Below are 57,500 nucleotides of genomic sequence, written 5' to 3' on the forward strand. Positions count from 1 at the left end.
AATCAGTGTGGACGCGCTGAGAGTCACTCATGCCTGGAGCTTCTCCCTCCAGAGACACACATCTCTCGCTCTCTCCAGCCGAACATGATTAATCTCCAGACAGCTCCAATTCCTCACCTCTGGACACTCAGTCTCCCAAACACATGTATGACCTTAGGTGTGCATTATCAGGACCGGACTGATTAATTGGACCAACAAATGTAACAAATTGAACTCTAAAGATTAAGAGGGAACATATATATATATATAGCGTGCCGCCTCGAGCAGCTTTTCATTCTGACGGAGACGTACAGCAGCCGAAGAAGAAGAAGAAGAAGAAGAAGAAGAAGAAGAAGAAGAAGAAGAAGAAGAAGAAGAAGAAGCCTCTTCTAATTAAAAGATTAAAGATATACTTTACTTTAGTTCAGTGCTCGAAGAAAACATTATTATTGTGCTTTCACAATTCACCTTTGGCTAAGCCCCGCCCCCCTTAGTTACTGTTGCTACGTCCGTCAACTTCATCTGGGCTCTGGTTTGGTATCAACATGGCTTATGCTGTGACGCTCTTCCTGCTGAACTTTTATCAAACTTTTATAAAGCAGCAAATAAAGTGTCCGATAGAAGTAGGCAGAAGGGGCTCAGTGTGCGTTCGAAGGCTTTATTCAAGACATACCGGAGAAACACAAGCAACAACAAGATCCAAATAGAGGCAAAAGCATAACGGTCACAGTCAAAACATGACCCACCGCATATCCTCATGGAGACGGAGGCTGGGACTCACAATATCAGGAGCAACACTGTTCATGCAAAGATGGTCTCTATTCACTTCTATAATTGTTATTACAAAGCAAACGGACTACGCGAGTATATAGTTGTGTTTATTAGCAGCGTGTGCTAGCGTATCAACAATTAGGCTAGAGAACCAAAATCATGACCTAAAACTGTGTAACTAGTATAACTCACAGTAAGGTTAAAAGCTAAATGTATCTTAGAGACAAAAGTGTGTTGTTGATCTTGAGGGGTTTCGCTGACTGAGGACGTCCACACAGTTTAATCCAAAGACGACACTGGTCAGGATTTGACCGGTTTTGGGAAGGGAAAAACAGACACCAGAACTATCAATATGAAAAGATATGATTTTTTTATTATTTTATTTCTCATTTTTGTTTAAGTTGATGTACTAAAACAACTAAAACAAAATAAATTATAAATAAAACTCAATAAAAATGACAAAAAATAAACTAGAAATAAAATATAATTTTAAGGATTATAATATTACAGTAACAAAAACTTTACTGTAATAGCATATGAATGATAATTTCAGTCCAACCCTGAATTGATATTTTGAATAATGTTTCAGCTAATTCTCCACAAAATGAAAGTCAATGGGGTCCAAAACAACACTGAAAATGAAAAAAAAATATAATAATAATTTAAATTTTTGGGTGAAATTTCCTTTGAACAATTTGTGTGGCTCACCTCAGAATGGATTGTCTTATGAAATATAATATTGTAATTCAGGCTGTAATTCAGGCTATGCAAAATAAAACATGCTGAGGAAATGCTCATAAAACCCTGTTCTGGCTTTTGTTACAACATTAACTAACATAAGTGGACTTCAGGGAAATGATGATCCAAGAATTGCATTTTATTTTTTTATTTTTTTAAACTTTCATTGAGAGCTACATGTTGTGGCCTTCTTCTCTCTTATAAAAATAGCTCTCTGAAGTTTCTGCAATCATTTTTAACACCATAATAATATTTAATGTTAAGAGGCTGGTTTAAAACTGGTGTTATTTTGAGGGCATAAAGGTTGTTCCCCGCTTCTCTGGTGCAAAACACACACACATGAGGATTATTAACACATTGTGGAATCACACTGGCAGAGAAGGATCTCAACATAAATCATCTTTGACAATCAAAAGTTGTTACATTTTCACAAAATATTGACAGAAGGAAAAGTAATTATAATTCTCTTCAGTGTAACCTCAGTTTGTGAAAGCGAGAGGTTTCTGTATCTGGTTGATTATCTGAAAATATGTGCACCTGGAAGTGTGTGTGTCAGCAGTGGCTTTTAACATACAATTATTATAAAACCAATGTTCTTATCATTCGAGATTTTTAATTTTTTTATTATCAAATACTTACAGGTGACAGATACAACAAACACCAAGGCCAACAAAACATACATAACAACACGTGTGTGTGTGTGTGTGTGTGTGTGTGTGTGGAATTGAATCAACTTCAATAACTAATGTGTGAAGACAACACACTATTTTGAGTTTCTGTTTATTAAACCATTCTTCTTCATTGTATTAACTCAAAATTTTAATTACAAAAAACTCAAAATTTTAAGGCAACAAGGTAACTTGCTTTTTAAAGTTAAACCAAAGTTTTTTTTACTGTGTAGTAGCAATAATATTAGCTTCTAGACATTTTTAATCAGGAAAGAGGGAGAATTGAAGAGTTGTTTAATTGCACAGCTGCACTGGCGACACTGGCATGCTTGTGACGGGGCTTAGATCCAGCAGGACACAAGTGGACAGTGTGTAAAAACTGTTCTTGCTCATAGTCTGGCTCAGCGTAGACCACATGAAATAAACAACAGTGACTAGGCAACTATATAGTGGGAAAATGTGAGCTTACTTTTGATGATTATAACTGGAGACAACGTGGCTTAGAGTCGAACTCTGCAATGATTTCATGACAGTCCAACGGTTCACCCAGACCCATCCACATGTGGGTCCACGAGTACCAGAAACTCTTTTACTGTAACGGACAGTCTAAGGAGAGACAAAGACTTCAGTCTGTGAGTCAATATTGTTGCTCTGATACAATTTGTTGTCCGCTTTACAGTTTAAAATAAATGTTCAAGAGCTTGTTATGGGCAGTGTGCTGAGGCCCGCAGGAGACGTTCATTCTGAGCATGCGTCGAGCTCCTCTACAAGTGATGGAAATGCTCGGCCGTCTGAGACTTTTCTTTCCAGCTGCTGAACAAACACCACATGCTCAGAATCCTCAGCGATGGGTTACACTTTATCTTAAGGTGTCATTGTTACAGTGCAATTATATATTTAAGGACTGAGTAATAATATTTAACATCGTGTACTTACTATAGGGCTAGGGTAGGATTAGGATTTTGGTTGAGGGTTAGTTGCATGTAATTGACTCGTCGCAGGGAGCTTGATTGACAGGTGATCTGACCAATCATACTTCGCCATCTGCCAAAGCGGTCAGGAGAGTTAGTAGATTAACATTGGAGGATTTGAGCTTGAGAAGCGGAGTACTGACGTCTCTCCGCGGTTAAAACAACATTCCTTCTGATGTTCATTCATGTTTATTTGATGCTATAAATGAACTAGAAGGAAGAGATGATCGGTTCACGAGCGGCTTTAACTGACAGCGATCTGACACACACATTAAAGAGCCACAAAACACTATTTATTGTTTAAATTTATTTTAAAAAAATGACCAAATTTGAAAGTTGAGACTTTGTTTAATTTGTTTAATATGAAAAGTAACCCAAAAGTAAGCTGGTCTGTGTCTGTCAGTGTCCTCTCTGCTCCGCGATGAGTTTTTTACTGCGTGAGAACATGGTGTGTGTGAGAGAGCGACGTGGCTTGTCGGACATAGCGACTGTAACTAAGGGGGGCGTGTCTTTGCGAACGGGCAATTATGTATAATTTATTGTTATTACTATGGTAAGTACATGTAACATATGTAACAAGGACACTGTCAAATAAAGTGTTACCCAGTTACGGTTCATTCTTGGAAAGATATCGCGTGAGCTTGTATCGACAAGTGATGGAAATGCCATTTGATACTTTTCGTTCAATAAACACCACATACTCAGAATCCTCAACAACGATGTTATGTGTCAGCCTTAAAACGGGTGTTTGGTTCCATAATCTAGTATATCATTCCACAATTGTTTCATGTCAGAGATGTCCTTGACAAGTGATGCTTTGCCCACGGTAGACTCGATCAGCGTACGCACAACTTAGCTTTCAGGCCCAATTCAAATCCATCAGTGTCATGACTTTATCAAGGTCATTTTCTTCATTCCTGAATGTAATGTCCCAGACAGCAACATGGTGTCGGGCCAGATCCGGGCCACATCTGGTACATGTGGATCCTCGCGCACCAGATGAGCCGGATCCGGGCCGACTCCATGTTTCTGTCTGGGACATCTCTCCTTAAGCCCTTCGATTATATCAATGCAATCGGTTGCTAATATAGTGGCAGACTGCAAGCCTTTAGTGGCATAGTCACTCGTTTCAAACTACTTGTTGAACGTTACAAGTATAAACTATTTTTTTCCGTTTGCATTTGTTTTGCTCAAGTTTTGTCTTGCCTGAGCTTTCAGAAAATTCAGCAAGAGTCTCAAATATAGGACCCAAAAGTATCAGCACTTTACTTTACTTGACCAGGAGATCAGTTGCAATAATTCTATGATGTTTTATTTGTTCAGTGCAAGTGTCTCCTCCAAATAAAACGAGGTCTTTTACAACTTTAATGTGTTCTCTATTCCTCTCCACAGACGAACTGTTGACGGCATGTTTGTGCAGCTGGTTATTTTGTGCCAGCAGCGATATCCCCCTGTAGCCCAAGACCGGTGTCCCACTGAAGCTGAGCTGGGGTGTTCCCGAAAGCATCGTCAGCCAACTATGGTCGCAAGTTCCGTCGTTATCAGCAGTTCAACGATTTGGTGTTTCCCGAAACCATCGTTCCAACAAATGTTCGCAAACAGCATCGCAAACTTGTGTGGTTGGAGCGACATCTCTCGAGCTGTGGTTAGAAGCAGAGTTTCTAGTTTACATGAGATGTAGACTGAATAAATCCTTATCTTTAGCAAAATGAGCAAGCTGACATTCAGTACAACCCGTGTTATTTATTTAGAATACATACAAATGTAATTTACGTCTTTTAGTTTGTCAAGAGATTTAAAGCACCGTTTTTGAAGACTGCGCATGTGCGAACGCGCTCTACTGTGTAAGAACGAGACAAATATTGAGTCTGGTAATAAAGCAAAATAACTGAGAACAATTAGAGATGGTCTTCAGATGCCATGTCTGTAACTTATATGACAAAATCTAGCATTAATTCGATCTCAAACAGATTAATTAAAATAAGTTATTAGTCCACCACGTGCGAGACGTCATAAACCAACGTGGTTGAACGATACTTTGCGACATACGGTTTCGGGAAACAGTCGTGACGAGCTAGTTGATTTCTCCAATGATGCATCGTACTGTCTCCTCTCCACCAGTAAGCTGGTGTGTGTGTGTGTGTGTGTGTGTGTGTGGTGGGCGTTCTGGCGCAATATGGCTGCCGTCGCATCATCCAAGTGAATGTTGCACATTGGTGGTGGTTGAGGAGATTCCCCCCTTCTATGTAAAGCGCTTTGAGGTCTCAGAAAAAGCGCTATATAAATGTAATTAATTATTATTATTATTATATTTCCCCATCCTGGTTTATGTTTTTGTCCTTCAGACTGCCCAGCGCTGCACATGTGCCCTCGTGTTTAACACAACACTGGGAGAGATGCTTCCAGTCTCTAAAGCCAGTTTGTATAAATCGGATCAGACAACAGGGTCCCTCTAAGTACTGTAGGTTGCACTGTATTTTCTTCATTCACTAAAAAGGAAATGTACTTTACCAAAGCTTCAGAGGAATCTCATCCAATCAGAATGTAGAGTCAAAGCTGTCCGTTTTATAAATAGTCCTTTACAACTTTATTTTTATAACATGACACCTTTATTTGATGATGGCATGAAAATGTTCTTGGTAGACATATCTGTCCTCCATCACTGTATATTATTGTCAGCGCACAGCTGGCGCACTATATACAGACATGAAAACAAAAAGACTTTATGAACTTCCTTTGGCAGTCATTTACAAGACAACGGACTGCAGACAGTAAATCCTCATTAATAAGCTCCCTATTTTCTGCTTGCCTCCAGATATGCGCATGTGTGTGTGTGTGTGTGTGTTTGTGTGTGTGTGTGTGTGTGTGTGTGTGTGTGTGTGTATCAGAGATGTGGACCTGTATCTCACCCCTGCCCCAAAGATGGATCACATTCATTTGTTCCGCGGCGATCCGGCCCTCCGGCTTTACCTCAGGGCTTTACGCCTTCAGTCAGATTTAAATCAAGGCCTGATTGCTTGACTTCTTATATATTAAAGTTGCGAGGCTGCATGTATCAGTCTTTCTGAAATATTAAAACAACTGTGTTCATGTTTCAAAAGCAACAGAAATAGACGGTGTCTTTATGTCAGGCAGATGTGGAGTGAAGGAAAACAAATGAATGTCTTCTTCTGCTGTGGAGCTGATGTGAAGACGGTCCCGGCATTATGAAACTGTAAAATGATTATAACTCTGAAGTGCACACAGATTGTCTAGCCATGAACAATACTCTTTGCTTTAAGTGTACTTGTTCTTTATTTATGTCATCTTGTCTTCAACGTCCTCATGTTCTCTTTGGGATCCGGGTAGATTAACTGCTCAAACATAATTAACACATTTGAGAGTCAAGTTGATGCTTCATGACTCTAATCTTTTACGAATTGATTATAAACAATGTTCATATTGAAAATTTTTACATTACTTGTGTTTTGCATCTTAGGGCCCCGAAACAGACGCAGTGTTAATATAATAACAGTCACATTTGGGAAAAGTCCACGGAAATCAAAGCGACACATCATTTCAAAGCGTTCACTCACCACTTACCTCTCAGCAATAAAATAAAAAGATTATTTAACAAAATAAAATCCAATTTTTTATTAATTTTAACAGAAATTCATTGGTAAAAAATACTACTACTAATAATCATTTTATCAAAGACATTTTCCATCCACATAAATTAAGGGAAAAAATTACCTTTTGGTAAATCATCATTATGACACAAAGTCATAATTATGAATTAGAAAGTCAAAATGAAATTGCATAACTTATGACTAATTTTCATCTCATAATTTTTACATTTTATGCAGGGGTTATTTAAAAAAGATGTGTTTTGCCACAAATGTTTCGAGAGCCATTGATGATTTAAACAAGGCCACAGGACAAATGACATGCTAGCTTTGAAGCGCTCAGAAGTTATTGAAATAAATTATTATTAAAATGACGTAAAAATAACACATAGGCCTTATGATATTTCAGTAACACGTTATAATACATAATTTGTTAACATAAGTTAATGCATTAACTAACATTAACTAACCATGAGCAATGCAATAAATGAATCTATGTTAATGTTTGAGCTGGTAAGGGGTCATGAACTGCCTTTTAATTTGTATTTATATTGTTGTCTGAGGTCAACTTATGACGTTCGCTTGGTTTTTACATTCAAAAATATCAAAATGAATAAGTAATCGGCTATTTTCGGTTTTTATGGGCGTGTCGCATTGAAGACTTGGAAGTAAACACCCACTGATATGATTGGATAACAGGTTTGCATATTATAATGGATTTCATGTAATGCGTGAATCGGTGGGCGGGGCTAAACAGGCGGTGTTGAAGTGGGCGTCGATCTTCTACTGCGGAGGCGGGGTTTGACACCCTGTGACGTCATAGGTCAACACTTTGAAAAGCCTGTCGTTCGCTGTGCCTGGTGTCAATAAAAGCTTTTATTGGACTAACCAAGGAAGTGTTCAGTTCTGAAACGTACAGGATATTCTGATAGTATGATGATCTCTTATATGTCAAAAGCGCAAGGAAAATTTGATTTCTCAGTTCATCACCCCTTTAAAGTGTAGCTTTAAAGGGGTGATGAACTGAGAAATCAAATTTGAAGTGAAATTGTATATGACTACCAACTGAATATTACTCTCTAGCCCCTCCCATTCCGAGGGCGTTTTAACTCGTACGGTGGCCGTATTATTAAAAAAATGCCGACAGCCGCGAGTAATATCGTAATCTCCACTCGCATTTGTCACGGTGAGTGTAAAAGCGCGAAAGGCGAAACTTGAATTTCCAGGTTTGTCCCTCTTTGGCTAATGTATTTTCAAGATGGAGGCTTCCACCATTCGAGCAGCTCACCCGTATGTATTATAAATGTCAGATTTACGCTTACGAGAATACTTTATTAGTTGGTAGAAGTAATTATACCTTAATGAGCACATATAATTTTGAAAGAACAAAGTGGTTTTTGCTAAGAATCAACTTAAAAAATTACACAGTACATCTTTAAGGGCCTGACATTAACTATTTGCCCAGCAACCACTGTGGCTAGTGGTTTTCCAAAGTTACGAGCCACCCAGCATTTTCACTGGCCATAACTTTTACATCGATACCATGGGGAAAAAAACTGCCATATAGATATTTTAATAGTATCTCATAATTTGGCAGCAGGTTTATTAGGCTACTGTCACTTTAAGACCTGACGCATGGATCCGTTACACTGTTACACATGCGTTTTCTTTCTCAACTGTTTACTTTCTTAAAACACAACTGACCAAGACCGGCATTTTGACGTTATTTTGTGTGTATTTGACTGTTTAGGCAAAATAAGTAGCTTAACAATAACTTATAGTACTGAGAGGCGGATTTTAATCACAATATGCGCAATCCCACACGCCAGTTCAATCCTTGTGATGCCAGCAATATTTATCCGGAGCAAATGAGTCAAGTGAGTGAGGGGAGGCGGGTTTGTGTGTAACTCGCTGTCGGAGAGACAAGCTTGCATGCATATTAGAATATTGTCTTTGAACTTTTCTTTTTTTTGCGGTCGCTCTATGTATTTCAATGCAATCGCTGTCGATGAGTAATTCGCTGGTGAAGTGGATTTACTTATTGTAGAGTTAACGAAAGTTATCATGAGCATTGTCATTTTTAAAGCAGATGTCTTAACAAATGTCAGGGAAGATTTTAAAACGATCCATGCATTCATAAATACATAAGACTGCAGTTAAAATACAAACCGGAAGACAAAAGTTCAGCGCTGAAAAGGGGCGTGGTCAGTGATAATTGGGCGTGGCCAGATAAACTAAAGATGTATATCGCTGTGCTTCCAATGCAAACCACTCCATTGATGGGGAAATCGACTGTATGTTGAACCCAAACACCAAACACGCACATAAACCCCAACCATAAAATAAATCTCAACAGAACAACTTAAACTTAAGTGCATGAAAAATGTCACAAACCTAAAGCTAAAAGGCTTCATAGAGTTGCATTCTCCCAATAATCTATAAAAGTGAGTTTATATGTGAGCAGTTTTCCTCAGCTACGACTAAAACACAGCACTTTACTACGACCTGCTCTCTGTAAACAATTCAGTTAAAGCCTGAGACAAATGTTTAGTTGCCGAGCTGAGCACGGTGTGTTTTATCTGGGAGGATAAGATCAGCGCTCAGGCCTCGGGTTTGGGTTCTGGGGGACTAAATGAGACTCTGGATGACAGAACTGCACCTCGGTGTAATGAGTAAACACATCACTGCGGTCAGTGATTTATAACGGAGCCCGTAGTGACATTTTTGTGGTGCGCTGGAGACAGTGTGCTTCATCCTTGATCTCTCTTTTACTTCACCTTCCCTCTCCCTCCCTTTCTCACTCTCATTTTCTCTGTGTAAGAACGAGTGTGGAATTCTGAGTGAATAGAGGACGTGTGTGTGTGTGTGTGTGTGTGTGTGTGTGTGTGTGTGTGTGTGTGTGTGTGTGTGTGTGTGTGTGTGTGTGTGTGCGGCGGATGAATAGTGATGTGCATTAGACAGTAATAAAGACCTCAAAATACAGCAGGAGGAGAATAATGTTTGTACCTTTGTCACCACTCTCCATCTCTCAGCTCTTCTGAAGGACATGCTTGACATGCACGCGCACACACACACACACACACACACACACACACACACACACACACACCTACACACACACACACACACACACACACACACACACACACACACACACACACACACACATTCTCTCAGTCTTGTGATTGAAAGTTTGCTATTATCTGCACTCTCCAGACACCTTTTCACAAATCCAATATAAAAAATGCATTTAAGTGACTTTCATTAATGAAGTGACACATCATTATACATCACATGATCAGGCGTAGGCACAGAGAGATTAGGACAAGCGGTTTGGAGAACGGATGGATGGATGATAACGAAAGTGGAATAACGGCGGATTGCTATTATAACGGCGGATCGCTATTATAACGGCGGATCGCTATTATAACGGTGGATCGCTATTATAACGGCGGATTGCTATTATAACGGCGGATTGCTATTATAACGGCGGATTGCTATTATAACGGCGGATCGCTATTATAACGGCGGGATCGCTATTATAACGGTGGATTGCTATTATAACGGCGGATTGCTATTATAACGGCGGATTGCTATTATAACGGCGGATTGCTATTATAACGGCGGATTGCTATTATAACGGCGGATTGCTATTATAACGGCGGATCGCTATTATAACGGCGGATCGCTATTATAACGGCGGATCGCTATTATAACGGCGGATCGCTATTATAACGGCGGATTGCTATTATAACGGCGGATTGCTATTATAACGGCGGATTGCTATTATAACGGCGGATTGCTATTATAACGGCGGATTGCTATTATAACGGTGGATTGCTATTATAACGGCGGATTGCTATTATAACGGCGGATCGCTATTATAACGGCGGATTGCTATTATAACGGCGGATCGCTATTATAACGGCGGATTGCTATTATAACGGCGGGTTTGCCGGCGCACGCCAGGAGCGGTTCACAGCCGAGGAGACCGGCGTTCTCGTCAGGGCCAAAAAACACAGAGAAGTGACATTGGGGATGATGGAGAAACACACACACATTAGCTTCGGTTAAACAGGCGTATAATAATTTGGGTAAATGTGTAATCTAGATTTATGCCTATTTTTTTTCACATCTTCACGGACACAACAATGATTTTCCTCGTGTGTTAATATTTTTCCTTGTAATAATGATTTGCAAAAATGAAAACTGCTGCGTCTGTTTATATGAGAGAATCAAAGTGTGTGTGTTGTTCACACGCTACATAATGGCCAAGCACGCGCCCTTAAAATAGCATATGACTAACGCGCGGCGCCGCTGTCTTTAGACTGGGTTTCTCCTGGTCAGTGGCGGAGTTGTTTTCTAGAACTGCAGAATATCACCAGGGAACGTTTGCGCCGGAACACACTCCTCTTTTCACTGAACCGCCCCCGCGAGCGCAAGTTCATTCCCTAATTTACCGACGTGCGTCTGTGGAGGGAAGAGTCGCTGTGCGCGGGTGCAGAATAGGAATGATACATGCGGCGGTGCACAAAGTCCATTGCGCTGGGTGCAAGATACGGCCCATAGAGTCATGGACAGTTCCATTAAACACCAGATCCAGATCTCCCAGATATTCCCATTGTTTGGGACAACATGAGGGTGTGTAAATGATGACATAAATTTATTGCTTTTCTTTGTTAACTTTCATCTCTTTAACTTAATTTAGAGATTAATTCACCCAAAAATGTATATTATCCCATGATTTACCCTCAAGCCATCTATAGGTGTATATTACTTTCTTCTTTCAGCCGAACACAATCGGAGTTATATCAAAACATATCCTGACTCTTCATAAGCTTTATAATGGGAGTGAATGGTACCTTAGATTTTGAAGCCCAAAAAAGTGCATCCATCATAAAAGCAGTCCATACGACTCCAGTGGGTTAATAACGGCCTTCTAAAGCAAAGCGGTGCATTTTTGTAACTTTATAAACTATAATAACTGGTTTACGGTAACGACTGTACGAAAGTCGAATAATTGGAGTGAAGTAAGCAGCCGTGGATAAACTCTTGCACTCTGATTGGCTGGATTATATTCCGACAATATCACATTGTGCCGAACCAACCTTCGATTCTGTCAGCATCGATTTGAGTTTTTGCTGAGCGTATGTGTCCCAACAAGCCACCGTGAGCACTCATCGAATGTTTGTGTTTCACATCTCGAGGCCACAGTTGTTCTCAAGAACCCTCCAGTGCACCCTGGCGATAAAGCAAAAGAAAAAATACAATACATATGTGACCCTGGATCACAAAACCAGTCGCACAGGTATATTTGTGGCAATAGCCAACAATACATTGCATAAGCAGAAAACACGAATAAAGTGAGTATTTGCTTTATAGGCCAAACCTGAGAAAATGACACCATCTGTTTTTTTTTTTTTTTTAATTACATTTTGAAGCCTTGCCAACAGAACGAAAGCCTATTAACAAAGATTGCATAATTGTATAGTTAAATGGGCCCGGGATTAAATGTTGCCGTTTTAATGGGTTTCAATGGGGGACATGTCCAAGAGGTCCTGAGAGGAACTATTTTGTGTGCCTAGTGCAAAATACAATTTTTTAAAGGAAATTGTGGTGAAATATTACAATTCCAATACAAAATACACACCTGTGCCAAAATGTATGCAGTTGGCATTAACATTAATTATGAAAAAAAAAAAAAAAAAAAAACAGACACAGACACAAATATCCGTAAGGTTGCACACGGGTTAAAATCACACAGTGGCTCGTTGATCTGGTAAACTGCATGTAATGTAAACTGTTGACTTTACACCGCCTCCAGTACCTCTGTGTTAGGTGATGTATCGTGTCCCAGCACAGCAATGCTCAGTCAGGAGAAAATCCTGCATTATGAGGAGGGAGCGACATATGGGCTTAATTAATGAAGCCGCGCATCCGAGGAGCACTTTGATAGTTAGTTTTCCAGAGATAGAAAGACAGAGAGAGGGAGAGAGATGAGGTGAAGCTCTGCTCCTGTGAGAGTCATAACTGAGAGAATTAACATGCCGACATCAGCCCGTTTCCAAGCACTTCTGAGCGGCTCTTCCTCCATCATCTGTACGTTTATTTTCTGAGAGGTGAAACCGCAAGCTCGACACTTCTGCGTGCGCATAAAGATGCTCCTGTTTCAAAAAAGCAATGTTCTGAAGATGCAGTATGTGCTGGACTGAGATTAACTCATAATTGATTAAAAGACAACATTTGTGTTGCAAAAAATGAGTTACTGCATGTGCTTTTAAGTTCATTGACACTAGGTGGCAGAAAGTTGCACACAGGATTTATACAGTATATCCAGCCTCTAGCAACCCAAAAAAACAGGGTTATCGCTGTAATCTTTTATAGGTATTGGAATTTGCACATATGTGACCCTGGATCACAAACCCAGTCTGAAGCCGCACGGGTATATCTGTGGCAATAGCCAACTATACATTGTATGGGTCAAAATTATCATATTTTATGACAAAAATCATTAGGATATTAAGTAAAGATCATGATCCATGATGATATTTAGTAAATGTCCTACCGTAAATATATAAAACATGTATTTTTGTGAGTGAATGCAGCACAATCGTGAACATAAATGCACAACTTTAAAGGAGATTTAGATGTTTAGATTTTTTTGCTCCTCAGATTCCAGATTTTCAATAGTTGTGTCTCGACCAAATATTGTCATATCCCAACAAACCACACATCAATGGAAAGATTATATATTCAGCTTTCAGATTATGTATAAATCTCCATTTCAGAAAATTCAGGGTCCAGGGTCACATACTGTATGCAAAGTTTAGTGTGAAGCATCTGGAGGACAATGTACACTCTAAAAAATGCTGGGTTGTTTTAACCCAATTTTGGGTCAATTTTGGATAAATTTCAGCCATTGGGTTAAATTTTTAAATTGCATTTTTGATCCAACATTTGGGTTTGTCCATATTTGACCCAAAATTGGGTTAAAACCACCCAGCATTTTTTAGAGTGTATGTGTCACAGTGTCTGGTTTATGTTCCTTGGGTCACCACTAGATGTCCTTCCCCACGGTGTCCATCACACTATTGAACTACATTTCCCACGATCCTTGTCTTCTCATTACACTCAGCTGTCCCTTGTCACTAATCATTGCACTCAGCCAATTCCCCATTAGCATTGTCATTTCCCTGTGTATATAACCCTGTCTGTTTTAGTATGTGTCACGGAGTCCTTGTTAATGTCCCCACACTTCCGTTCCTGTTGTTGCCTGTACCTTGTTCTTGTCTTGTGTCTTCGGATTGCCTTTATGGATTATGACCCTTGCCTGGACTGTTTTGTGAGTACGGATTACCCCTAATAAATACTGCGCTTGGATCTACCTTTTCCTGTGTGTGTTCGTGACAGAAGGACTCCGTCTCGAACATAGATCCAGCGGTATGTTTTTAAATATCTCTTCCCCAGCCACCGAGCGGGAGAAGAGACAATTTTTTGAGGGGACCAGATTGGTCAGATTTCGGGGGACCCGTGGAGGCCGCAATGGAGGAGGCGGTCGAGAGGAATCTCGACACCATTCCTCACTCTGGCCCTTCTTTGACCATGGGCTGGGGAATTCCAGTCCAGAGATCTGTTCGCCGCAGTTTCCGTCCAGTCCAGAACCGGCACTTCGCTGTCAGAAAAGGCGGAGGAGGAGGAAGTCCTCCAGTCTCCCTAAGAACTCGGAGGTCGTCCTCGTGCAGTCCGCTGTCGTCCCGGAGGACGTCCCCTCTGAGCAGCCCGCTGTCGTCCCGGAGGACATCCCCTCCGAGCAGCCCGCTGTCGTCCCGGAGGCCGTCCCCTCCGAGCAGCCCGCTGTCGTCCCGGAGGCCGTCCCCTCCGACCAGCCCGCTGTCGTCCCGGAGGCCGTCCCCTCCGACCAGCCCGCTGTCGTCCCGGAGGCCGTCCCCTCCGACCAGCCCGCTGTCATCCCTGAGATTTTCTCGGAGCCGCCCACCATCAGTCCTGCCACGGCAAAGAAGGCGGTCTTCCTTTTTTATGCAGTAGCAGTACTGCGTGCTTGGAGGAGACACAGCATGCCTGCCGAGCCTGAGCTTCACGTCCCGTCTGCCCAGTCAGAGACTGTTCACGTCCCGTCTGCCCAGTCAGAGACTGTTCACGTCCCGTCTGCCCAGTCAGAGACTGTTCACGTCCCGTCTGCCCAGTCAGAGACTGTTCACGTCCCGTCTGCCCAGTCAGAGACTGTTCACGTCCCGTCTGCCCAGTCAGAGACTGTTCACGTCCCGTCTGCCCAGTCAGAGACTGTTCACGTCCCGTCTGCCCAGTCAGAGACGGGTCTAGAGATGCCCATTTGTGGGGCCGCCAAGGCAATGATGGACTATTTGGAGCGTCTGGCTCGGATCCTGGACATGCCAGTGTCTGCTGTTCCAGAGCCGGAGCCAGTGTCTGCTGTTCCAGAGCCGGAGCCTGAGCCGGTGGTGTCTGTTGCAGTTCCTGAGCCGGTGTCGTCTGTTGCAGTTCCTGAGCCGGTGTCGTCTGTTGCAGTTCCTGAGCCGGTGTCGTCTGTTGCAGTTCCTGAGCCGGTGTCGTCTGTTGCAGTTCCTGAGCCGGTGTCGTCTGTTGCAGTTCCTTAGCCGGTGTCGTCTGTTGCAGTTCCTGAGCCGGTGTCGTCTGTTGCAGTTCCTGAGCCGGTGGTGTCTGTGACTGTTCCTGAACCAGGGTCTGTCTCTGTTCCACCTTGGTCTTCACCGCCCTGGCCGCCCGAGGGTTCTTCACCGCCCTGGCCGCCCGAGGGTTCTTCACCGCCCTGGCCGCCCGAGGGTTCTTCACCGCCCTGGCCGCCCGAGGGGTCTTCACCGCCCTGGCCGCCCGAGGGGTCTTCACCGCCCTGGCCGCCCGAGGGGTCTTCACCGCCCTGGCCGCCCGAGGGGTCTTCACCGCCCTGGCCGCCCGAGGGGTCTTCACCGCCCTGGCCGCCCGAGGGGTCTTCACCGCCCTGGCCGCCCGAGGGGTCTTCACCGCCCTGGCCGCCCGAGGGGTCGTCTCCGCCCTGGCCGTCCGATGGACTGTCGTCTCCGCCCTGGCCGCCCGATGGACTGTCTGCCCCGCCCTGGCCGCCCGATGGACTGTCGTCTCCGCCCTGGCCGCCCGATGGACTGTCTGCCCCGCCCTGGCCGCCCGATGGACTGTCTGCTTCGCCACGGCCGCCGGTTAAGTTGTCATCCCCTGTTCCTGTTCCCCTTCATGGTCCTGGCCCTCCATCCCTCCCCCTGATCCTCCACCATTCCACCTCCTGCCTGGACTCTTTGTTTGTTTTTTGTGGGTCTTGGAGCGTCTGGTAGCCGCTCCGTAGAGGGGGGGTTATGTCACAGTGTCTGGTTTATGTTCCTTGGGTCACCACTAGATGTCCTTCCCCACGATGTCCATCACACTATTGAACTACATTTCCCACGATCCTTGTCTTCTCATTACACTCAGCTGTCCCTTGTCACTAATCATTGCACTCAGCCAATTCCCCATTAGCATTGTCATTTCCCTGTGTATATAACCCTGTCTGTTTTAGTATGTGTCACGGAGTCCTTGTTAATGTCCCCACACTTCCGTTCCTGTTGTTGCCTGTACCTTGTTCTTGTCTTGTGTCTTCGGATTGCCTTTATGGATTATGACCCTTGCCTGGACTGTTTTGTGAGTACGGATTACCCCTAATAAATACTGCGCTTGGATCTACCTTTTCCTGTGTGTGTTCGTGACAGTATGTTTCATGTTGCATGAATATATTAAATACCATGGTGTATTAGTGTTTGTTTGGCGTTCAGCATGTTTGTGTTCAGCAAATGCACTGTTTACTGTCAGTATTTCCCTCAGAGAGTAAGAAACCGAGGTTTCCATTCGGCTCAGAGTAGAAATTGGTCTGAAGTCCGATCTCCAGATCAGAGTAAGTTCCTCTGTGTGAAGCTCATCTGCGGGAAATCTTGCTGAGAGTAATGCGAGCAATATCCTTCTTGCCAGGAAGCATTACATGCCCAGAGAGAAGACAAGAATAGGGCATTTTTACATGTACAAACATAAAATACAAGCTAGCTTTGGGCAACACGAGACACCAGAGGAGATGCAGAAACACTGTCAACATTTATTTTTAAAGAGGCTTTTGGACTAATTCAGAAGGAAACCTATATTTGCTTTGAGTGCTGATATAAATGCATCAGAAACTGTAATGATAATGTATTTATGGATGGATTTAATGCAATAATGATTATATGACCTTGTTGTCAGACAGATATCTTGAACTGAATTTTCCTAAATGTTTAATCTACTCAAACCTATATGCCGTTTGTTTGCCTGTTTAGGTTGGAATATAATACTATTTTTACTATAATGTGATGATAATATATAATACAGTATAATAAAGTCATCTTTATGTTTATTCATTCTTTTTATAGCTTGAAATCTTCCCTACCCATTTATTGTAATTGCATGGGGGAAAATGACCAACTCATTTAAAACGCATCTCTTTACATGTTACATGTATTACATACAGAGGTGGACAAAGTACACAACTTCCTTACTTGAGTAAAAGTACAGATACTACTGGTCAAATATTACTCCGTTACAAGTAAAAGTTGTAAAGACCAATTTTACTTAAAGGGTTAGTTCACCCAAAAATGAAAATAATGTCATTAATGACTCACCCTCATGTCGTTCTAAGCCCGTTCATCTTCGGAACACAGTTTAAGATATTTTAGATTTAGTCCGAGAGCATTCTGTCCCTCCATTGAAACTGTATATACAGTATACTGGCCATGTCCATAAAGGTAATAAAAAGATCATCAAAGTAGTCCATGTGACATCAGTGGGTTAGGTAGAAGTTTTTGAAGCATCGAAAATACTTTTTGGTCCAAAAATAACACAAAATAAGACTTTATTCAGCATTGTATTCTCTCCCGGGTCTGTTGTCAATCCGTCACAGTTACGCTGATGGCGTAAGACGCTGATGACGTGTTATCTGGTGCGCCCGAGCTTCATTTATAGACTGAGGGAAACGCACGCTGTAAAAGTGTCTCATCCGCGACATGCACATTTACGCACCATTAAAAAAATGATATCCACGCAAACAATGTAGAATAGCTTGAATATAGCGTGCGTCTCCCTCAGACTGTAAACGAAGCTCGGGCGCACCAGATGACACGTCATCAGCGTCTTACGTCAGCAGCGTCACTGCGGAGTCCTGAACGCAGATTCACAACAGACCCGGGAGAGAATACAATGCGGAATAAAGTCTTATTTTGTGTTATTTTTGGACCAAAAAGTATTTTCGATGCTTCAAAAACTTCTAACTAACCCACTGATGTCACATGAGCCCCATTCACACAGCACTTTGAACCCGGCAAATTGCCGGCAAATTGCCGGAACGCCTTCTGTGTGAACGCAAACACGACCCGGGTTTAATGCCGGGATCGATGCCGGGTTGGGGACCTAGTAACATTGCCGTGTTCAGACCCGGAACGCGCGCTGTGTGAACAAAAGCCAGGACAAATGCCGTAAGGGGTGTGTCGTAGTGATGATGCACGAGCCTTCGCAATGACGTAGTTATCGTGTTACTCTGTTAGAAGAAAGTTTGTGTTCGTCATCGATACAAGAAAGAACGAAAAGATGTCTGCAAACTGGACTGAAGCAGAGACCCGAGAGCTCCTTGCAATCCGCGCCGAAGCTGAGATCGTTCGCCACCTTATACGTCACATCATAACGTCACGCGTCTATCCGGGACATACCCGGGTTGTGTGTGAACGCGCTCTCTGATTCCGGCAAATCACTGGCAGTGTGAATGAACCATTTTCAAACGAACCCGGGTCAAATCCCGGGTCACTTTATCCGTGTATTTTCCGGAATCTCTGTGTGAAAGGGGCTATGGACTACTTTGATGATCTTTTTATTACCTTTATGGACCTGGCCAGTATACTGTATATACAGTTTCAATGGAGGGACAGAAATCTCTCGGACTAAATCTAAAATATCTTAAACTGTGTTCCGAAGATGAACGGGGGTCTTACGGGCTTAGAACGACATGAGGGTGAGTCATTAATGACATTATTTTCATTTTTGGGTGAACTAACCCTTTAAGTAAAAGTACAGAAGTACACGTTTTTAAAAGTACTTAAGTATCAAAAGTAAAAAGTAAATGTCAATGCATTGTTTTATTATTGTTGCATTGTTGTATGTAATACTTACAGTACTTTATGCCTCTGAATTTATGCCTGCCTACCCTCATATCAATATCATATGTATTTCTATAACACAGTTCCAGTCGTGGGATTGAATAAGTCACTCAATAACGTCCACAATGGTTTCGGACACACAAATGGCTGGTCCCAGTTTTTTGGCTTTTAGTATGAATATGTTAGTCTTACTGTTATCTATAAGCTAGTGTGCTCCAAAACAATGACAAAATTCACATTTAGAAGAGCAAACCCAACGTTGAAAATGAAAATCATGTTGATGTCAGAATCCAATCAGATTGACGTTAATCTCCAACGTTGCACAGACGTTGTATTGTGGTTGAAAATCGGGGAAACCAACATCAGTCGAGCTCTGACGTTAACCCGACTTTCATTTCCAACCAAAATGCATCCTTGACGTTACTACTCTCTACTCAAGGAACTTGACAGAAATGTAGTGGAGTAAAAAGTACAATATTTGTCTTTCAAATGAAGTGAAGTTAAAGTAAAAAGTTTCCAGAAAAAATAATACTCAAGTAAAGTACAGATACTCCAAAAGTGTAGGCTACTTAAGTGCAGTACTCAAGTAATTGTACTTTGTTACTGTCCACCTCTGCATACAGGTTTGGAACGACATCAGGACGACTAAATGATGATATAATCTTAATTTTTGAGTGAAGTAATCCTTTAAAAATGTGCAATAACAACACATCTCTACAGTGAGGTCTTTAGTGACACTGTTAGCAGTTGATAGAAGCCAACACCGGTCATCTCCACCTTCATGACCTCTGAGGAACTGACGTTCAGTGTGTGAGTTTTTAAGATGAGCCACAACATTCAACACCTGCCCGAAACACACACAGCCTTTAAAGTCTACAAAAAAAGTATATACTCCGTCTGTGAAGCCGTGCTTTCATAACTCGCAGACTGTGAGCTTTTTTGCAACTACATTAGCCGTTACGTACCAAGAAGCGATGACAACAATAACTCTTCGTCGAGTTTAACTATATGCTACATGTTCTACTGTTGTGCTGCCTATATAATGAATTACACAACCAAGCAATGAAAAAAAAAAGCTTGTGATTTAGACCGTAACATTGACTTACCCGTCGAGAAGAAAGCAGGATCTCCAGAGTCCCTTTCAAAGTCTTTCTCCTTCATTAGCTCTCTCCACCTGTGTAAAGCTATCCCGTTATTTACCCTCGTTTTGAATTCGCCCGTCACGTTTTCTTTTAAATTCAATTTTGGCATTTCTCCTGTGGCTCGGCATAAGTAAGATCCTGAATTATGAAGTACCGTGCAGTGCAACCTTTCAAATGTACCGGGACAGTGACACGTATTACTCTCTCCTCGTCCGCTTCAGTGTCCGTCACGTGACGCCGGCTCTGGACGAACACGCGCTGTGGAAACGTGTTGAGCTAGGCTAGCGCTTTTTGTCCCTCTCTGCTATTATAGTTTTTCAAGATGGCGGAACGACATGGAAGCCTCCGTGGAGTTGTCTGTTCTATGTAAATAAAGATAATAAATTATTCGCGTACGAGGTTAAGTCGGATCATTGGGAGAGGTAAATGTACACCATTGAGGACATTTATGAATAAAGACATTGATGTTAGTTAATCAAATACTTTAAAAAACTACACATTGTCCCTTTAATTCAAATCAGCGACGTCAGTCATATTTCCACTGTACTGACTCCATTCAGCAGTACACAAATGCTAAAGTTCATCAATTACATATGATTGCATTGTGTACATGCAGTAGATGTGTAGAAACCTCTGAAACATACACACATCGCTTATCCTGTGTGAATGGGTGATAAACTTTCATAGCATTAAATACTTTACAAACATGCAAACTAATCTTTACGGATATGGCTTACGCTGCAGGCAGTTTTGGGGTCAGTTAAGCATTACAAAACATAGTTATTGTTCATAATTTAATTACATTTCCTGCACAATCGTTGCAGTGTCCAGATTACCAGTGTTATTTTAGCTTTTATTGTTATATTTTTAGTTTAATTCTTAATCGGTTTGTTGTGTGGTTTTGTTCTATATAAAAAAAAAATTATATTGCTATTTCGGTTACATTTATTTCAGTTTTAGTTTTTATTTATGTCTAGTTAATTATTTTAGTGCTTCAACTTAAAGTTATTTCAGTTTATTGCCAAGGCAACATTTTTAATTTTCGTTTAGTTTAAGTTTTTCAGATAATATTTTGTATTGTTTTTTTTGTTTGTTTTTCAAATCATTCTGATAGTTTTAAATGATTATAATAACTTTGCCAGATAATCATAATTCGATCCTGATGTGCCAAAATTTGGATTTAAAATCTAATCCTAAAGTAAGAATAATCTAAATTCTCTGCTTTTTAAATTTTTGTTTGAACCAATATTTTTAACTCAAGTGTCACCGGCCCACCAGTGGGCCCAAAGTCATTATATATTTAAAACAGTAATATCCTATACTAAACCTAAACTAATATTGACAAACTTTATATCATTTGAAAGCTTACAATCTCTAGTTTTCATATTTGGTGACTGATTTTCAATTTGCAACAAGAATATGTTCATACTCCTGAGGCGTGTTCAGTCCTTTATTGTGAAATAGTGATGAACATGAAAAATCATGAAAGAATGGTAGAAACCTCAGTTTGTTTTCATGCCAAGAGTTCAAAGATAGCATCAATTCAATTATTTTAGAAAAAAGGTCTGACATTTTTTTAAAAATAAAGAAAAACCACATATGGAGATGGAGACGCCCTTATATGGGCAGTAATGTCCACTAGTGGATAAGTGTGGTACTGCGCCCAAACTACATCTCACTGAACGCTCATTTTTTGAGATATCAACCTACAATTTGAAACACAACTTGTTCACATTTTTGTCTTTGATTTTTATGCAATTTTAGAGTCACCCAGGTTTTGAAAAAAATATATTTTATATAAAATATGAATAATTACATTTCTACATTGTATATTTTCATAAACTCAAACTTCTATAACTTTTTTTCTGTTTCACTTTCTCAATTTATTTATCTTCTACAAAAATCTGCCAAATGTCTTCTTTAAAACAAGACCAATCTCACATCTATATTCCAAAGCATTCTTGAATTACAACCATCTAAGTTCTGAATGTGCATTTTCATGACTATTAAAAAAAGGGGGGTGACACTTTTTATGAAAAATAATATATATAGACATATATATTATTATGTATTTATTTATTTGTGCTGTATTTACAACAAAGCCGAGGTGAAGGAGAAGCTGCACAGATCCACGAGTTCACACCAGTGAGTGTCAGGTCTCGTCAGGTCCATTACAACCCGTTCTGAGGGAATATATACGGTGGTAATGGCTTCTGAGCGCTCGTTCAGATTTCACACCTGGCTCTCCTTACTCAACACAATAAATGACTTAAAGGGGAATAAGAATTGCCTTTTTAAGAGCAAACATAAAAACCAGGCGCTTGCAGCTGCTATAAATGAGCACCTTTGTCAGTTCTAGCTGTGGCCGAGCTGCTAACTAACACAAGCAAATTTGAGGGTAATTGCTTTGGGCTTGTAATGGGTTGTGCAAGTGAATGAAAGACTGTTGGCATTTTAACAGCACGCCAGGCCCACTCAGAAAATAATGAGCTTTGCATTGAGGACAATAGTGCGAGGAGAGAAGTCTGGTCCATTAATCAAACATGTTTTTGGGACAGGAAAGTCTGGAATACGGGAATACGGACATCACGCTGCGGAGGTTAAAGCCCTGCACTATTTGTGTTGTGCAAGAAAGTTGATCTGTTGACCCAGGATTTGTTTTCATGACCCGGGAAATGTAGAACTGAACATCGCTGATGGATATTCAGACGCACGAGGAAAACAGCAGGACTCAGCATTCACTGTGTGTCTCGCGTACAGTTGTTCACGTGCTCTTTTTATTGTGTCTCTCATGAGCGCCAAACACATTTTACAATACCCAAGTGAACACATTTACACGTTTCCCCTTCGTTGCATCTAATTCTCTCTCTCTCGTTTCCCTCAATTCAGTTTTCACAGATCTCAACCCTCAGATCTGAGAAATACGACCAATAAAGATGATTTATTGGCATCTGTGGTTCTTCAACATCCATGGAACCTTTTCATTACACAAAAGGTTGTTTGTGGTGGAAACATTTTCTACAGAACACAAAAAAGAAAAAGAAAAAGGAAAATATCCTTTTTGGAACCCCAAAATTATTTATACACTGAAAAAAAAAAAAAAGTAATAGTGTTTTCTTGTAAAGCTGTCACCATTAAGGTCTGTTAGTGTCGTTATAATGGACTTTGTAACGTTTGTTTTTATTCTCATCACGTGTTCCTTTGTTCAGTTTTCCCGCTCCTCATTTGTTCATTGCTTTCAGCTGTGTCCGATTAATTATCCTCATTTGTGTTTGCTTTATAAGTTGATCCCTCATATTCATCCTCTGTTTGGCTTATGTTGCATGTACTGCCCTTCCTGTCTAATTACTATTATTATTATTTTGTCTTGACGTTAAATTTTTTTTATTATCATCATTAAACTTGGTGTTGGTAGGGGTGGGCAGATCGAGGCTTCGTGAAACACTGAAACGGTTGAAGCAAATGTGCCGTATTGTGTTGAGGCTTCGAAACAATGTGACACCGTCTCCACGGCGACCCCTAGTGGTCAGAACAGTGTAAATGCAACAAAAACCCTTGCCAAACATGCACAAAAACACATTTTTGCAAAAAAAATGGATTGAGAGTAAAATCTTTCAATTGGAATTATCCAATCATCTTATAAGATTATCAAGTGTATATTATCTTATCAATTGTCAGGGTTTGTTTTGTTTCTTCTATGAATGGCTCAGCTAATAAGACTCTTAACTACCATTATTAATTTTATTTATACTAATGTCTAATTAAAACGTCTACAAATGTATAAAACTGATCCGAGATCAGGTAAAACCCACAGACACTTGTTCATTGGTTCTCAGTGACTCCTCATGATTCATGGGTTGACGGAGATCATCGCCCCCAGTGGTGAACCATTGAAATTTCGAAGTGTTTCAAATCAGTTATGACGTAACGAAGCCTTGTTTACTGAAATCACGTGACTCTGGCTGTTTGATACACACTACGAACCATTGATTCGGAACAAAAGATTCGTAAAGGCTTCGAAGATTCATGAATCAGTGTTTTGAAATTGCCATTACTAGATATTGGAAGTGTATTCTTCATCTTCGTCTGCCTTCCTGCAACCACCCGTGACAAAAACAGTCCAAAACTTTGAAAAATCTTCTTCTTTTTTTACAGTGTTCATGGCATTGCTGCGAAAGACACCCTTAAAACTAAAGGTTTAAAAAAGGAGTTAACAGTAAACGTCCTCCACATACGTAATGATGGATTAGTGCGGATAGATTAATCTCCACAGCCGCCCTTCACCTTTCTCTCCTCCTTTCATCCCAAGAACATCAATATAACTCTTCACTTTGAAGCACGTTGCCATGCATGTGCCGTTAACCGGTCAGTTATCCGTCTACGTGTTTTCACAGGTTCAGTTTCCGCGAGCCGGCTCAAAGCGCTTGCTCGTTAGTTTAAACATAATCCTGTGAGGAATGTTGTCATGCCTTGATCTCTGGGACACTCTGGCCGGTACACGCTCCACACGGGGCCAATGCAAACAGCTTGGCAACTGTTGATTTTGATAACAACGGACGGTGAAACCTGATATTTGGAACAATTTGAACTCACTGTCCCAAAAATTCATTCCGATGTCATGCTGTAATCTAATCCTCTGCCTCCACATATTTGGAAAATAGAGTACACGGCTGTCAAAGTTTAGGACCCCGCAAGCAATAACACAATACACTTCTGGTGTGTATAGCACATATCAATATTCTGCAAGTCTAATCTAATCAAAGATATATGAGGGGAAAGAAGTCAGTCTTCCACACCAAAGACTAATTCCCTTAGCTCTCTGATCTTGTGTTTCTGGCTTGGCCGTCCATCAGCAGAGGCTTGGGATGCTGAGCCTCCCATAAAATATTATTCTGAATAAATGTAATGACTAAAATGTGCAAAGTAACTTTTTTTTATAGCTCAAAAACAACGGAGCTCCTATTTGCACAGATGGCAGATTTCTAATGTGTACTTCTTGAGATAACTGGGAATGTCATCTTTGTAGCTTTTTTATTTTTCTCCAGATATTGAAGAAGTTGGAAACAATCATCAATCAACAATCAATCATCATTTTGAGTATAATTATGAGTGATTTGTTGTCTTCGTCTCCTTTATTGTCAAGTCAAGTCAAGTCAAGAATATTTGTATAGCGCTTTTCACAATACAGATTGTATCAAAGCAGCTTCACAGTATTACATTAAAATAATAATAAAATGTCCATGTTGTTATTGTCGTGTTGAAAGATTATTATGTCTTAGTAAATATATTTTTTAGTCGTCTTTTTTTTAGGAGATCGACCGTTTACCAAAGTTTGATTATCAGCGTAAAATATATGATGCTAAACCTATTACAATCTTTCATTTTGAGAGCAGGTTGATCAATATTAAAGTACACATCAGCCTCACCAGTTTTCAAGCAAGATTATTAGTAAATGATGACTCTGTTTCTCAAAAAAAATCATATGACGTCAGAAATCGTAGAATACAGTATAGCACACAAGTCTTATGGACTATATTCCATCCACATCATATTTCATATTAAGAGTGAAACTACTATTTTTGTGATACTTTTATAAGGGTAAAGACTGAGCCAGTATTATGGAAAACATCCCCTTTTTGTTCGGCAGAAGAAAGTCTCACAGGTTTGGAACAGCATGAGGGTGAGAAAATGGTAGTTTGGCTGAATATCACTTTAATAAATCACACATAATGAGGATTCTGGTGTAAAAGACAATGGGCTCATTGGACAGATCACTGTATAAATAAAGTAAATGACTGTTGCACTGAAAGATTATTGTGCGTTAGCAATCAACACAATGTGCTGATGTGTAATTGGAGGGGAATTCAGTAGTTCAACAGTGAGCATGGTTGTGAAAATGAGCGGTTTTCATTTTAATCACCTTGAGGCTCTTGCCTGTGTGTGTGTGTGTGTGTGTGTGTGTGTGTGTGTGTGTGTGTGTGTGTGTGTGTGTTTGTGTGTGTGTGTGTGTGTGTGTGTGTTAGGGGGGGTGATAGCAGGATTTTAAGAGTCTCTGAGTATTTTCAGACCTTTGCGTCGAATGCGAGACACTTAGATGTCAAAGATGGAGGTGAGATCACAGCCAGTGATTTCTGAGGCTAAATGCATCATGTCAAGTCTTTTGAGAGTTGGAGATGCCAAACCACATGCTGAAGGAAAGGTTTAGCACATGTTCTTTTAAATTATGATTGCTTGTAGTTTGACAAACAATAGTTTCAAGTTACTATAAGAATCAGTCTTCCCAGAAGATTATTGATGCTCTAAAGATATGTGTCCATTACAATATTATAAAAATGGCAATGTAGCATTTTGTGAGAAACGCATCTGGAATATTAAGGCTATGTTTACACGGAAACGATCTGAAGAGAAAACGCAAAAAGTTGCGTTATTCTGCGTTTAGACGAGCGTTATTGGGGGGTAATCTGCGTGCATATGGTGACGCAAAAGTGTGTGAAATTGGATGTAGTGTGCACTCCAGGCGGCTAGGTGGCGATGTGAAGCACTGAAAGTGAAAGAGACGCTGACACAGTTTTTCATGTTTAATACGGTAAAGCTGCTGCTTTAACCCTCGGTGCTCTTTGCGTATCGCTCAATAAAGATAGATTTTATTTTGTCAATGAAATTAATGCTATATTTTAGTTTGATAATGTTTTGTTATTTTCCTGTACTGGTGCGTGCCTGTGACGTAACGCGTACACGACGCCTTCGCTGTCTAGCAGACTTTTGCGTTTTTACCGTTTTTGCCCTTTAGACGGGAACGCGACGGTGGAGCGTTTTTAAGATTTCCACTCTTTAGGGTGGTTTCACTTTTTTACGTTTTTAAGCCCCAAAAACGCTGTTGCCGTGTAAACGAAAGGCACATCCGATAAAATATTTTTACGTTTTCACCCGCGAACGTTCTCGTGTAAAACAGGGCCTTAAACAGTGATAATAAAAAATATGGTTTGTGTATTCGGCCTCTTCTACAAATGTTAAAAAGCAGGGCTAGATTATAATACTACTGTACATATCATGCACTTGGGATTGGTTTTCAATCGAGAGTTTTTTTTTTAAATATGCTAATATCTGTAAAAAAAATATGTTTACTGAGCTCCCTCTGCATATTCATATAAAGCTTGTAGAATTATGTTAGGTTTTGCAATGTAAGTGATGCATATATGCTCGCTATATCATCTATCTTTGTTTACTGGAAGGTATTTTTCTTTTAAATGGAACTGCTTGTTCCAAATTCTGCTGACTTTTTTTGGCCTCCTCTCAAGTACATAACTTGGATTTCTAAACATCCTGCTGGAATTAATGTCCTCTCATATGCTGTGATGATGACGAGTGTTCATATAAATTGTGTTTGGAAAAACATGAGACAAAGGCAGAGCTCTCCTCGCACCTGGGTGGGTGAACCTAGGCCACGCACCAGACATCCCTGCTTGTTCAGAGGGATCAAAGCAAGTCAACACAGGCACACTAGATATTCAAGTGCCTTCACAGATGGTGATGTTGACTCTGGAAGCCTGTGCAAAGACCTGGCTTTGCTGTAGTTTAGGAAACCGCTCTAGCACTAGGGCCATGTGGGATCTCACTTCAAGAAAAGAAAAAAGAACATGTTAGATTGAGTGAGCGAGGGAGAGGGAACGAGAGAGAGAGGGAGGGGGAGATCAGAACATTTTTTCTTTTTTCACAAACCATTGTAAGCAGTCAGAGAGGCAAATAGTGAAGTGCAGAGGAGAGCAACAGGCAGTCGTCTCCAGAGAGAGCCTGAGAGCAATGCTCAGTCCACTGACAACAACTCAACATCCGGACAGTAAGGAAGAGGGAGGTTTCTCATTCTTCACCCTGCCCTGGGGCATCAGAAATCATCTGCCTTCCTCACAGCTATGCCTGCACCACATACTGAACCAAGGACAAAGTGTATTCCCTGCATGTAGTCTGATCTGCTCATGGACACTATAAGTCCTCCATGCCTTACCATCTTTAACCTGCTGGATCAAAGTATTCAATTCGGAGTTTCATTGTCCACTCTTTTCTGAAGTTTCTAGAAGGTCTTGGAAGTTGTTTTCCATTTCCATGCAAGTCTTGTCAAAATGTTGCCTGTTGTTTTCATGACATGGTGGGTCTGTGTGTTGCTTGGAACCGTAGGGGGACAATCTCAATCTCAGCATCAGTCTCAGACTGAGGACTCAAACCCCTGGAGACAGATGATTCGATGGGAGAATAACGGACGTGTGTACAGTCTTCTCAACAGTGGGGCTGAATACGTCCCGGCTCGGGCTCCGGAGCGTGACAGGAACCATCGAGTGCTACTAGCGGACGCTCCCAACCGTAGATCACAGGGCGGGAATGTACGGAGACAAGCACCTTCAAGAGGAACCTCGGTGACTGTGCGAGGTCAAGCCAGACACCCGTTTGGATTCGGCCAAGTGCCAGAAAACTGGCATCAGGGTGCAACTGGGACAGGTGAAACAAGTCGCTTCCAGTCCTCTACCGGCTCTCGTTTTAGACCATCCTCAGGATCATCCTCCTCATCCTCCTCCTCATCATCATCCTCTTCTTTTTATCCACAGTATCCGTTCCCTCAACAGCCACCTTATGCTGCTCCTCATGACTCGGTTTCGGACAGATCATATGAACCTCCCTTCCGTGGAACGGGATACTCTTCGGGCACTAGTGGCGGATTCGGAGGGGGTGGTTACTCTGCCGGCAGTTTTGGAGGGGGTAGCTATAATGGAGGGGGTCCTGCAACCGATGAGAGGTATCGTTACTATCCCCCTTACGGTCAAACCTATCCTGTTGCCCCTGTTGCCCCTGTTGCTCCTGCCCAACCTGCGCAGCCACAAATCTCCGATGGGTTGGATCACAGATACACGCACAGCCTGTTCAACGAGGACTCTCGAGATAGCGGTAATCCAGCGGTACCTGTCTCTAATGGTGCTTCGAGCAACACAGGCTCTGCAGTGCAAAGCCCCCAATATGAACAATTTCCACCCTTTGGAAGGCCTCAGCCACAGCCTCCGTTTATACAACCAGCTCCTCGCAACCCTCTCGTCTCCAACAATGCAGAGAACCCCAACATGAACGCAGGGAGTGTTTATCGTCCTCAGCAAAGAGGTATGATGTATTTCCATGTCTTCCACAGTAAAGAATATCCGGTCTCTTTGCACATCCCAAACTAATGTCATTTCTTTTTGTTCTTTTTTTTTTCAAAATACAGATTGTTTCAAAGTACACTCTAAAAAATGCTGGGTTGTTTCAACCCAAATTTGGGTCAAATATGGACAAACCCAGCCTTTGGGTTAAATTTTTCAATTTAAAATGTTAACCCAACGGTTGGGTTCGTCCATAGTTGACCCAAATTTGGGTTAAAACAGTGTAGCTTTACAGTGCTAACAGGAAAATAATGCAACGAAGTTTTATTTTGGCTGTACAGCAGATCTAGAAGAACATAGTGTCATAGTCCAGCTTAAGTAAGTTCAATGATGATTCATTTTTGTTGGAAAATAGTCATTAGTTTAGTTAATTTATCTAACCAGCCGTTCTAGAGAAAACAGTGATGTCATTGTCCAGCTCAGTTTTGTTCTCATATAAGGGTGTCAATGCAGGAGGATCAGTAATATTGTTGAATATTAAGTGTTCCCAACTAAGCAAGCCAAAAGCCAAATGCGACAGTGGCAAGGAACCAAAACTCAGGTGACAGAATGGAGAAGAAAAAACCTTGGGAGAAACCAGGCTCAGTCGGGGAGCCAGTTCTCCTCTGGCAAACGAACGAACTGTACAGTATATGATTATGATTCAGGCAGCATTACAGGTCAGAAGTCAGATTGGATCAGAACATTCAGAATATGTATCCAGTTCCATCTTCATCCAATGTCACTCAATAGTTTACCAGCTCTCCAGAAAGGTTGCTTTTCTTTCTTATGACCTAAGGCCCAAGTGTCTATTGCAGTGAATGCTTAATGTTTCACTTCTCAAACAAGGCTGCAGCTCATTTACTAGGCTGCTATGCTACGTAAAGTTAATCACAGAGGAACTGCAGTTGGTACTTAAGCTCTGGCACGGTGGGAGATTTGGGGAAATGGATGCACGTGAGGAGCTCGTTTCAGATTTGCTCTCTCTCTCTCTCTCTCTCTCTCTCTGAAGTAAAGGAAGTGAGAGAAACAGAAAGACATCTAAAAAATGTAGTTCTTCTGCCATCTATTTGTGTTTCCTGGCAGCCGCAAGCCCTTTGCATATTTGACAAACGTGTAACCCAAGGGGACTCAAACTGCACAAAGTTGATTGGAAAGCTGTTTGCTTACGCAGCTGGTCATGGGCATTACTTATAAGCAGATTGTTTTGTTTGTTTCCTCATGAGCAGACTGTGAAAGTTACTCCATCCTAACGTCACCCCAGCATCATTCATTTCCATCCCCCCCATTGCCATTGATGTTCCAAGTTCATCTTTGTCTCAGAGCCTGGGTTATTGGAACCAGGTGTTGTGGGATGTGTGCGTGGGTGTATAAGTATGTGGTAGTTGGTGTGTGTGTGTAGTGCCTATGGATACACATTCTGCACAAAGAGTGCTCATTGTTTGAAGATTTGGTTCTGGTTGTGGTGATGACTGCACTGCGAGGGCTAAGGGTGAATGATCCCAGTATTTGCTTTAGAGGGTGGGGTAAGGGGTAAAGTGGCTTGGTTGTTGTGGGGTGAGAGTGAGGTGGATTCTGGGCTGTTACTGTATAAGTTTTTTGGAGTGGGGAGATGGAAAGTACCCAGCACACATGGGGTCCATTGCCTCAGGAAACAGAAAATATTTTGCTAGCCCCTAAATAAAAGTGTGCGTGTGCATATATGTGTGTGAGGAGGTGGGCGTGTGGAAGGCCTCTGGGACATCGCTGGCCACTGCCAAGTTTGCAGGCTCATTTTGTAATGTGAAATGTTCTTTGTCTCTTTTTTTGAGTCACTTCACGCATGACAGATCACCTCAGTTTACAAAATCTGGTCTTAAGGGAAATGGGTGTAAACTAAATCAACTGGAAGGTACACATGTGGAATAAAATTGCTCATTACTTGAATGATGCAATCGCAAACAAATAAAGTGAAATCAGTCAGAGCTCCAGCCTGTAGAAACGTACACTATACTTGAATTTGGAAAATGAAAAAATAACATCAGTTGGGACACATTTACAAGATTGCAGCATAAAACCTCTTTTGGATATTGAGATCTGGGGCCGTATTCACAAAGAATTTTATCTTACCACTAGGAGTACTCCTAAATCGCACTAAAAGATTTTAGCTAGGAGTGTTCTCTTAAAAGTTATTCACAACGCCTTTCAGACCTACTCTTAGTAAGGAAAAATGACAACTCCTAAACTAAGAGTGAGTCTTCGTTGCTATGGATGACGTCAATTATCATGCACGAGCTTCCTCGCAATGATCACGGTGATTGGTTGTTAGATGCCCTGTCATCATGCGAACCATAACACAGACGTACCAAATCATGGAATTACGACATCTAAATATGTCTGTGTCCTACACAAAATAATAATAATAATAATGTCATCGAAATGCATATATAAAGACATGTGTGTGCAGGTCCCAGTGAAGTGTAATTCTAAAAAGGCAGAGAGAGAGAGAGAAAAGTTGTGAATTAAATTAAATTAAATTAAATCAAGGTAGCCTAATACCCTAATGAAAACCGCCACTTGCCTAATAATGAAAAACTTGCATTAACACTTGCTTGGTTAATTGACATCCTATTAGCCTAAATAGACTACTTAAAGCAAGGAAATATTGCTCCTATTTAAAGGAACACTTCGACTTTTTGGGACTTTATCCTATTCAACGTATCCCCCAGAGTTAGATAAGTCCATACATACCTTTTTCATCTCCGTGCGTGCTATAAGTCTGTTTGACGCACCCCCCGCTAGCCTAGCTTAGCACAAAGACTGGATGTGAATGGTTGCAGCTAGCATACTAATCCAAATAAGTGACAAAATAACGCAAATATTTTCCTATTTACATGTTGTGATTTGTATAGTCACAGAGTGTACAAAAAACAAAGTCACATGAGACACAGACATATTTTAACCGTATAAATACTGGGAACTATATTCTCTGAAGGCGAAGCACTGCTACTTGGGCGGAGTGATAACCGCAGCACCTGAGACGCGCCGTTTTTTCTTCTGTCAACAAAACCAACGTGACTATACGTGAGCTCTAGCTCCGCTCAAGTGTTACTGAGACGACAGAGCGCGTTCGAGGCAACAATACTAACATTACAGGGGATACATGGAGCCCGTAAACAACTGCAATAGTAGTTACCACCCTATTCATATAATAGTGTCACTAACGTTACATTAGATCTAAGTTAGCTAATGGCACTGTTACAGTAACGTTAGGCTAAACATTTAAAAATATAACGGAACACTTACCGCAGCCGCTCACTTTGTCCTGTATGTGATATCGATGGGATGGCCGTATCCTTCAGCACACGTTCCTTGTGGCAAATTCCCTTTTTTGAAAATAGTCGTCCTCAGTGAAATGTACCGAGCAAACATAATGTCCCTTGATAATCTCATTAGGTGTGTTTTGATCAATATCCAGAGCAAGTAGCCATTTCTTCATCCGGTCAGCGTTTTTAGTTGGAATTCTATGAAACATCATGGTATTACCTGGTCTCCCCTGTTTATTGTCACAGCTCTTTACAATACAGCGAAAATCCATGATTGTAAACTACGCTTTTACTATTTATAAATTGCTGACTCTGTAACCCAAACTCTGAACGAACTCTCTGCTCCTCACCTCGGCCAAAGAGTATAGAAGTAACTCTTTGCCTCGGCGCGTCTCAGGTGCTGCGGTTATCACTCCGCCCAAGTAGCAGTGCTTCGCCTTCAGAGAATATAGTTCCCAGTATTTATACGGTTAAAATATGTCTGTGTCTCATGTGACTTTGTTTTTTGTACACTCTGTGACTATACAAATCACAACATGTAAATAGGAAAATGTTTGCGTTATTTTGTCACTTATTTGGATTAGTATGCTAGCTGCAACCATTCACATCCAGTCTTTGTGCTAAGCTAGGCTAGCGGTGGGTGCGTCAAACAGACTTATAGCACGCACGGAGATGAAAAAAAGTATGTATGGACTTATCTAACTCTGGGGGATAAGGGGAATAGGCTAAAGTCCCAAAAAGTCGGAGTGTTCCTTTAAGTAATGTAATAGTTGAATGACGGTGGATTATGAACTCGCCAAAACGGAAAAGAAAGCCCAATTGGACGCAGGATCAGTTACTGCTGCTGGCCCAGTTGGTGTTGAAAAAAAAAAAAAACATAATAAAAGGGAAATTCGTCACTGGGATACAACATCGAGAATTGTGAAGTTTGCATCGAACACAATCTGGGTATGGGTTTTCTTTCTATTCACAAACATGTCCTCATCCTGACGTGGTGCAATTATTTTAATATGTGTCCCGTCTAGCAGCGACCACTCCGGGCACTCCGGCAATATCCATAAAGCTGGCTTTGTTTCTTTGGAGTTGGCGAATGTCCAAAGGAAAACGTATGAACTGTCGAATAATATGGGGTCTACCGAGTGCATTGATGGTTTGGTGAATGGATCTGCTTACCGATGGCTGGGATATCGCTAGATCGTCGGCATTACACAATTGCATTTTCCCCGTTGCCAGGTAGCGAAGTGTTATCAAACATTTCAATTCGGCACTGATTGGGTTGTTGCGATTAGTTGGCGCTGTTATTGCATCCCTCACAAGATCCACAACAATCAGTATTCCGTCACGGTTAAGGCGGTGTCTTTGTAATAACTCTGTGTCATTGAGTGTCTCCAACACACTGCGTCGCGCGGCGATTTTAAGATCCTTTGTAAATAGGTCTTAGTGAGTTAGGAGTCCTCTCGACTTCTTTTAAGCTGTCCCAGACTTAGGTGCTACTTTTAGGGCTAAAATGCTTCGTGAATTACTCTTAGTGAAAAAAATTAGGAGTCCTAAAGTTAGGAGTGACACGCCCATTATTTTTAGGAGTTGCTCCTAAATTCGCCTGTTAGGAGCTACTTTTAGCCTTAAAATTCTTTGTGAATACGGCCCCTGGCCTGTATCTGACTAGCAGTCATTCAATAATTTTACTTAAAAGCCTAATCTTCCTGAAACATATGCTGCCATCAGGGAAGACCCTTTATGTCTCTAATTTGGTGTGCGATTTTGTATGAAGGTCTGGGTCTTTCTTCCTCATCTCATTTAGGACATGTTGTGTAAAAACCATAGCTTTGTGTGCATTGTAGCTTGCTGTTTATAATGGATGTTGGTGTAGTGCAGGCTTCCAGTGAACAGAGCTTTGTGGCGAAAAGTGCAGACTGTGTGTAAAATCCTTTGCTGGTGAACCACAGTCTTTCACACTCACTTTACACTGTTTACAAGAGCTGACCAAGAACGTTTCCTGAGGCCTTTAAGTCTGTCTCGGACCAAGCTGGCAAATTGGATGTGTACACAGAGATGGGGATGGCGAAGCATTCACTGGAGTAGAAGGGCGGCACTAATGTGCCTGAAATAAGGAGACTGACCAAGACCATCATGTTTTCTAGAGTGAAAGTTGCTCTGAACATGCCTGCAGCAGATGTACGATTGGATCTGCACTCAACATTTCTTTGAAGAAATCTGATGGACCACTGGCAAAACATGCTGGTTCTGCAGCCAAATGAACATCTAAGTCTTGTTGGTGAAGGTGATTAAGGATCCTGATAGTATCATATGCTTGAGTCCATCCGTGCTGCTCTTCTCAACAGGGTTCTTTTCTCTGAAATCCGTGACATGCAAAAAGCCGGAAAGCAGATATGCTGTCACCTTCCCTTTGAAGAAATGTTAATGTCCACGTAAGGACTTAGACTTCACTTAATATATTCACAAGATTCTTTCGACACGAAGTAAACACAGCCAGCTTGCGTTTTAAGTGTAAATAAAGGTGATAAGTAGTTTCTGTACTGGGCCTGTACCGCTTGGCTGAGAGTCTTAAGAACATTAGCTGTCACAGCTAGCTCTGTTTTTCTATTTTTCAGTTTTTTTTTTTTTTTAAACAGATTTGGTCACAGGCCCAATTTGGATCCAGCAGGGAAGTGATCTCATTTTCGTTTGGCTGTCACCGCTCCCTCATCTTTTGTACTCTATCTCTCTCTTCCTCTACGACGTGCAACACTTTGTTCTTTTTTTTTTTTCTTATTTGTGCGTGACCTTGAAACCAGATGAGAAACAGTGTTTGATACATTATACTGTGAGGCTTCAGCATTACCTCATCAAAAACCTCTTCATCTCTTGTGTATTTTTCAAAGGTATGCTTATTTGGATACTGCCATTTTTCAAATATTTTACTTTCTTTTACATTTAAAGGTATGTAACATCAGAACAGCTCAGAACATTAAAGCAGCACATTTGTCCCCAGGACCGTGTGTTATTAAACCTGACATTGCTGGGAGGAAAAGATACTGGTTTCCTCGTTAAAGTTGATCTCCAAAGCTGGTTTTAGAAGGGTTTTATGCTCTTTTCGGGTGGCTAAGCAGGTCCATGTGCTTGTTGTAAAGGGGTTTGGACACATTTCAGGAGGTCACGCTGGCCGGTTTGGTGGTTTTGTGACACTTCAGGTGGTCAGAATTGTCGGTACTGTGGTTTTAGAGTGGCTTTGAGGCCTTTTTATGTGTTCATACTTGTCGGTTTGGTGGTTTTATAGTGGTTTTGGGACACCTCATGTGACCTAAATAGTCAGATTGGTGGTTTGAGAGTGGTTTTGAGCACTTTTACTGGGGTGTGTTTCCCGAAGCCAACTATGTCCGCAAGTGCCGTCGTTCTTTTGGGAAACACACCCCTGTTTGGATGGTGGTTTTAAACTGGTCTAGGTGGCCACTCTAGTGTAACAACGTATACCAAAATGTATATAAAATACATTTATTTCATACTAAGTATACTACAAATCCATTAACATATATACACACATATTGCTTGAGACTTACTGATATAAATGTTATAATTAAGGTTTATTTGGAGAACTATTTCACAATGCACATTTGTTAATATTAAGCCTAAAATGTGTATTAGTGGATAGTATGATATCTGTATAAAATCAGTCTTTAAATGCAACATATTTAAAGTGTACCTTAAGTATACTTATATAAGGTATACTTATAATAGTTCCACTTTAGCACAATCAAATATAATTAAGTATATATTTAGTTAGACCTCAGCACTATTATCCTAAAGTGCATTAAGTACAAAATTAGTTGTTTCAATTTAGCAACCTTTAAGTATACCAATTTAGTGTACCAACAGTACAAATGCAGGGTATTATTAAGTACATAAATATGTGAATGTATTTGTAGTATACTTAACATAAAATAAATGTATTCCAAATACATTGTGGTATATTTATTTTTCACTATTTTTCACTCGTTTAGAGGGATTTGGACATTTTTCAGGTGGTCAGACTGGGTCGGTTTGGTAGTTTTGGAGTGATTTAGGCACTTTTCATGTGGTTAGACTTGTATTTGCAGGTTTTTAGAGCGGTTTGGGCACTTTTCATGCTGAAGACTAGCTGAAAACAAGCTTGACCAGGGCTGGTGACCTGCTTAGGCCAGTTGCATATATATATATATATATATATTCCTTCAGTGTAATATTTGTGTGCTTCAGCATCTGTTTCTACAATGTAACTCTTATGATGTATCGTGTTTTTAGGATTGCCTGACCTGGTTCCTGACCCCAACTATGTCCAAGCCTCCACGTACGTTCAGAGAGCCCATATGTACTCCTTACGCTGTGCAGCCGAGGAGAAGTGTTTGGCCAGGTGAGGACTCTCAACTCTCCACTCTTTATACTTCTGTTTATGAAATGGCCATTCAAAGCTGGGCAGGCTGTGTTTGCACAATAACCCTCCCACACTCCTTTACAACTGTTTACACCACACCATCCAGTAAATAGCCAATTAGAGGGATGTGAGATGACATTTGTGGAGTTCTTCATGCAGAAATATGGGTGGTGTCGCATCATATAAATTCCAGCCTGCTCTCATATATACAACATGTTTCATTACTCAGTGCTGCAGAAGCTCATTAATGTTTCCCGTCCTCAGCTCCGCTTACAGTGCTGACGCCACAGACTATAGTGTCAGGGTTCTTCTGCGTTTCCCTCAGAGAGTGAAGAACCAAGGGACGGCGGATTTCATGCCCAACAGACCTCGCCACACCTGGGAGTGGCACAGCTGTCACCAGTAAGTTCAGATCCAACAGTCTTTCTCTTTATATCTGTGCATGTGGAGACCCAACAAAAGATCATGAAAACTTGCCGGTTTCAGATGTTTCTGTGTGGATGAGAAACTTTTGGAAAACGCTTGCATATGCTAGAGTGGATGGAGAGCGTTTTGAAACGAAAACACAGTTAACTCGCACTAACCACAAAGTCATGATTCTTAAAGGAGTAGTTCACTTCAGAATTAAAATGTCCTTATTAATTATTAATTTACTCACCCCCATGTCTTCCAAGATGTTCATGTCTTTCTTTCTTTGGTCGAAATGAAATGACGATTTGTGAGGAAAATTTTCCAGGATGTTTCTCCATATAGTGACTTCAATGGTCCAAACGGGTTGAAGGTCCAAATGTGAGTTTCAGTGCAGCTTCAAAGTCTCTCACGATCCAGCCGAGGAGAGTCTTATCTAGACAAACCAGCGGACATTTTCTTAAAAAAAAAAAAAAAATTATACACTTTTTAACCACAAATGCTCATCTTGCACTAGCTGTGATGCGACACACATTAGGTCAAACGTGGCGAAATAAGACCCAGTGTTTACAAAGCAAACGTGCAAAAGACTAAGTAAACCGCTATTTACGAAAAAAAATAAAAAAATAAAAGGTAAAATAACGATGTTGGACAATTTTGAAGTTGGAGGAGAAAATGAGATGGACTTTTTCGCCCTACCCCCTACGTCAGGTTACCGCCTGAAGGTGATTACGTAATGCGTGAAGTCGTGGACGTACAAGTCAAAGTCAAAGTATCTTTATTTGTCTCCCCAAGGAGAAATCTGTTTTGGATGCAAAGAAAAATTGCTACAGAACTATTAAAACAGATACATGATTACAGTTAAAAGACAAGAAGTGCATAAAACATTAAAGCTACTCAGAGAGCTGTGCAAATTGCAATCCACCATTTTCTAAAATCTGTTTGTGCAAAAATGATATCATATCATGTCCATACATAACATTCTATCAAAGATTATCACTACAGTACATTAATAAATTCATGGTCACACGTTCATCACTGCTGATTTACAAGCTTGATTGAGAGAGGAACAAATGAGCGCTTATACCTGTGTTGTGTTTACACAGAGGAACCCTGTACCTCTTTCCTGAGTTCAAAAGCTCAAACTCTGAAAACAACACATGAGAGTTATCAGATATAATGATCTTAGCCTGCATGATTGTTGTCTGGTCAAAAAAAGACAACAAAAGTCGAGGATTTGTGGTTAAAAAAGTAAAACATTTGTATAAAATGGCCGCTGGTTTGTCTAGATGAGACTCTTATTCCTCGGCTGGATCGTGAGAGACTTTGAAGCTGCACTGAGACTCACATCTGGACCTTCGACCCGCTGGACCATTGAAGTCACTATATGGAGAAACATCCTGGAGTGTGTTCCTCAAAAACCTGCATTTCTTTTCCACTGAAGAAAGAAAGACATGAACATCTTTGGATGACGTTGGGTTGAGTAAATTATCAGGAAAATTTAAGTCTGAATTGAACTAATCCTTTAATTCACCATTAAAGCTCCATTGTTGCATCCGACAAACACAGGAAAGATCCGGATTGTACACACACGCACCTTTTTACAAGCCTGGAGCTACAAATCAATACAATCCCAGCCCTAACATGATTAAAAGTCCCAGAATGATGGAATTATAATAGTGCCAGATTTTAGAAAGTGAGTTTAAATTCCTTATCTTACATCAGAATCTAAATGAATTTTGGCATCGACTTATGTATTTTGTTTTCACTTGGCGAAGGGCTGTTATCCTCAGAGGGGATTTCCATATCATTTCCATGTACAATCAGCTGGGCCTCGTGACACGTGAAAATTAATGTCTGTCAGTACTTGTCAGTGTTTGTTCGCCTGTAGCTGTTCATTACATCATGTCTACATTTGCAAGCGAGATGGAGAATTGGCGAGAGTTGTTCTTTCGCTTCAAGTTAAACTCGCTAGACACGCCCACATCACATCATCTCTGACAGCTGTCACTCACATCAGCTCGAACTGCAAACTGAGAAAACTGAAGGATCATGTGACACTGAAGATGATGCTGAAAATTCAGCTTTGAACACAGGAATAAATTACATCTTACTAAATATTCACTTAGAAAACTGTTATTTGAAATTGTAATAATATTCACAATATTACGGCATATTTGATCTAATAAATGCACCCTGGGTGAACAAAAGCGAGAGAAAAATCTTACTGAAATCTTCCTTAATTTTCACAGCAAATCTTGATGCATGTAATTAATTGAGATTAATTTATTTATTTTTTAATAATGTTAAATAGCATATCATGCAATTGATACAATTACATTTTTAATCGATTGACAGCCTTACTACATTCACATTTACATTTATTCATTTAGCAGACGCTTTTATCCAAAGCGACTTACAAATGAGAAACAATAGAAGCAATTAAACTAGCAATAGGACAACAGTATGTAAGTGCTATGACCCTTCACAGTACAATCCAACGCAATTGTTTTTTTTTGTTTTTTTTATAGATAAGAAAGTGTTAGTAGTACTGGATCAAGTGCTCAAGTGCTGCCGAAAAAGATACATCTTCAGCAGTTTCTTAAAAATGGCTACGGATGCAGCAGCTCTGGCTGAGTTAGGCAGATCATTCCACCAGTAGGGAACAGTCATGGTGAAGGTCCGAGAGAGAGATTTCGTGCCTCTTTAAGATGGCACCCCCAGACGCCGCTCACTTGCAGAGCGTAAGTTTCTGGACGGCACATAAGTCTGAAGTAATGAGTTCAGGTATGAGGGAGCAGTGCCAGTGGTTGTTCTGTAGGCAAACGTCAGTGACTTGAATTTGATGCGAGCGGCAACCGGCAACCAGTGCAATTTCGTGAGGAGAGGAGTGACGTGTGCTCTCTTCGGCTCGTTGAAGACCGCTCTAGCTGCAGCATTCTGGATCAGTTGCAGAGGTTTGACAGTGCAAGCTGTGAGTCCAGCCATGAGAGCGTTACAATAGTCCAGTCTGGATAGAACAAGTGCCTGAACAAGGAGTTGTGTAGCATGCTCTGATATGGGCCTGATCCTGCTGATGTTGTACAAGGCAAATCTGCATGATCGGGCAGTGCTAGCAATGTGGTCTGTGAAGATCAATTGGTCATCAATTACCACTCCAAGGTTCCTGGCTGATCTTGATGGAGTTATGGATGACGAGCCTAGCTGGATGGTGAAGTTGTGATTAAGTGCTGGGTTAGCCGGGATTACAAGTAGCCCGGTCTTCGCAAGGTTTAGTTGAAGGTGGTGGTCCTTCATCCAGCCAGAAATGTCAGTCAGGCAAGCTGAGATCTACGGCTACCGTCGGATCATCCGGCTGGAATGAGAGGTAGAGTTGTGTGTCATCAGCATAGCAGTGATAGGAAAAGCCATGTTTCTGAATCACAGATCCTAGTGATGCCATGTAGATTGAGAAGAGAAGTGGTCCAAGCACTGAGCCCTGAGGCACACCAGTGGCTAGATGTTGGGTCTTAGACACCTCACCCCTCCACGACAACCTAAAGGACCTACCCGAGAGATAAGACTTGAACCACTGGAGTGCAGTTCCCGAGTGCAATAGCAAACTAATTAAGTTTGCTATTTGTAATACAAATTAAGCTGCAAGTGAAACATTAGTGAAGATGAAAGTTTAGTTGGTCGACTCTCGCAATGGAAGAAATCCTGTGTTTGAATGTCAGATAATTAGCGGAGATGCATATGGTTGTGTTTTGCTATTGCACTGACATAAACTTGACTTCTGTTGGACATTACTATCAACACTCACTTTTGGCTTAGGATCAGTTTGAGCGCTGACTGCAGTCGAGATGCTAGCAGTCAGTTTTGCTCATAAACAAAAGGGTTAGTTCACCCAAAAATCAGTAATTCCTCGCCCTCATGTTGTTCCCTGGCAGACTTTCCTTCATCTTCGGGACACAAATGAAGATATTAGTGATTAAATCTGAGCGCTGTCTCACTCCTCCATAGGCTTCTGTTGTTATTGAAACTTGCCGGCCCAGAAAGTTAGTAAAGACAATGTTTAAAATGTTTTAAAAAATCCAAGTGACTACAGCGGCTCAACCTTCAGTTTATCAAGGAAAGTCTGACGGGGAACAACATGAGGGAGAGTAATCACGGACAGAGTTTACACTTCTGGGTGAACTAACCCTTTAATGTTGCCTGGAAATGTCAGCACATGAAGTATTCAGCTCTTTAACTAATTTCTAATGCAATTAGACAGCTAAGCTATGTGATGACTCTCTTTGACAAAAAAAAAAAAAATTCAGAAGACCTGGAGAGAGACGTTTGGCAATGAGCAGAAGGTAATCTATAATTGCGTGCACTTCTCTGCTTTGACATGTTTGATATTGTGTAGAGATTAACAGTGTTTAAGTATTAACACCTGAAATGAAAACTGCATGGCCATCAGAATGAGCTTTCCCGTGTGTATTGCTCTCCACATCCACGCAGACACAGGCGCAGTGTAGAGCGGCAGACGTGATTGAGTCACAGACGGACTTCGGCCCTTCATCTCTGATGTAAGAGTTGAGGATTATTGATGGAGGACCTCGGTTCCCAGAGGCTTTGATGACAGCGTGATACAACACAAAACGTATATTTACTATACCTATGTAATATATTAAAGCAATAAGCCCCTTGAAGCCTGTCCTGTGAAGTTGTCCGTGTTGTGCCTAAAACCCCCTCAGCTGTTCTACATCCACTGTAAAACATGGCCTCTAGGGGCGTATCACTTTTATAAAATGGTTACTCCATAAAATTATTCATTTGAATATTTAGTTTATTCATAAAATAAACACCAGCAAGAAAAAATATATAACGTTATAACACATAGTGACCGCATTACATTAACAAAGAGTATAGAAGTACTTTGGTAACACTAATGTAATGCGCTCACAGGTGTGTGTTTATTGAGTAATTTACAACGGCTTCGATCGCGGCTCAACCAATCAGCATCAAGGACCGGAACTATCCGTTTTATAAATATATGTATATCTATTATGTATAATATGTCAATATTTTATAGTAAATTAATTAATTTATCATTGTGGTTTCATAAATCAAATTCATAAATGTGTGTGTGTGTGTGTGTGTGTGTGTGTGTGCACGGGTGTGTGTGTGTGTGTGTGTGTCTTGTATGTAGGTGAATGTGTGAGTGTACACATTCGTTTTGTGTGTGTGTATGTGTGTGTGTGGTATGTAGGTGAATGTGTGAGTGTACACATTAGTTTTGTGTGTGTGTGTGTGTGTGTGTGGGTGGGTGTGGGTGTGGGTGTGTGTCGGTGGGTGTGGGTGTGGTATGTAGGTGAATGTGTGAGTGTACACATTAGTTTTGTGTGTGTGTGTGTGTGTGTGTGGGTGGGTGTGGGTGTGGGTGTGGGTGTGTGTCGGTGGGTGTGGGTGTGGTATGTAGGTGAATGTGTGAGTGTACACATTAGTTTTGTGTGTGTGTGTGTGGGTGTGTGTGTGTGTGTGTGTGTGTGGGTGTGGGTGTGTGTGGGTGCTCGCTCTGTCATTCATATATAGTTTGCTCAGGGATTTTGCCTGAAATGTCTGTCATCCCCTCATCAAATAAGATTTAATATGCTTGGCTCTAACATACGTGGCTTATGGGAAATATCGTATCCCTGTGGAAAGTATGAACTCTGTCCCTGTCAGAGGAAAGTACCCGTGTTTCCCTGCCGCCGTCCTTCAGGCTTACCACAGCTTCCTAGAGAAGAAACAGCGCCGAGACATGTACAGTCCGGCTCTATTCAGCCGGGAAACACTGCTCAAATATTAATGCATTTTCAAAGACTTTACCAGAAATAATTAAGTGTAAATAAATGTAAATTAAGAGTATTGGGAAACACTTTATTTTACAGTATCACTTGTGACATACTTACTGTATAATAACAGCATACTACACAACTAAACCTAACCAGTAAATGCATATTGTTAATTAAAATTACTCAGTACTTTAATGTATAGTTATACTGTAAAAAGGACAGCTTTACGTAAAGTGTAATTCAGATATAAATTGTATTTATGCATTTATGTTAATGTGTATGAGGGAAGGGAAACATCGAAGAGTGTCTGAAGTTTTGAAAACATGACGAAAAATATTCTAACTTTCACAATCTGCACTTACAAAAGTTTCACTAAACAATTATATTTATTTTCTTTGGCGTACAGTATATCAAATACCTCTGCCATCTGACTGCATGATGATATCAGCGGATTATAATTAACTCAGACGAAAACCATAAAACAACTTGTGTTACTTAAACCTAAATGGTTACACTTTATTTTGAAGGTGTCTGTGTTACAGTGTAATTATACATTTAAGCACTGAGTAATAATGATTAACTACATGTACTTACTGTAGTGTTAGGGTTAGGGGTCGCACTTTACTTCACAGGACAGTGATTAGCTAAGAGTTACTGGCGAATATAAGCTAACTACTACGAGCTAACTTTCCTGTAGCTCAAACATTACATTTTAACGTAAATTTCATCTAACAGTGGGGGAAAATTCATACATTTTTGAAGGGGACACTAATAATACAGCCAAAGATGTGCTTGTACCTACACAAAGGAATATTTGTTTAAATATGAGTTAGATTCAGGTTCACCACTCATATTATAATTATTAAAGTATGTTGCTTCGTCCACATAGTATTTTAGGTTTTGTCTGGGACAGACAATCCCAGTGATCTGACACTTAACAATCATACTGAGCAAATCCCAACACAACGGTAGATCTACAATATTAGCTCTGACCAAGCGGCAACTCCCAGTCTCTCTCCTGAATCCAAAACTGAAGTGAGTTAAACTGCAGTTCATCCACTGGCCACTAGAGTCCGGCTCCAAAAGAGAGTCAATCCCATAGACCCGCATGTTAAAATGCCCAACTTTACAGCAGAAAAAAATAGGTTTACAACCTGGTACAAAAAGTGGTTTTGGTCTATAAAGCTATATTTGCCATTTATGACGACTGTGAGGCGGGTGAATATTTTTATAACTCATCCGTTTAAATTATATTAAGCCTTAAAGTTCTGCATAATTAAGGGCGTGGCCACTTGAGTGACAGATGGATTGCCGCTGATGTCACTACTAGCCGTTTGTCTGCTGTGTGTTAGCATCACGTCAGCTAATCCCCCTCGCTGCTCTCTGGCGACGGCCGGCTCCACCCACTTTGGGATTCAAAAATGCTCATACGGCGGACGTCACAGACACTACGTCCATATTTTTACGCCTATGGATGGTCGTTCTGTTCTCCAAACCCAACCTCTCTCTCTCTCTCTCTCTCTCTCTCTCTCTCTCTCTCTCTCTCTCTCTCTCTCTCTCTCTCTCTCTCTCTCTCTCTCTCTCTCTCTCTCAGGCATTACCACAGTATGGACGAGTTCAGTCACTACGACCTGCTGGAGGCGAGCTCTGGCCGGAAGGTGGCCGAGGGACACAAGGCCAGTTTCTGTCTGGAGGACACGACCTGTGACTTCGGCCATCTGAAGCGCTTCGCTTGTACTTCACACACACAGGTACGGTTCTGTTTTGACACCGGTTCTTTTGAAATGCCATGTTTTTACACACTAATTACTATGCACTAACATTAAAATTAATCATACTAATGTAAGACACTGGCACTACCTTAGTTAACATGAACTAAGAATGAACAATACTTCTTTAACACAATCTTAGTTAATATTATTTTCAACATTTATTAACACATTATTAAAATCAAAGGTTGTATTTGTTAACATTAATGCACTGTGAACTAATATGAACATACATGTGTGTCCCCAGGGCTTGAGTCCAGGCTGCTACGACACATACAATGCAGATATCGACTGCCAATGGATTGACATCACGGATGTTCAGCCGGGAAACTATATTCTCAAGGTAACGTCCTCAAACATTCACACTCGAGCAAACACATTTCATAACCGTCACACAGAGAATATTGTGTCTACACATCCAAACAGAATATGACACAAAAAAAGTCTTTAGTAGGGCTGCAACTAACGATTATTTTAATAATCGATTAATCTGTCGATTATTTTTTCGATTAATCGGATAAAAATAAAAATAAAAAAGCATTCATTTCCAACCCTTTATTCAAAAACAGAACTGACAGTGCAAATTCACAGTGCAAAAAAGTCTTCAGAAAGTTCACAAACAGGCTCGGCTCCTTGAACATCCCTGAGCTGTTAAAGTAATCATTTTTAAAAAATTGACTAACACAAAAAACATACACGTGCTTTACATCTGCCAAATATATAGGACTTTTTTTTTAAATAAAGTGCACAAAAATATATTTTTTAAATAATTTTTTAAAAATAAAGAAAAATACAAATCAGAAAACTTAACAGGATTTGTTTAAATGTCAGAACTTGTTCTCCACACTACACTCACAGATGCACAAATTCTCACACTCACAGACGCACACACTCACAAAAAAATACAATGGATTGACCACCTCGTATGGTGTGTATTTTGCAGCTCATCCTTTCCGAGCATATAGTGAAGTTTCTTAGAGTAAAGAATGAAAAATTCAGTGCTGCTCGGACACACTCGGTCTCTCTCACGCGCAGACACACTCGCGCGCAAACACACTCTATATCGCGCGCTCTCGGACACACTCGGTCTCTCTTGCGCGTGCAGACACACTCTCACGCAAACACACGTGTCTCAAGCGCATTGTCGCTCGCGGAGTTCGCTTCGCTTTTGTCTAGTCCGGCTCCTCATAGCTCTGCGCTCAACTTTTTTTTTTTTTTTTAAACATCTCCGCGTCGCGCGACACAACGAATCGATAATGAAATTCGTTGCCAACTATTTTGATAATCGATTTTTATCGATTTTATCGATTCGTTGTTGCAGCCCTAGTCTTTAGTAACACTTTATGATAACTGCACGCTATTAATCATTAGTTAAGCATTAGTAAACAGTTAATTTATCATTTATAAAGCATTAGTAGACATTAATAAGCAGTTTATAAATACAGCTATAAATGCTGTATTCTTGATTTATAAGCATATATATAATGCATTTAATAATTGTATTTTCATACTTTATTAATGATCAATGTATCATTTCTAAATGAAGTTTAGCATTATTTACACACCAGTTATTTAGGAGTTGTCAGTGGTTCATAAGATCACTTAGAAAGTGTGAGTAAAAGTGTTATTATTCAGACATATAGTAATAGTTACTTAGTGTGTTAGTAAATGCTTTATTAACATGTATTTCTACTGTAATTCAGGGTTAGTTCAGGAAGTTACAGTATAAGCATTTAGTAGTGGTCAGTTAACTATTTCTGTGAGCTCATCTAAAGTGAGGACTAGTTATGCCTTATAAAGCATTTATAAAGGAGATTTAAAGGCTGTTAATATTTCGATGTTCTGTATCGCTGTGTTGTGTTTGTTTCTTTTTTCAGTTTAGAAGACAAATGAGCATTTAAATCTCCTTTATAAATGCTTAATAAGGCATAACTAGTCCTCACTTTAGATGAGCTCACAGAAATAGTTATCTGACCACTTCTAAATGCTTTATAACTACCGTAATTTACTACATTAACTTAAATTTCGAAGTGATCTTATGAATCACTGACAACTCCCAAATAACTGGTGTGTAAATAACACTCTAAAAAATGCTGGGTTGTTTTAACCCAATTTTGGGTCAAATATGGACAAACCCAGCCGTTGGGTTACATTTTTAAATTGCATTTTTGATCCGACGTTTGGGTTTGTCCATATTTGACCCAAAATTGGGTTAAAACAACCCAGCATTTTTTAGAGTGTGATACTCCATTTAGAAATGATAAGTTGACAATACAATTATTAAACTCATTATAGATATGCTTATAAATCAAGAATAAAGCATTTATAGCTGTATTTATAAACTGCTTATTAATTTATATTAATGCTTTATAAATGATGAATTAACTGTTTACTAATGCTTAACTAATGATTAATAGCGTGCAGTTATTATAAAGTGTTATAAAGTCTGTTGATGTGCAGCTGCATCAGGATTATCTGTGTGATATCTCAACTCTTCTGTATGATATCGATGATGAGTTCGGTGTGTGTACGACACACTGTGTGCTCATAAATAAGTTAACACACATTCAGCTCCAGTTCGACCTTCAGCAAAACAACACCTCAACAGCCGAAGTGCAATGATGTTTAGCCTTCTTTTGTGTTATGCTTTAGCAATGGAGGATTGAACGAGAAGTGTGATTTCCGTGCAGAAAGTGGAGGAATAAAAAAAAAAAAAAAATCTTGTCTCTGGTTGTTATAGTTCACTCATAAATCAACCATATTTTTTTTTTTTTTTTGCCACAACAAATTTACCTTGACTAAATTTAAATGTAACAAAAAGGCTTATAGTATGACCTCATATATACATGTCATGGGGTGCACTTACTTTTTCCCAGCACTGAAGGTCTAAACTCTGTCTCCAGCTCCAGGTCAACCCAAAATACTTGGTGCTCGAGTCGGACTTCACCAACAATGTTGTCCGGTGCAATATCCAATACACGGGCCGCTTCGTCAAAACTACAAACTGCAAAATCTCCCAGTAAGTACAGATCGCTTTTTATAGATCATTGACCAATATCAATCATAAAGGAGTGTGTTAACAGATCGATATGTCCATAATGCGCAGCATAATTTTGGTTCACACTGTATTTTAAGTTGACATGGTTACACATTACTCAGCCTGTTCTCACGTAAATGCGTCTCTATAGCACGCCGTGTGTTTATCGTGCAATTTATACGCAAAAAAATAGTTTTTACGTGCATATGATACGCAGTTTTCGCGTGCATTTGATACGCACTCGATTGCATGTAATACACACGCACCCCACACCACTAATTCTACCCAAACGTATAATACACACGCACCCCACATTACTAATTCTACCCAAACGTATAATACACACGCACCCCACACCACTAATTCTACCCAAATGACGTATAATACACACGCACCCCACATTACTAATTCTACCCAAACGTATAATACACACGCACCCCACATTACTAATTCTACCCAAACGTGTAATACACACGCACCCCACATTACTAATTCTACCCAAACGTATAATACACACGCACCCCACATTACTAATTCTACCCAAACGTGTAATACACACGCACCCCACACCACTACTAAACCTACCCTATCCAACCCATGCGTATCCTATGCACGTAAAAACTAATTTTGGTGTATAAATTGCACGATAAACACACTGGGTGCTGTAGAGACGCATTTAGTGTGATCTGGTTGCATTACTACATGTACTCACTATATTAATAACAGTAAATTATGCATAATTACAAAACCAATCCCTAACCCGTAACTCTATAGTACGTACATGTAGTTCATTAATATTACTCAGTACTTAGTTGAGTAAGTCCAATGTAATACGGCACCTTCAGATAAAGAATATGTTTCAATGTTCCTCTGAAGTCCAGCCGCTGTCCTCACTCTTGTTTCTGCTTCTGCAGGTCATGATCTGGAGGATCTGGAGGAGTCTCCGTGAAAGCGCTGTTCCATAGCAATGTGAATGGTGTCGCTGTGATGGTTTATTGTTTTTGTCTTGGTTCTCATGAACCTGGATTTAGCGAGAGGAACGAGCACACACACACACACACACACACGGTCACGCTCACACACACGTCTGTTTTCTTTACAGAAACCCCGTTACCCTGTGGCTCTTCATAAACACACACACTCACGGCCCCCAATTTAGTCTAATTCCTTCACTGGTTTAAAGTGGGTTACAACGCTGGAATGCAAAGTGAGATTATTGGACTGCAATCCCGTAATTTAGATCCGGAAAATCAGCAACTGGAAACAATCCTTCTCTTTTCCAAGCCTCTCTGTTTGTCTGTGCCACTTTAGTGAAGGTGCGACGCTGAACACGGTGTGTGTGAGAGAGATCCTCCAGCTAAACAATTCAGTCAAGAGTGCTTTTAGTTTGAATGAAAAAATAAAATAAATTGCTTTGGGATTAAAACACTTTGAATAAAAGCCTTGAATCCGAAAGCTGGAAGCAGTTTATCAAGCTGTCTTTACCTTGGAGGCTTATCTTAGTCTTTTACGTAACCTGCTGCAATTTACATTAAATTAGCTTGTAATGGTGCCTTGTGTGTCAGTCCACTGATTGTTATAATGCAAACTATGCTATACTTGCGTAGTCCCGCTACTAGAAAAATGAAGCTGTGCCAGTAGGGATCAATAATTGTTGATCAAATGAATTTTCCTGAAGAATTAACAGCATAATGTTGATTACCGGAACAAATATTTTCTAAATCCGGGTTACGGTGAGGCGCTTACAATGGACGTAAGTGTAGAAAGACGTTCCCCGATTTCTATGTGAAGGACTCGGGATGTTTTTGCTTGGAAAATCAAAAAGATGTGATATTACTCTCTCTTCTGTTCAATGTTCAGGAAAATGCAGAAAGATTCCTACAGTATTGTAATGTCAATCTGTCATGCAAAGAAATTACATTACTTCAAACTATTCTCACAGAGCCAGATCTATATTGTCTATAGTCTCAAATTGATAATCAAACTATCATAACAATGATATTTTAATGTCGACATGATACCGGTGAATCTCAGATCTGATGCAAACACATCACTATGATCCGATGCTTTCTGAACGGCTGTTTTCTCACTGCTGTCATTTTAGTTTCTGTTTAGTTTGTTATTGAGAGGAAAGTGCAGCACATATTTACATATTCATCTAACCGTCACTCGTGATGTCCGTTAACAGTTTATCACTGCAAATGTTTTTTACTTCGAAGTGAAGAATGAACAAGAACATTGCCGTGAGAGTATCAAAGCATTAAATCGCGTTCAGTCTCTTGAGCGTCACGTGTTCACGAGTACGAGCCGCTGCTGTTCACTGAACGGCCACCGGTGGCGCTAATAACAAGGGCTTCTGAATTACACATATGGCCCATTTAAGTCATTTTGCTAAATGTATCTTGATTTAGCGATGTTTAGATATTAGTGGGAATAACAAAAATACTGAGAGTGTTTGCAGTGAACAACACACACTGTTCATGTCTCGTGGCTGAACTATTGAAATAGTGAGAATTTCCCCATTCACTTCCATTAAGTGCCTCACTGTATTGCTTTTTTAATGAAAAGTCAAAATATTTTTTCAGTGGTAATCGACAATATTTAAATGTATGCATTTACATTCATAAATGCATACATCCCCCAAAAAGGTCTACATTTACATTCTCCGGGAATGAAACCCATGACTTTTGCGTAGCTGGCGCCATCATCTCCTGTTTGAGGAACATAACATTACCTTGTATATTGTCTTGTACTGAACCCTGTAATATTCCTTAAGCTGTAAGTTTGCAAACCTTTCGTTGTGAGATTTACTTGTGCTGTGTTAATACTGACATCCATGTTGGAACATATCTATAGTTTCTTTAACTGCCAGCCAACACAGGTCACCGTATGCTTCATATGATCAGTTAACCCACTCATGTATGCCATTAGCTATAGGTAAGACATGAACTTATGTTATCATATTGTACTCACTGTTCTTGTGTACTTGCTGTGTTACACTCCAGGAATTCATATTTCTTTGTATCTGAAATTGAGATTCATGCCTTGATTTGTTAAACCGAACACAGACTTGGATGATACTACTGTTGCAAAGCTAACATTGCATAACTTGATGTTACTGACAATCTTAAAGGGATAATTCACTTTAAAATGAAAATTCTGTCATCATGTAGGCCGTGTGTCCACCAAAGGCGCTCTGCTGGAAACGCCGAGCTGTGTGTGCTTGAGAGCGTTTTGGCAGCGCAGTTTTTTTTTTCAGTTGAGACGCATCGTTGCTATGATACAGAATATCCGTTGGTCCTTGTGGTATTAGTCCCGCCCCTCCTCCACTGTGATTGGACGGTTGGCTAAAAAGTCACAGTGATGAGTGCTGCGTTTTACCTAAAGTTGAACATTCTTCAACTCTCGGCGACCTGTAAAAAACGCTGAGCGCTCAGCGCTTGAGTGTTAAATACTCGGTCAGCGCCTCGTGGCGTTCTAAAAACGCGGCGTTCCCATTGAAAACAATTGAAAAAAACAAGGGGGTAATCCATCCGCCGGAAACTGAAGCCTCCCCGAGAGCCGCCATTGTAGCAGATCATCTCCTGTTGTTAGCACTCCATTGACTCCCATTCATTTTTGCGTCACTTTGACAGCGAATAACTTTACATCGGAGGCGTCCAAAGACTCCATTTGTCCATTATTTATTTCTAAAGAAACACGACAATGTTTCGACAAGGTAACGACAAGCACGACAAGGTAAGGCTCCATTACCTTATACCTTACGTCATGGCCCCGTAACGATTGTGTCATAATCACGCGAATCTCTGTCGTGCTGTAGAGAGATTACCGTATAGACCGGCGGAGAAGCTCGCAGGCAATCGGGGGACGTGGAGTATAACGTCTGATAAAGTCAAGGGAGAAGCCCACAGAGAGTGATACAGTTGCTCCCGCTGCTAGCTCATGGACAGCTAATGCTAACGCTCTCCGTCTCTGAGAGATTCGGAAGGGAATGATTCAGATTTCTCTCGGCACAGCGACTAGAAGACTGACAGCTGTCAGACACGTTGCTCACGTCACCAAGCTCAGTTTGAGTCTGCGCAGTTCGCCTGGCGATCAGGAAGTGATGCTTCAAATGGGCTTCACTTTTCTCCGTTGAAATCTATGGGGTCGCTGTGTCCATCTTATATACTGATGGATATAATCCATCTTATATACTGACTATGGAAAATAACACGCCAGCCGCATGAAAAAAAACGCTTTGGTGAACACACGGCCTTACTCACCCTCAAGTTGTTTCAAACCTGTATGAATGTCTTTCTTCTGCTGAACACAAAGGAATATATTTTGAAGCATGTCGGTAACCAAACCATTAACTGGTCCCATTGACTTCCATAGTAGGAAAAAAAATACTTTTTCGGGACCAGTTAACTGTTTGGTAACTTACATTCTTCTACATATCTCCCTTTGTGTTCAGCAAAAGAAAGAAATTCATGCAGGTTTGAAACAACTTGAGGGTGAGTATATGATGACCGAATTTACGTTTTAATTTCCCTTTAATACCATCCGTACCTACCTCGGAAAGAGAAACAGTATTTGCAGTTCAAAAGAGCTCATTATTATGCTACACTTGAAGAGCGTAAAATGACAAACATCCATCTGTGTATATTCTGTAGTATCCGCTCATATGTTTAGTTAAATGCATACGAAACTTCTGAGAAGCTTTCTGTGAGGGTCGTCGTATATGTCCGATGTGTTTGGATGCATCAAACCCTTCAACCAAAGCTAAATGAAATCCTTTCTGTCGAGAGCAGATCTTACGTGCTTTCTGAAGAAACTGGGAAAGTGTTGTCCGTTATCAAGATCCAGATCAAATGCAGAACAGACTGTTTTATCGTATCTCTTCCTGTATACATGATTATTATAACATTGTTTATTGTGTCGACCGTAACCCTGCGTTCTGGATTTGTGGGCCAGGACAGGACATCCAGGACATCCGACCACACACCCATCCCTCGCTCATGAGCTGTTGTTATCATCGTTTGTGCTCCGAATCATCTGTCTTAGAGTTCATACTGGATCTTTGAATAAAGACTGAAGTGTATACCAGATTTTATTGTAGAAATAGAAAGTCTTTTGAGTTCAGACAATCAAAAGTCAATTAATGCCTGGTTCAGATTACACAATTTTTTTGTCTGTTACGATAGTCACGGTGTCAGATTACATGATTTTGACGCCTAAATTCTTGTCGTGTCGTGGACAAGAAACATGTCAGACTACACGTTGCTTTCTGACCAGTCATTGTGTGCCGTCTCACGCAGACATTCACTTGCACATCTAGTGTCATATACACAGGCACTCACTCTCACACGTATACACACACACACACACTCACTCTCGTCGTGGAGGACCGGAAAAAAATCAAACATATAGTCTTCTTGTCGCGATGTCGTGAAGCATCGCAGACGCGACGTAGGTTGTCGCCCACTATGACACACACTATACGAGATGAAACGATCGAATATTGCGTCCCGACGCCCGTTACGAATCCCCACGACACCCTACGTCAAACAAATCGTGCTAAAATCGTGTAATCTGAACCAGCCATAAGGTGGTTGGGGAAAATACTACTTCGCCACACACTCATCAAACTGAGGCACAGTTTTAGGGGAAGTTTCCCCTCTGCCGTCTGAGTTTGCACAGAACATGTACTGTACTGAATGCCAGCGGTCTTGGTGTCCCGAAGCAACATTTAGATTAAGAATTAGGCCTGAACTCTGTAACCTCAGAAAGTGGAACAAAGATTGGTAAGAGCACATCCACTGCATCTCAGCGTTCGTTTTAAAGTCCCCCTGTGGTGTAAATCCAGCTTTTAATGTTGTTTATGTGTCTATGTGGTGTTTTTAATACGCTTTAAGACAAATGTGTGTGAGTCCATAAGTCGACAGCATTGCTGAGTATTTTCTGCTTAAAACTGCAGTGAACCAAAGACAGTCTCAAAAACACGGTTTGAAATCGCTGGTGTTTCTGACGTCACACACTACCTTGTAACCAATCAGGAGTGTGTGTTTCCCGTACAGCGCCGTAACTCACTGCTAAACTACAATAGTGTGATTTATCGTTGAAGAAATCAACTAGCGAGTCTCGACTGTTTCCCGAAACCACAATGTCGCAAATTGATCGTTCAACCACGTTGGTTAATCATGTCATGCAGGTTATAGAGTAATAACTACTGTTAATGAATCTGTTTGAGATCGAATTAATGCTAGATGTTTTGCTATAAATTACAGACATGCATCTGAGGACTATTTCTCATTTATCTATTTTTTTTTTTGCTTTATTTCCAGATTCACTCATAGACTCGTTCTTACGCACTAGAGCTCGTTCACACATGCGCAGTCTTCAGAAACTACACTTTAAATCTCTCGACAAACTAAAAGGCGTAAATTAGGTATTATAAATAAAAGACACAGATCGCACTGAATGTCAGCTTGTTTATTTGGCTCAAGATAAGGATTTATTGAGTCCACATGTCATGTAAACTAGAGACTCTGCTTCTAACCGCAGGTCGAGATCTGTCGCTCACACACACAACTCTGCGATGTTGTTTGATAACGACAGAACTTGCGACCATAGTTGGCTAACGATACTTTTGGGAAACACACTCCTGGATGAGATCAGAATCGATGTTTTGAGGTATAGATCATAGATCAGCTTTTGGGAAACACACCCCTGATCAACATGTGATCGTCAACCAGTGGATCTCGGAGCTGAGTGAGTGAGTGGAGGCGGGGCTCATTCGCATATTCATAGAACCGCATATACTAAATGAGGCAAGGGTGTTGAGTTACACTAAAGATATTTTAAGGCATAAAGACATTTTTTCAAGGAAAAAACACTTAAAGATGTAATTTTGGTGATCAAAGATGAATTTTAAGGGATAAATTGGGGGGGGGGGGGGGGGGGGGACTTTAAAGATGAATCTGCACTTGTAAAAATCATTAAAGTTAAATACAGTGTCTGTAACAAGGAAGTGCAGAGAAACAACCAAGAACACTTCAAACCTCAAAATACACACAAATGCAAACAAGCGACTACAGGGGTTAGTTAAGGGTTTGGGCGCATGATTTTTCCTTCAGAAATTGAACATATATTTTTGGTTTGTATCAGCCTGCTTTGTTATATAATATGAAAACCAATAAACATGTCATTTCTGAGAGACAAGATAGTGATACCAAAGTTTACAAGAGGGACAGACCAGAACACAATGAGCCTTTGTTAAGCGTTTGGTTCACTGGAGAACGCTAGAATAATTTTATGTGATGCTGGCTGAGCAACAGAAGATTTTCCACTTTGTTTTATTCGATTTTTTCACCAGTTGTTTCCCGTTTTAAGTTTTAACTAAATGTTTTTATAGTTATTTTAGGGTTTAAAGCATTGTGTTGTCATGTCAAGGAAGTTGGATATACCTGTAAACAAACAATTTTAAAGTGAATTTCACACAAAAATAATATTAACATATTTTAAATATTTTCTATTTCTTTTCTTTTTTCTTTTTTTACAGTACAAATAACACATTGTTCATGTCTTGTGGCTGTACTCAGTTCAATTGAACCATCAAAATATATATATATATTTTTTTTAATATTGTTAATAAGAGGGAATTACAAAATACTAAACTTGGTTCAAGTATTTATCTGACAAAATGATATAAAAAAAGAAGCAAACTACAGCTACAGGTTTTATTTTTCTATGCAAACAAAATGCATAGAAGAAAAAAGGTCAAAGGAAAAATACATAATCAGTTATTAATATTTTGTGTGTTCATAATTTCTTTGTATACAAGACTGACTAAAAATGATGTTGCCACAATTTGGCATGTTTCATTGCGATATTATCACAAATAAAACAATTTACTCCAAGCACAACTATGCAATATGCTTACAAAATCTTTAACACATTTTTAATAACATTTGAATAAAGAGTGAAAATCTACATTTTCCGATGCCGCAAATCACTTTTGACCACTACTGTACATATATGAATAAATAAATAAAATATAAAAATACAGAAAAGTAGTACATTAATTTACTTCTATATTTTTATGTATTTTTTGTTTGTTTTGTTCTATTTGTATTTATTTTCAAAACAGTGATTGTACTACTTTACTGCCTTATGTAGCATAAATCATGTTTTTATTTTGAGTTGTGAAAAACAGTTTCACTGAGTGTGAACTCTGCAGTCTGTAGACGACATGCTTGTGTGTTTTCTGTGAGCAAACGTCGCCAAATAAGAGAGGTAAGCCCGAGCCGGAGACCTATTAGTGAATTCCATTATCATGACATCAGATTAAAACCCAGAGCCAGGAGCCGTTTTCAGCAGCGCTCCAAGGAATACGTGCGGTTTAGTTTTAGAGTAAACACGTGCGCGACATGACTGCATAGCTTTCTTTCAGAGAACAAGCACGGATCTGCAAGACCTCAACGAGAAGAGAGAGAAAGAGAGAAATATAAATGCAGGATGCATGAAGGAACACATAATAATAATTTAGCATTGGTAACACTTTATTTTGATGGTCCCTTTTGAACATTCTGTTAACTACAGTGTAAGTAACTGTGCAAATACATGTCAACTAACTCTCATTCGAGTATTAGTAGACTGTCTGCTTACTATCTGCAAACTCTTTATTGTGATGCTCCTCCAACAGAGACTCTATAAGTAACTTTGCAACTACATGCCAACTTATTCTAACCCTAACCCTACCAGTCTACTAATGCTCTACTAACACTATAATGATAGTTAGTAGACATGAAGGGGCAATGTTACTTATAGACAACAGAATGTGTTAAAGGGACCATCCAAATAAAGTGAAACCGCATTTCTAAACCAGCACAAACTCATTGTTTTATGGATTTAGCTGACCAACAAACTGGTTTAAACCCAGGCTGGTGGTTTTTGAGGAGTTTTTGACCTTATTAGCTGTTCAAGCTTGAAGACCAATCGGTTGACCGTCTGAACTAGCTCAGCCCAGCTGGAAGAACCAATAGATAAACCAGCTTAAACTAGCAAGATGGTCTCTTTCGGTAGGAATATGTAGAACATTTCAAGATAATGTAAAATACAGTTGTTGTTGGAGGGCAGATGGATTGAAACACTGATGCAACAGCATGTAACGGTCCCTCCACTATTATTCCCGTTATGAAGCTCATTATCACTCAGTAGGTAACTTACGTCAATTGGCATGAACCCAATCTGATACCAGATTCTGAGTTCTGTTGGTTGCACTTTATTTTAAGGTGCTCCTGCTACACAAGTACACAAGTACCCTCTGCACGTATAACGATTACTGAAGTAAATTTGAGCAGAAAATAGACCTACATATGTCAGACATTCTACTTTAAAAAAGTTGTCCAACAAAATGAATTATGAAATTCACTAGCAATTTCTAAGTGTTTCAGGCTTATTTTCCCTGTGTTTATGTGTTTAGACTCTAATTATGCTTCGCAATTATGCATAATTACAAGCAACTAATCATAACCTCTAAACTTT

General features: G+C 40.4%; 1 protein-coding gene across 1 annotated transcript; it reads left to right on the forward strand.

Moving 5' to 3' along the window:
• Positions 1-27,692: 27,692 nt before the first annotated feature.
• Positions 27,693-51,681, forward strand: loxl1 (lysyl oxidase-like 1). Its single transcript, XM_079620055.1, has 7 exons — positions 27,693-29,227; positions 36,828-36,936; positions 37,222-37,359; positions 44,761-44,917; positions 45,183-45,278; positions 47,839-47,954; positions 48,887-51,681. Exons 1-7 carry the CDS (start codon positions 28,204-28,206, stop codon positions 48,891-48,893), a joined length of 1,647 nt encoding a protein of 548 aa, XP_079476181.1. The 5' UTR covers positions 27,693-28,203; the 3' UTR covers positions 48,894-51,681.
• Positions 51,682-57,500: the final 5,819 nt, after the last annotated feature.

The sequence above is a fragment of the Phoxinus phoxinus genome (genome assembly GCF_949152265.1).
Source record: "Phoxinus phoxinus genome assembly, chromosome: 8".
Taxonomy (NCBI): domain Eukaryota; kingdom Metazoa; phylum Chordata; class Actinopteri; order Cypriniformes; family Leuciscidae; genus Phoxinus; species Phoxinus phoxinus.

Excerpts from the sequence above, each read along its gene's own strand:
- loxl1 (XM_079620055.1), top strand. The coding sequence starts at position 28,204 with ATGTTGCCTGTTGTTTTCATGACATGGTGGGTCTGTGTGTTGCTTGGA. Across the intron at positions 37,360-44,760 it reads GAGTGGCACAGCTGTCACCA|GCATTACCACAGTATGGACG; the intron begins GTAAGTTCAGAT and ends TCTCTCTCTCAG. Across the intron at positions 44,918-45,182 it reads CTTGTACTTCACACACACAG|GGCTTGAGTCCAGGCTGCTA; the intron begins GTACGGTTCTGT and ends GTGTGTCCCCAG.